This window comes from Peromyscus eremicus, chromosome 1, assembly GCF_949786415.1.
Source record: "Peromyscus eremicus chromosome 1, PerEre_H2_v1, whole genome shotgun sequence".
In the NCBI taxonomy this organism is placed as follows: domain Eukaryota; kingdom Metazoa; phylum Chordata; class Mammalia; order Rodentia; family Cricetidae; genus Peromyscus; species Peromyscus eremicus.
This window is the reverse complement of record NC_081416.1, coordinates 62,711,779-62,783,541: the sequence shown is the minus strand read 5'-3', so window position 1 is coordinate 62,783,541 and position 71,763 is coordinate 62,711,779. Positions and strand designations below refer to the sequence as shown.

Here is a 71,763-nt window from a genome sequence, read left to right as displayed (position 1 = left end):
TGAAAGGAGCATTTAGGGGCTCAGAAGGACAAGAGCTGTGGTCCAAGTATGCTAAGGGTTGCCTGGGGCCTAAGTGCCCATCAGACACCCATACTCTGTGTCTGTACCTAAACCGAGAGAGTGCATCAGAACATCACCTCTCTTGCTTGAAGGTTTCAGGGATCCTAGGCCACGCTGGTCCAGAGCCTCGGAGCCAGGCTTGGGAGCCATGCTTGTAGCCATGCCCTCCAGGAAGTTTGTAGCTGCAGATGATGGGCCGTTTGGGCAGCTGAGGCAGCTGAGGAGGGATGGAGGAAAAGGAAGTCAAGGAAGAGAAAAGGATGGAGGGGAAGAAGGGAAGAATGGGAGGAAGAGGGAGGAGAGGGGAGAAGGATGGAGCACATCACATACCCCTGTGTACAGGCTGACTTGGACAATTCTAAGGATAGTCAGCAATGATAGGTAGAAAGCACATGACTGCCACCACCCAGCCTCCTACCCACCACCCAGCCCCACCAGCCACCACCCAGCCCCAACACCACCACCCAGCCCCACCACCCACCACCCAGCCCCACCACCACCACCCAGCCCCCCATCCACCATGCAGCCTCCCACCTCCCACCCTGCCTCCCACCCACCACCCAGCCTCCCATCCACCACCCTGCCTCCCATCCACCACCCAGTCTCCCATTACCCCTTCCTTACTAGAGCATCCAGAAGGGAGAGGCAGCTGCTTTCCCCGGTCGCAAACAAACAGTCACAACATTGACACCAGGAGAGGAGACTGTGCCAACCAGTGTGGCTCTGCTGATGTCTCACAGCACAGACACCAGACTCTCATGACCTCTGTGTCAAAACAGTTTCACGGATCCATTTGCAGGTCTGAGGTGACGTGGATATCGAGACCTTCAGATGGAGCCTGTTACTCTGAGCTCACTGAAACTGCTTCCCTGTGTCCAGCACCATGCAAGGGGCTGTGGTAGACACATGGAAGCTCCTGGGAGGGTGTCCCAGAATGGAGGCAGGTGGCAGGCACAGATTCCACCAGGACAAGGCAGGACGGAGCAAACGCTGTCTTCACTCTCTCTGCCCTTCTTTGCCTTGATTACCACCTGCGTCCTGTGCTATACTTTCTACTCCGTGGTGTGTGAAGACCTGCAGTCAGCTTTCATAGTCAGTGAGGAGTTTCCCAGTGACCACAACATGCATCGGGAGCCTCCATCTCCTCCACTGTGCCATCCCACCTGTCTCTTTCCACTCCTTCCTCCTCCGTCCCCACTGCCCCCTGTGCAGGAAAGTCTGTAGACCATTAGAGCCCATCTGGGAATCCACTTGCCCCCTTCCAACCTCTCACTGGGGGTTGCTCACTTGAGTGGTTTTACTTTTGATTCAAAAAGCTGACTTGCCCTGGGTCTCCCCGCTCCTAGCACCTTGTTTTGGTGTATGGCTATGATGGCTTTCATCCTGAGGGGTCTGTCTAGGAGGGAGCTCTCTCTTGCCCCTCAGCTGGGTCTTCTAAGTGTCTAAGCATCTAAGTCAGTCCCCTGGCTGGGGCAGACATACCCCAGAGTGGGTCTACATGTGCAGTTACCATCCTGTGCTAGTGTTTAGGGTTAGCAGGGACAGCCCCGGAACCTTTCTGGAGGACATCTTCACCTGCTTATCTTTAATTTGTTTCCATTTCTTTTCTTTCCGTTCTCTCCAAATGCTCAGTAGGATGTAAAGCATTCTATCTTTCCACTGAGAAATAGAGTTCTCTACCCCCTAAGATCAGCAGCAACTTAAAACAAAGGAGATTGCTCTTCCTGTGTAAAGGAGCAGGAAGCCCCAAATGGCCTGAAGGTGACTTCCTCTGGTCTGCATCATCTGGGTCTCCGGGAGGGTGAGGCAGTCTCTTCGAGGTAGGGAGCCATCTCCAAGCCAGTATGGGAGGCTCAGCCCTCTGTTGGGAACAAGACTGCCCTACTCAGCCCCAGGCACTTCCAGAAACAGCTGGACACAAGCCATTCAGTCCATCCAAAGAGCCCGCCCATGTCTTTGCTCAAGTCACACTGACTGCTGTGCTGCCTGCACACTTATCCCTTCAACTTGGTGCTGGGGACATTGCACAAGAGACGATGAGGCTCTCCATGTCACCTCTCCTGTTGTGAATGGGACAGCTGCCTTAGGAAGGAACCCTCGGTTCAATGTGGTCTGTATGCTTCCCTATAGGACTCCCAGGGACACCACATGGAAAATCATAGTGGAACCATAGGACAGCAGATGACACAGACAAGCAGTCACCAAGGCAGGCATTCAGTCACCTGCTGGTTTGCACTCTCTAGCTGCTTGGTGGAGATGGGACCCTCCTTACAAGAAACATGTCCTCCTGTGACCTTCCCACGACAATGGGGATAACACACCTGTTATAGCTGCACATATGTGACATCTGTAGGGCCATCTTACTGCGATGAGTGGCAAGGTGATGGTACCTGCTGAGCTGACATCCAGTGCCCAACAGAGAGGCGGAGGCTTTGGAATACCCCTGGCCAATTTGTGCCAAGAGACATTGGTAGAGAGCATGGATCAGCATCGTCCCTGGGCCCAGTTTCCCCCTGAGGGAGGAGCAGCTGCTCTTTCAACATTGCCTAACCACTGTGCAAATACTTTTTTCAGGCAAGTTAAATTAACACATCACATTCACTTTTCTTCTTTTACTGTTACGTAATAGGGTAAAAAAAAATGCTCCCATTGTAAGTGAGCCAGCCAGGAACTGCAGCTCCTAAGACGGGGCTTCAATGCCACGCCCCACTAAGGCAGGCAATGAGGTCTAGTGTCACTGGACCACAGGCAAGGACAGCCCTCCCTGACTTGACCCCTACCTAAGAAGCTGCTCGTCCGTCAGGCAGTGGGGAACTGGAGACCCAGAGACCAGCTAACTGCCCTAGCAAGTCTTGGCTCTAATCAGCAGACTCACCCTACCTACCCTGAGTCAGGTAGAATCCCGAACAGTCAACCCCCAGGTCCTGTAGGGTGCATACACCTGACAGGATGAATTGGCATAGTCGGTGGGGGTTCTAGCTGAGGGTCTCACATGAAAGACGTATTGACATAATGTGTTGTTGGTATAGTCAATAGGAGTTTAGCTGAGGGCCCCATGTGACAGACATGCCTAACAGAATAGGTACCATAACCAATGAAGGTTCTAGCTGAGGGTCTCACATGAGAGACATATTGACATAATGTTTTGTTGGTACAGTCAATAGGAGTTTAGCTGAGGGTCCCACGTGACAGACATGCCTGACACAACACGCTGTCACAGCCAATAAGAGTTCTAGCTGAGGGTCTCACAGGATGCTCCTGGTACAATTCATTGGTGCAATTGAGGGGGTTCTAGCACTGTATGGTTCCAGTGACTGCTACAAAACAGGTAAAAATCCACTCCAATTGTTACCTCATAGGCCATCTGTCCACAACTTAACAAGCCCACACACAGATTTCCATAGCCACCTGAGCTGCCCTCACCTCTAGAAAACACTCCCTGGCTCAGGAGCCCCAGAAGTGGTCAAGCAACCTGTGAAGGTCAGGCAGGCTCTTTCAGGTCACGGCAGCAGGAGTGAGGACAGAGCCTTTACTGGGAGCCTCTCAGGGAGCTTAGTCTGATTCCACACCCCCAGAGCACTACAACATTCAGACTGGTCTACTCCTATCTGGCCTGTCTTCAAACCACAGTCTCTCAGCCCATGAGCAGCTATGGGATGGTCCACAATGATGGTGTGAGTACCTGACTTTCTCTGACTCATATCTAAATACGTGTTTTGATTTCCTAAGGATCTAAGCCCAAACATTACAAGTCATTTCCCCTTAGTGACCTTCAGTGGCCCCAAGTGCCAGTTAGGTACCCCTGCCCCTCCCAACCACTCAGGCCTATGCATTCATAATTGGGATGAGCTCCTGCCCCAGAATCTCATCACACCTTCTCTTCTGGTCCAGGGTCACAGTCAAAGACTGTCCCATCTGAGCATCAACTCCTCCGGGCCCACCCTCACATCTTCCTGCCTCTCAGCCAACACCCTGTCCTACACTCAGCGGGTGTGAAGTGGACACTGGGTGATTTATATGGCCTGGATTTAGTTTTCCTATGCTCAGAGCACAGGGGGAAGAAAAGTGCTCTAAGAAATGAGGTCTTGTCACATTCCAGCTGCACAGTCAAAGGCAGACACCCCATTAGGAGGCCAATCATTTCTAAAGGTTAAATATGATGGTGCTTGAAAAATAATTCGAGCTGTTTAAATGTAGGGCACTGAAAAAAGTTCAGTCCAAGAATGCTCTCGGGCTCGAGGCAGGCAGCGTTTCCCTTAATGTTGAATAGGATGCAGTTTGCTCCCACCTCCTCCCTTGGGATGTGGGACACAGAGGTCTGGACTCGGCTAAAGTCACATGGCTGGGCCTCTCCTCCTTGTGCCACTGACAGCTAAATGTTCTTTTAGCCAGCACAGCCTAAATGGCTGGGAGGATGAAGAAGCAGATGGATGGATAGATGAGTGTGTGGATGGGTAGATGAGTGTCCTGATTAACTTTTTTTTTTCAACTTAACATAAGCTAGAGTCATTTAGAAAGACAGAGTCTCAGTTGAAAGAAAACGCCTCCATCCGACTGTCCTGTGGGAAAGCTTGTGGTGTATTTTCTTGAGGTTATTGATGAGAGGGCTCAGCTCACTGTGGGTGATGCCGTCCCTGGGCTAGTGGTCTTGGGTGCTATAAATTAAAAAAAAGCACCCAGGCGGTGGTAGTGCACGCCTTTAATCGGAGTCAGGCGGATCTCTGTGAGTTGGAGGCCAGCCTGGTCTACAGAGTGAGGTCCAGGACAGGCATCAAAACTACACAGAGAAACCCTGTCTCGAAAAAGAAAAAGAAAAAGAAACAAAAAAAAGCAGGCTGAGCAAGCCAGGAGAAGCAAGCCAGTAGGTAGCCCTCTTCCATGGCTTCTACTTCTGTCCCTGCCTCCAGGTTCCTGATCTCTTTGAGTTCCTGCCCTGACTTCCCTCAGTAGCAGACAAAATAAATAGATCCTTCCCTTCTCAAGCAGCTTTGGGTCATGGTGTTTCATCACATGGAAACCCTAAGACAATGGGCAGAGGATGGATGGAGAGGTGGGTGGGGGAGTGGGTGGATGGGGAGGTGGATGGGGGAGTGGGTGGATGGGGGTGGGGGGAGTGAATGGGTGGGGAAGTGGGCAGGGGAGTGGATGGGTGGGGAGGTGGGCGGGGGAGTGGATGGGTGGGGAGGTGGGTGGGGGAGTGGATGGATGGGGAGGTGGGTGGGGGAGTGGATGGGTGGGGAGGTGGGTGGGGGAGTGGATGGGTGGGGAGGTGGGTGGGGGAGTGGATGGGTGGGGAGGTGGGTGGGGGAGTGGATGGGTGGGGAGGTGGGTGGGGGAGTGGATGGATAGGGAGGTGGGGGAGAGTGGATGGATGGGGAGGTGGGTGGGGGAGTGGATGGGTGGGGGAGTGGATGGATGGGGAGGTGGGTGGGGGATTGGTTGGGTGGGGAGGTGGGGGGGAGTGGATGGGTAGAGAGGTGGGTGGGGGAGTGGATGGGTGGGGGAGTGGATAGATGAGGAGGTGGGTAGGGGAGTGGATGGGTGGGGAGGTGGGGGGGAGTGGATGGATGGGAAGGTGGGTAGGGGAGTGGATGGGTGGGGAGGTGGGGAGGAGTGGATGGATGGGGAGGTGGGTAGGAGAGTGGATGGGTGGGGAGGTGGGGAGGAGTGGATGGATGGGGAGGTGGGTAGGAGAGTGGATGGGTGGGGAGGTGGGGGGGAGTGGATAGGCGAGGGAGTGGATGGATGAGGGCGTAAACGCACAAGAGGAGAAAGATCAGTGACTGCTGAGGTGACAAGGCAGCAGGTGGGTGAGAATAAGAGGGGAGGACAATTGTCCCCAAGGAAGACGGGGAACCCTAACAGCTTATTTTATCCCCCAAATTAATCACACCTTTGTGAACTCAGACACATGGGAGCATGTTTTATTATTTATTGTTGTTATTGCTATGTTTTGCAAGGAATGTTTCTTTACATTCAAATATTGGGTAAAACATAGTGAAGTAAAATATGATGTAGCTGAGTTGGTAGAGTGATTGCCTAACATGCAGGAAGCCCCGAGTCTCATTCCCAGCACCACATAAAACCAGGCATAGGGGCTGGAGAGATGGCTCAGAGGTTAAGAGCACTGAATGTTCTTCCAGAGGTCCCGAGTTCAATTCCCAGCACCCACATGGTGGCTCACAACCATCTGCAATGAGATCTGGTGCCCTCTTCTGTATACATAATAAATAAATCTTAAAAAAACAAAAAAAAAAAAAACAGGCATAGGCATAGTGGTGCACACCTAACATCCCAGCACTCAAGAAGCAGAGGCAGGTGAATCAGGTCCAGAGACACCCTTAGTTACATAGCAAGTTCAAGGCCTGCCTGGGCTCCAACAAACAAACAAACCTGTTAGCTCCTAAGTAACAGGGAATTACAGGCATTTAAGGAGATGTTCTTACTCCCTCACATTAGCTCAGAAAATAGGCCTGACAGAGATGGAAACTCTCCACATAGCCGTGGGGACTTGTGAGCCAGCCTGGCACAGAGGACCAAATGGGGCTGCAGAATGTCCGTGAACGCTCCTCACTTCGTGCAAGTGCTAAAAAGAAAGGGGCTGAGGCAAATGCAGGAACAAATGATGGTTGTTCTACAAACGTTTCTTCAACAAGGTCAAGTATCGTAAACATACAAATTAGTTTAACATAAACAAACATGTTTGGGAATTCCTCAGCTACTGTGTGAAAATTAGTCTGTCTTATGCAAAGAAATTATAGGTTCAGTGTTTCCAAAAATAGTCATTACTAAGTGTGCATGTAAAAGGTGATGACTGCATTTGATTAGTTCTTGTGGCTCACACAGTCCACGGATGGGCGGGGATGGGTGGGTGTGAGAGACATAAATGTGGAAAATGTGGACACATGGACACAAGGACACGAGACAAGCCCTGTGCAGTTGGAGCCCCTGATCTTCATCAGAGCACAGGAGCAATGGAAACACCATGGCTCCTCGTGTTCTCCTTGCTCATTCATGGTCCCTTGGAGGGTGATGGACATGCTTCCCTGAAAGAAGAGCCCTGCCCAACTATGTTGGGTCATCTGCCAGCTGACCTCTTCCCACCAAAGAACTAAACTTCACCAAAGCCAGCAGATAACTGACTGTCCAGTGCTTACCTTGGCGGAAATGTGAGCCTAGCTTTAGGACAGACCACTGGGAACAATAATATACCAATCCACGGGATGGATGGAGGCCAATGGAACACACTGAGTCTCATGTACTCGCCTGGAAGGTAGACTCCGACCTTAAAGGCCCAGCCACCGTCTGCCCAGCCTTGAGACATACTCACTGAATAAACACGCATGTATGCAGCTCTGTTGGCAGTGTGGATTGGCACGCCTTGGGGCCAGAGGGTTATCCAGTTCCCTTGCCTCTTCCTGGAATCTGGAGACACCTCCACAATGCTCTGCACTCTGGGGTGGGCATCTGTATGTGAATGAACATCCAGTCCAAGCATGCATGGTCACAGCTGGGCTAGGGATCTCAACAGACTGACCTCAGGCCCGCAAGCCTAGTGATCTACCTACCCACTGACAGAGTGGCCCCACCGGTTTCTGACAGTAGTAAAATGGCTTTTGCCAAAGTTGGTTCTTCTTCATGTCTCCATATATCCTGTTCTTTACCCACCTTGTCAGCACCTCCCTACTCCTGAGATGTCCAAAAGCATCCTCTTTTTTCTTCCCCCCCCCCCCGTCTCCCCTTTTTCTGGTTTTCAAGACAGGGTTTCTCTGTGTAGCCCTGTATGTCCTGGAACTCGCTCTGTAGACCTGACTAGTCTTGAACTCAGAGATCTGCCTGCCTCTGCCTCCTGAGTGCTGGGATTAAAAGCTTGTGTCGCCACGGCCCACTTGGCATTCTCTTTTTCTAGGGTTCAGTGTCCCACTCTGAAGGCATGGCCTAGCCCTTTGGCTAGACCCAGGCTGGAAGATATTGACTGTGGTGCTACAAGGTTACCTGAGGTCAGGGAGTGATAACAAAGACATGGCAGCCCCCTGCGTCCAACCACTGCATGGATATACCCTCCACACCTCTCCCCTGACCTTCAGCACAAGGCTGCTAAGACCAATGGTCACCTCTAGCTCTGGCCCAGGCTTCAGTGGAAAGGATGAGAAGTCTGAAGTGTCTGGCGGGTTCTTCCAGAAAAGGTCGTGGACCCGAGTAGCCTGAGCTTGGGGAGGAGGGCAACGGTCATTTGTGAGTGTGACTAAAGTACTCATTAGCCATTTCAGAAGAAATGAAGCCAAAGGACTTTGCAAATACCTGGGACTCAGGGAAAATCTCCGCTTGGAATGGAACATTCTAGCTGGTGAGGGGACTGACTCAGATAAAGCCCTGAAGGTGCTACAGAGAGGAGACCTGCCAGAAATGAAACCGCTTGCAGGGGGCACATCCCCCAGGTGGTACACTCTTTCCACGTAGTAAACAGCAACTAGAAGTGACAAGGGGCAACCACGTGATAGAGGCCTCAGCTTCAGTTTGAGCTCTGGCAGGAAGACATATGCTATCTAGACCCCCCATACCACTGCAAGCCTGCAGAAGCTGACTGGATGCAGAATGTGTGGAAGAGAGAAGATGCTGAAGCGTGGCTCAGATCCTCTCTGGTCTTCTTCCGGACCTGCACATGACCTTTAGGTGCCAGGGTCCCTACAGGGGAACAACTGCAGAACCAGCCTTCAGCACTCAAGACTCCAGTCCCTTGGGGATGGCTCTCTCATCCTGAGACCTAGAGAGGAGACTTTTCCTGGATCATCAGGGGCCTTAGCTCCATGAGGCAACAGAGTCCTTAAGCCATTGGCACTGTCTAACCTTGGGTACTGTGAACCCCACTGCCTGGCACCTCAGTGACACACTAGGAGGTACTATAGACTGAAGGGCCATTAGATTTGGAGATATCAAGGCCAAAGCTGACTTTTAAAGGCCATTGTGAGGAGCTAGATCGTGCAACAGCAGAGCTGACTGATGCATCCTGTGAGGAGGATCAAGGTAGCTCTGTTCATGACATCCAAGGACAAAATTTCTTTTCATTCCTGCAGCAGGAAGAGAGGAACAGGAAGGGACTGAAGTGGGCCACAGGTCATGTGGGCTGCCAAGACTTGGGAAAACCCAGATGAATCTGAGACAGGCAGGTTCAAGGGCCTCTGGAAGGTGTGTGTGTCACTGCTGACCCCCAGCCCAGATGAGGCTGCCTCCACGGCAGTAGAGCTTCAGTCCAAAGCCCAGAACTCTTGGCTTTCTCTCTCTGCTTACATGGAGCTGGGTAAGAGCAACGACATGAGTGAGTAACAAGGTGTGAGAAAGGATGCTCTCCTTCATCCTCACAGGCAGAATACCTAACCGGCTTCATGTGACTATCAGCTCTCACTGTTGCCCTGGGAACAGCCAATGAGGAGTTCTGATGTGTGTCATTTTAAAGATTGTCAGCCAGGTGATGATCTGTGTAGACTACAGGATGACATTCCTTGACCTGATCCTCCCCCTGAGCACTAGAGATGTTGTCTGGGGTGGGGACCACTCAGGTGTGATCTAACAGGAAGTCCTGGATCCCACTGCACTGTGTAGCCATTGACAATCCATTCTCCACCCCAGGCAGCTCCTTCAGATCAGAATGCAGCAAAGCCTCCTCTTTCTGGGCATGGGAACAAATTATAGTCCTGTGCAGCCCAAGCCTGGGCCTGCATTTCACACCTGCCTCTTGCCCAGGCTCTCCAAGGCTCCTGGGAATTCTGGCACTTTATCCTTTTAATTAACACATGGCTACTATGACCTTCTGTCACTTAGTGAAGCTGATCGGGTGTTCCCTCAGGAGGCACAGGAGAGTGGCTCACTGCTGGGGATCACCACAGCACTGCTGCCGGATGGCTAGTTTTCATTACCATAAAACCCTTCAGTGACTTTTCATCATTTCAGACCAAAACCAATAAACAAATTCGCATATGTCTAAGGGGCCCAATCCAGGGTGCAGCACATTGTGACACAGAAAACCCTGGAGGAGCCCAGCCGTGTCCTTCATTGTCCTAATCTAGGAGATAGCAGTCTGGACTCTATTCCAGTCCCCAACCCTGATATCTACAGCTGAGACATGGTGACATAGTGACTTGTGGTTTGTCCTGGGCAGGCTGAGCAGCGCTCACACTAACCATGCTTGACCCGGGCAAGTGGATGGAGTGTGCATTACTTTTCTCGTTGGTGTGATAAAACACAGAGTAGGAACAACTTAGGGGAAGAGCGGTTCGTTTGGGCTGACAGTTGACAGGGTTGGTCCTCAACGTGTGTAAAGCACGGTGGTAGAAACGGCTTGCAGCTGCGGTTGCAGGAGCAGGAGGCTGCTTTCTCTCAGCTCGAGGTTCTGGGAAGCAGAGAGAAGGGGCTGCTGCTGCTGCTGCTGCTCAGCTGGCCGCCTTCTTTTTCCCTTTTTGTCCAGTCTAGGATCCCAACCCACCCACATCCAAACAGGTCTTCCCTTAGTCCTCCCTGGGAGCACTCTTGCAGAAATGCCCAGAGATGCGTCTCCTAGGTGATTCTAAGGCCAGTCAAGTCAACAATGAAGATTAATCCATCAGAGATGGCTCAAATCGTAAGGAAACAAAGAAAACAAACACACTGGAAGTTTTCTTAAATCACTGAGAAATTACTAATGCTTCTAGGTGCCCTGGCCAAGAATGTTTCTATTACCCACTGCAGAATAGAGAATCCCACTACCTGGTTCCACCAAGGGAACCAGGTATTGAAAGGGCAGGCAACTGCCAGTGCAGAGGCCTGGAAATAAGACAGTCTGTCTTTCTGGGCCCTGTTTCTACACTGGCTGTATAGTGTGAACAAACAGATTCAGCTCCCTTTTTCAGACAGGGCTGGTTGGTGGGAGCAAAGCCCCTCCCATACTAGGCCAGACTGAGGGAGGCCAAGAAGGAAAGAAAAAGGAAGAGGGAGGAGGGAGGAGGGAAGAGAGAAGGAAGAAGGGGCAGTAGGATGGAGGGGGAAGAAAGAAGACAGGGAGGATGGATGAGAAGGAAAGAGGAGATGGGAGAAGAAAGAGAGTGAAAAGGAAGAGGAAATGGGGAGAGAAGGGAGGAAAAAGAAGGGGAAGTGGGAGAGAGGAGAGGGGGAAAGGAGAAGGAGGTAGAGGGAGAAGGACCAGAGAGGAGAGGACAAGAAGGGGGTAGAGGGAGAAGGAAAGGAGAAAGTGGAGAGGAAGCTGAAAGGGATGAGCAGGAGGGGATGCGGAAGAGGAGGGGAAATCAGGGCCCTGGTTCAGTCTACACTCTCTAGATCTAGGCAGAGAGCTCCAGATTCATGAGCCCCTGCCCACTCCAGGAATGTCACAAAAGTATCACCACGGGCACCAGTTAGGACTGAAATGCAGGTGTGTTGACTTAAGTCACATCTCTCACTGCACACAAGTGTGCATCACCAAGAGTTCACCAGGCCAGCATGCATGGGGGGGGGGGGGATACTTGGGAACAGATAGATTTTTTTTTGCATTTTCAAAAGTATGGTATGGTTTTTTCTTTTCCTTTCTTCCTTCCTTCCTGCCTTGCCTTCCTTTCTCTCTCTCTCTTTCCCCCTCTCTCCCTTCCTTTTTTCTCTCTCTCTCTTTCTTTCTTGCTTTCTTTCTTTCTTTCTTCTTTTCTTTCTTTTACATCCTGACTGCAGTTTCCCCTCCCTCCTCTCCTCCCAGTCCCTCCCCCACCTCCCCTCTGCCCCATCCCCATCTTCTCCTCCCATTTCTAGTCAGAAAAGGCCAGACCTCCCGTGGATATGAATAAAACATGGTATATCAAATTGCAGTAAGAATAAGCACTTTCTTTTGTATTAAGGCTGGGCAACGCAATCCAGTATAAGAAATAGGGTCCCAAAAGCCAGTAAAAGACTCAGAGACAGCCCCTGCTCCCACTGTTAGGAGCCCCACAAAAAGACCAAGCTACACAACTGTAACATATATGCAGAGTGCCTAGGTCAGTCCCATGCAGGCTCCCTGGGTGTCAGTTGTCTCTGTGAGCCCAGGTCAGTTGATTCTGTGGATTTTCTTGTGGTGTCCTTGACATCTCTGGCTCATACTATCCTTTCTCCACCTTGAGAACAGATAGATTCAAGTCCCACCCAAGGACTACAGCCACATTTTTTCTCTCTCTCTTCCAATAGATAAACCACAGGATTTCTGCTCTATGTCTATTTTCAGGGCCTCTTAGAACATTCAGATCTGGTTAGCTCCTTCCTCAAGCCTACAAGCCTACAAGGACATCATCGAACTAGGTTGTAGAGGCCAGAGCATATATCAGCTGATATATGGAAGGTAGTTGATGTGATAAACACCACAACCAAAAGCAATTCAGGGAGGGAGAGGTTTATTTCACTTCACTGGTTACCGTCCATTACTGATGGAAGTCAGGACAGGAACTCAAGACAGGAACCTGGAGGCAGGAACTGAAGCAGAGGAGACCATGGAGGAACACCGCATACTAGCTTGCTCCCCATGGCTTGCTCAGAACTACCTTTCTTATACAGCCCATGGAGTATGTTCCTTTCTTTTAACTGCCCAGGGGTGGCACTAACCACAGTGGGCTGGGTCCTCCCACATCAATCATTAATCCAGAAAATGCCTCACAGGCTTTCCTGCCAGCCACTCTAATGGGGATATTTTCTCAGTTGAGGTTCCCTTTTCCCATGTTAAGTTGACAAAATGCTAAGACAGCAGGCCACAGCAACAGTGGAGAAAGTGACCCAGGCACTGGTGAGAGCCTCACAATGTCCACCCGAAGACCAAGCCTGACAGTCAAGGACACATTGAGACTTCTCCTAGGAGTAAATACAGAGCAGTGTCAACAGAGGGGGTGGTGTCAGGAGGTGGAGGCAGGGGACAGTGGGCTGACTCTCAGAAGACAATTGGATCCATCACTGGTGAGGCCTTGAGGCAGGGTGGGAACCATGCTGCATAGAGCTGCGAGAGCCGAGGCAGACAGGAGCTGAAGCGTAGCCGAAGGGGCTCAGAATTGCCCACAAGAGGTAGGAGACTGTCCCACTGTAGCTGCTTCTACAACCTCTTCGTCATCTTCAACACCAAGAGCCAGGTCTATGCGTGTTTGTTACACCTGGTTGAGAATTTAAGAATCATAATATCACATTTACAGAGCTGCACATCATGCTTTTCAATTTTGTTTCCAGTTGAATATTGTCTACCCGAAAGCATTCTCTCTCACAGACTGACATTAAGCAGGAGTGATGGAGAGCTCTTTTAGACTTCCTTCCTGCTCTACCTATTCTGCCTGTGCTCTGCAGCCACCTGCCCAGGCAACAGGGCCCAAGAAGACCGCTCAGAAATGGGCATCTCTATCACCAGAGGCCACAAGCCCGCCTGAAGAAACAGCTCCTGGGAACAGTGTTTTTTAAGTTGTATCCCATACTCATTGTATACACTCCGCATCCCACCACTTGGTGACAAATCCTTCAGAAAATGACCCCATGTTGGTCCAGGGCCACTGGGTAGCCAGTGAGCCTCCAAGAGCAGGCCAAAAGCTTGGTCAGTAAGCACTCTACATTAACTCTGGTCGGCAGGATGTGGGAGCCATGGGTGCTAAAGGTTCCCTCAGAGACCAGGGCTCAGGCTGCAGAGCTGGGCCAGTAGGGATAAATCTGTCACCCCAGCAAGTGGCCAGGCTACCTCAGAGACAAGAGTGCAGTGGCCTATCACACACGCTCAGTTTTGTCATGACAACTCAGGATTGATGCTCATTGGCAGAGAAAGTGGTACAGGAAACATAGACGCCACAGCCGCCCAAATCTCGGTCAAGCCTCCTTCTCTTCACAGACTATTTTGAAACAAACCCCAGACATTTCATCACTGTCTATAAATACTCAGCATGATAGCAGAAAGGTAACGGCTATTTTGTAAACACAGCCATGATGGCACTACCCAACACTCAAACCGCCAGAAAGCTCCTTTGTAATCAAGTGTGAAGCTTGCTTCGGGCTGTCTAGACTGTCCTAACCTTTGTCCCTACATCTGGAAGTGGACACATTGTCCAGGATCCTCTGGCCAAGTCTCTTCAGCTTTCGTTTTCTGCTGGAGAACCGGGCTAATTGGTCTTGCCGGCACCCCCATCTTGGCATTGCAGTGACCTCTTGGCCTTGCCCTCCGACCCTGGCTTCACAGTGCCCTTCCATTCCTCTACACCAGTCACTGTTTCTTGGATTTTTTTTTTCCTGGACGGATTTGGAGACATGAGACCTCAAGCACTGGACATTGCAGTTGGGGCAAGGAAGGAAGGGAGGGATTCAAGGACCTCAGATAAGGACTCATGGATTTGGGGATACTTGACCTCTCCTGGGAACATAACTACTGTGGACTACAAAGTGAGCAATGGGGAGGTAAATGCGTCCTGGTCTGGTCCCGCTGGAGAAAGTTACAGAAGGGTGAGCCCAGGATCGAGGAACTGGGTCCTAGGAGGTAACGGGAATAGGGCCTGAGCTGGCTCATCTAAACTCTTTGCAAACTCTGTGTGAACTCAGAGCTGAGCAGCCATCCTGGAGCGTAGAAGTTGCTTGGGGAACCCCATCAGATGTTGAGAGCTCCAGGCTGTCGGAGGCAGCTATTTATTCACATCAAATCCTCAAACTTAAAAAGTTGTTTAGGGACATTTTCCCAGTAAGAGACACTTGTAATGCATTGCCCGGGGGCTATGGCAGAGGAGAACTCCAGGGTGGGCTGGGCTTGTGTAAAATGGATCTTCAGAGATTTGTTTCCTGCACAATCAGATCACCTCAGTCTAAATATATGGGTGAATCAAGTGTCACCACAGCTCCAGGAACTCATCAAATATTCAAGAGTCCCCTTGATTCCCCATTTCTCCCAAGAATGGGATGGGTCCTCAGAGCTCTGATTCTGCACTCACCTGGAGGAATGTGGTAATGGACCTGCTCTTGGAGTCACAGAAGGCCTGTAGTAATAGCAGGGAGCAGGCTGGGACCCCTGCCCAAGACTCTCAGCAGAAGCCTCCAGCAGCTGTCCTCTGTGACCAACACTTTATCAAAAGCACTGTGCACTGCCCTGTCCAGACCCAGCCAGCCTCATCTACCCTCCTCAGATAAAGGTAGGGAGCTAGCAGGAGCCACCCACCACAGCATGGCCCTTTGGGGTGATGATACCTCAGGTGCTGGAGGAGGAGGGGCAAGTGCAGCCCCTTTCCTCCCACCTGCCAATAGCTCGGATGATGAGGGTGAGGGACACAGGAGCGCCTCTGACTCCTCACCCCCCACCCCTGCCTTCTCATCCCTACTTCCGCTGCCCACTTCCCTTCCTCCAGCTCAGCAGCGGTTCCTGGTGTCTAGGTTCCTGGGAACCCTGCTGCTGGGGCACCAGCTCACCAAGACCAAGAAGGAGGAGAGTACACAAGACTGTGGCTGCACCTTCTCTCCCAGCAGCCCCATCACTCACCACAACTTTCTTGGTGCTCACTGGAAAAACTGTTGAACGTATGGTATGACCGGTCAAATATTTGGAGTTTGTGAAATGTGTTTTAAAATTAATGAGGATTTTAACTTTTATAAACTTCTAAAATTCAAAATACACCAACTTAGGGGAAAAAAGAGTTCCCAGTCATGTGAAGCCAGCTCACACTGACCTGTTTTCTGCCCTGTAGTCCTTGGAATTTCACTGAGCTCCCATCCTTCACTGTGACAAGACACCCTAAGGTATCAACTTAGAGGAGGAAGAGTCCATCGGGCTCCTGGTTGCAGAGGTTTCAGTCTATGGCCACTAGAGTTCACTGCCTCTGAGCCTGTGGGAGACAGATAACGGTAAGGAGAGCGGAGCAAAACAGCCCCGTGGCAAAGAAGCAGGAGCGGAAGGAAAGAGGGAAAAGAGAGGAGAAGGGGCTGGGAATAAGCCACACCCATGGGTACCTTCTCTTTTTTCCAGGATCCACCCCCATGTTTCTACCACCTCCCAACATACCAGCCAATGATGACCTTATCAGTGGATCTGTCCATCAGTAAGGTCAAAACATTCAGAATCCAGTCCCCGCCCCATCCCCAGACATCCCACCTTTGACCATGGGAACCATGCCCCCATGCGCAAGCCCTTGGGCACATTTCAGATCCGAACCCCTGCACACACTGCACTTTGGTTTGGTTCCGTTAGCACACTCTACCAGTCCTGCCTCTAGGGTGGAAGCACCAATGGCTGCTCTTACAGTGTGGCCAACCGCACGGCTCCTAAGAAGGCTGGATCTCTTAGGGAGAGTTTGGTATTGCTCCACCGTCACCCTCCATGGCACCCTACAGGGTGTCCCTATCTGGTGGGACATCCCTCCTCAGTCCTGCCTTGCCGCCTTCAAGGCTGTCCCTACTGGTGGGTCCTGCCATTCCGTCCCCGAAGCCCCACCTCTGACCACTCCCACCCTGATGGAACCTCCTGCACAAGCGAGGGGTGCTGCTTCTGCTCCCGTGACATTTGCTCTCCCCTTATTTCTTGTCTTTTTGCCTGGAATTAGTTTGTTTTTCCTGCCCCACTTTGTAGCATGGGCAAATACTAGAGTGAACTCAATCACCAAAATAAGAAGTTAACTGAAGAAAAAAAAAAAAAAACTAAATGTCTCCACTATAAATTTCTCATTTTTGTTGTTTAAGCTACTTTTATTGGGTTTTTAACATGGCAGTGAACAGGAAGAAAGTAATATCTGAAAATATGACAGCAGAGCATGGGGTGAGCAATCACCATCCACCAACTGACCAGCCATGGCTTACAGACATGGTCAGTGAAGAGGACTCCCATGCTGGCACAGTTTTAAACACACACACACACACACACACACACACACACACTCAAACCCATAAGCTCTTCTGTATTCACACTCACATACATTCACACCTATATGCTCACACACTCATGCATACTCACACACACTCACACAAACACATACACATGCATTCTAACATCTACACTCATAGCCACATGATTCATATCCATACATGCACATTCCCATATGTTAACACCCACATGCATTTATTCACACCTGATGGCACACACATGAGCATACTCTCACACATGCTTGCACACTTACATACATTCCCATACTCCTAATAACACCCGACTACACATAATCCAACCTGCATGTTTATGAATGTTCATGCACAAATGGTGCACACTCATACTAGTACACTCACATGCTCACATGACTCACATATACACACACTCAAATCTGCACTCTTAAGCACATTCACACACACACACATAAGTATATTTATGTCCTCACAATATGTGTGAAAACACACATACACGCTCACTGTGATGACTAGTTTTATGTCACAAGCTAGAGTCATTTTGAAAAAGGAACCTCAATTGAGAAGATGTCCGTACCCGACTGGTCTATGGACAAGGCTGTGGTGCATTTCCCTGACTAATGATTGATGTGGAAGGGCCCAGATCACTGTGGGAAGTGCCATCCCTGGGCTGGTGTTCTGGGGTGCCATAAGAAAGCAGGCTGAGCAAACCACAAGAAGCAAGCCACTAAGCAGCACTCTTACAGGGCCTCTGCTCCACTTACTGCCTTCAGGCTCCCGCCGTGAGATTTTGCCCTGGCTTCACTCAGTGATGGACCCATAAGCTGTAAGGTGAAATACACTGTTTCTTCCCAAAGATGCTTTTGGTCATAGTGTTTTATCATGGCATTAGAAATCTTAACTAAGAAATGGGTACCAGGAGTGGAGTATGGCTGTGACAGACCTGACCATGTTTGGGGGAAGACTGTGGTAGCATCTGAACTTCGAGCTGTAAAAGCCGTTTAGTGTTCATCACCCAGTGGGCTTCTCTGTGGCATCTTGGAAGAGTATTGAGACATATGCAGACAATGGGGACCTGGCTTGTGTCATTTCAGAGGGAAGATTTGAAGGCCTCTTAAATAAGACTCCACCAGGGCCGTGTGTGTGATGTTTTAAGAATCTGTGTGTCTAGTCAGCTGGAGCTGAAGAATCTGCTGTGATTGCCAAGAGACTAGGCACCATGGGAGTAAAACCTTAACTTTCCTAGGGCAATTGATGCTGATCAGCTGAGACTGGGGAATTACTACAACTGAGAAGAGACCAGCTTCATTGAGGTAAAACCATCTGATAGTATTTCCTCAGGCTCAGCACACAGAACCTGTGGTCTGGGGTAGTCACGGCTGCATTTCACGGGGGCAGCTGAAGTTGGTAGTCACTAGATACTGGTTTTGAAGGCATGAAGGGGTCATGGAGAAGAGCTGAGGGTTGGCACTGTGTGGCAGGCTTAGAGTCCCCGAAGACATTCCAGGAGACGTTATTAGTGAAAGTGCATCCCAATTGCAGCAGGAGACCCCAGCATTTCGGAGCTGTCTATAGCACAGAATGACTGCTCAGGACAGCAGCAGCAGCAGCAGCAGCAGCCATGGAGTGGAGCTAGCCTGAGCTACAGAACAAGCTGTGTATGCTTCAGGTAATAGGCTTGAGAAGTGGAGCTAGCTATCCAGACCATGGGAGCCTAGATGATTGCAAGTGAATCCCAGACCTGTGATACTGGGTTATTTACACTGTTAGAGTCTGACTTTGCTTTGTTCAGATTGAGACTGTATCCTGGTTCTTCCTTCTTGGAATAAGAAAGTATTTAACTTATTTTTTTATTTTATAGGGGTCGATTGGGATTTTTGAAGAGATTTTGGAGTTTTAGAGACTATGAATATTTTAGAGACTTGAGATATCTTGGGGAGGCTTTGAACACTGAAAGTGCCTGGGTGTTTTAAAGGAACTGTACTTTAAAGGACATTCACAATCATTTGTGTTTTATATCGTGATAGTGATATTAACATGCCGTCTTGGAGACAAACAAGAAGGAAGGGTTCTAGTGGAATAGTTATTTCTCTGTGTGTCAAGTTGACAAGGGATCAATTGTACTGGCTAGTTTTATGTCAACTTGACACAACCTAGAGTCGGTTTGGAAAAGGGAACTTCAATCGAGATAATACCCCCACCAAATTAGCCTGTGGGCAAACCCATGGTACATTTTCTTGATTAATGATTGATTTGGAAGGGCCTAGATCACTGTGGGTGATGCTACCACTAGGCTGGTGATTCTCGGTGCCATAAGAAAGCAGAGTTAGCAAGCCACAATAAGCAGCACTCCTACAGGCCTTCTGCTCCAGTTCCTGCCTCCACATTCCTGTCCTGAGTTCTTGCCCTGGGTTCACTCGGTGACAGACCTGTAAGTGATAAGGTGAAATAAAGCCTTTCTTTCCTCCCCAAGTTGCTTCTTGACATGGTGTTTTATCACAGGAATAGAAACTCTAACCAAAATACTCACATTCACACTAATGTGTACATACACACTCATATACATTCATACTAATGTGTACATACACACTCATATACATTCATATTTATATGTTTGTATACATTCATGTTCATTTACATTCCCACTCACATATCACACACTCCTATATGCTCATACACATTCACACCCACACACTCATATGCACACTTGTGCATATTCACTCACACATTTATTCACATTTACATGATTACATACATTCACACACACATTCTCATGCACATTCAAACACATTTGTGCATGTTCAAACACACATTTGTGCATGTTCATACTTCCACAACCACACAATTCACACTAACATGTTTGCACAAACCCACATTTGCATGCTTACATACATTTGCACTTGCTTGCTCATCCACATTCACACTCATGCATTCACATACATCTGTATTTGCACACATGGCTATACATGCACACTTATACTCACCTATTCACAACTATATACATTCATATACTTACACACATCCACCTGAGCTTGTAAGTTTGCACACTGACACGCTCACATGTTTGTGCACAGTAGCATACTGACACACCCACATACTGGCTTGTGTGTTCAGGAGCTCACTTGTATTCAGGTGCACTTGTACACACTTGGACTCTGAGACACATTTGCACACACTTTCACACTCAATCACTTGAGCACACATTTTCTTAAACACATTTACACAGTCTGCTCATACATGCTGGCTTCTTCATTTTCACACATACTAACACACATATTCACACACAGTACTCATGGTGTCTGTGAGGAGAGCTCACAGAGCAGCAGTACTGCCCTACATAGTGTGATTTGCTGGCCGCTCCCCAGAGTGGGTATTCAACTGCCTCCAACCCATCCCTGAGCTGGATATTTAAGATCTTCCAAACTTCTGCTCTCACCAAGAGCTCAAAGCACGAATGACTGCCTGGAAAATTATTAGATATTTAAAAATATAATGATATTTTTAGGCTTAAAGATATTTCTGAAACAGAGAAAGAATTATTTTACAATGTAAAGAAGTAGACGACTGCCCTGGGTTGTGCCAAAATTGCTAATACTAGAAAAACCAGTGACTCAGAAACATTAATTTTTAAATAAATAATTACTTTAACAAAATTGCCAGGTGGAGCAACTTGCTTTCCACCACAGCTAATTTAGTTAAATTGCTCTGGCCCAACTGCCAGAGGACACAGCAGGAGCCAGCCCCCCCCCCCAGGATAGGCAGGCAGATAGCAAATACATGTCACACTGATGAACAGTCCAGGTAGGGTTTGGCCAGCAGCACCCAGAATGCTGACAGGATGGCGGCTCCAGGCTCCAGGCTCCAGCTATAATCTAGCTGCTAAATGGAAGGTCTGTGACAGGAGGAGGACCTTGGGCATCAGACAGTCTAGTCAGCACCATGGACAGTTCCTGAGCACCCCGACACCTAAGAGGGACTCTCCTCTGCCTTCCAGGACAGATGCCCTGTCAACTGGATCTGGGCCTGACCTTCATGTCCTCTCTATGCCTGACAGTGGCCAGGGAAGAGGATGGATGAACTGGAGAGGTGGGAGGGAACAGGTGGATGAACTGAGGCAGGAGGAGGAGGAAGGCTGGGAGGAGAGTGTATAAGAAGCTTGTCCACGGAGAGATTGGGGAGGCATAACAAGCCCTGCAGTCACATCCACTCCTGATAGAAGGGCTGCAAAGGTGACCTCTGCCCACAGCACACTACCCCCCAACACCCTCACCCTAGAAGGTGGCATCTTTTCATAAAAGCCAGGCTGTTGGCTCATTACTGGGGTCTGGAGACCAGAGCGGTCCCTGAAAACTTAAAGCCATCTGGGTAACTGGATGCCTCTGTTCCATCTTTAGCTCACATTCGAGATGAAGATAGCAGTAGAGAGTGTGGTTGTGTTGCAGAAAGTCCCAGCAGGTCTGGCTAGAAATGCTGTGTTTAAAAATGTTCCTGAGGAGCCAGGTTAACTCCCGAAAATGGAGGATATCGGGGTGCCCCACAGTGCTGCAGGTGCCTGGTGTCTGTGTGCCTCGCTAGCTGTCACGGTCATTGCAGCTATCAGTCTAGCCCGTGAGGACAGGCTCTGTGTATTGCTTATCTCCCCCTGTGATTAGCTCTTATTGAAATTCTCTGCAGAGCCAGAGGTTTCTGCAGCTCCTGGGAATCGTCCTCGCCTTGTCTGTGGCCACATGTCCAGGCCACACTTCAGTCCTGGGAGATGAAAGGTGCTGGTGCTAGCATGTTTTGGTGACAGGTGAGACTGGTGTCCTCCAACAGGCACCAGTGGGTCTCTTATTTGGAGACCCAAGTCCGTGTACAGAGATTTATCTAGGCCATCCATGCGCATGCCCAGAGCTATCAGGGGTCAGGGTAAGCAGCTAGAGATCAGCCTGTATGTCTCTTTGTGCCTCAAGGTGGGGGTGGCAGGTGTGCCTTGGTACCAACCGAGGCAGTCCCTCTTACCTTCCAGAAGGATCTGGGTGTGTCTCCAAGGGGAGGGGATACATGGATCCTGGAAAAGGCCGTGGACTCACTTCATGGTGTGGCCACTTTAGCTCCCTTGCTCTATACTCCTCCGGTGCTGAAGACACGAGTCCACAGTGTGCTAGGGCATGGTAGACATGTCCCATCAGTGAGGATTTCAGAAGGCTGTGTCTGAACCTTATGAGGCCTCAAGGGATAAAGTGAGGGAGTTGAGAGCCACAAAGTTGTATCATATCACCCATCACCATGACAACTAAGAACAAACCTGCTTCTTACTCTCTCCCTCAGATACATCATTCTATGGCTCCCTAGTGCCTGCAGAATAAGCAAGATTTCCATGCCCAGCCCTCTACTCCTGGGCCCAGTGTACCAGGCTCCCTGTCTGGAGTATGGGTGGGCTTGGTGGGCAATGAAGCCATGTATCTCTTCTGGAATCTACCATGGAGTTAGCAGGAACAGAGAGAAGCTGCGCGTGTCCCAGGATATCCTGCTGCCTCTATGATCTTGGTAGAATGAGGCAGGTTCTCCACAGGGCAGCCTTGCCAGTGTCTCCCTCTTCCTGCCAGCAGCTCTCCAAACCTCCCCAAAAACCAAAGGGCCCCAGGGAAGGAGAGTGGCCTTCTGAAGAAAGAGGAAGGGTCTGAAGCTGAGGAGGTGGAGCTCAGTGAGGCACCAGGCACTTGGGGTCAGGGGTCAAAGTGAAAACTCCATAACCTGCAGTCTTTACAGCTCCCAGACCAACAGGGCCTAAGCTCTCTTTGCTGCAATCTGAACAACCCAGGGCCCCGTGTCTGCCCAGGAGGCCTTCTAGGTGCCTGCAAAATGCCAAAGTGTCTGTTTGTTACCAAGCAGAAGCTGCACGTTACCTCCTTGTTCTCTAAGGCTGTGATGGGGGCTGGACTGGCCCTGGGCCTCTCAAGGCTCCAACTGTGCTTTGTTAAAGAGCCAGCAGCAGGAGAATACTGGAAGGTGGTGATTTTATTATTTGCTTCTCAAACTCATCTTCCCTCGAGGTGAGAATGAGTTTGTTGGCTTGAATCTGTTAGGAATGGTCTGTACAGATTCAGACTGATGCTGTGGGGGTTGGGGGTGGGGAGATGGCTGGTTTCCACAGCAACCCAAGAGCCTTTTTAATTCTGCTCTACAGGCCAGATGCTGCACAGGGAGAGGCCAGGGCCACAGTCCCACCCCCTCCAGGGCCAGGCTGCATCCCCCAGAGGCCACTGTTTCCACATCTACCTGTTTCCCATTTCAGTTTCTTGGCCCCCACAAAATGGCTGGGAAGCCCACAGCTATCAAGACTCAAGTACTTGGAAGAGGTGCATCTAGCCAGGGCACCAGCAGCCATCCAAGGCCATCCCGATTCTAAGATAAAATGTTTCTTACAAGTACCTTGCCATGTCCTTGGTAGACTCAGCCACTCTGAGAGAGGAAAGATAGTCTTGATTCCACCAACCAGGTGCATGACTCAATCTTAGCCTCTTCATCAGACTGTTTCCTGTTCTCCCACTAACAGTTTGCAGATTCCTGGAGCCAAACAATACAGAAAGAAGCCTGGCCTCCTGCGGTCCTGGGTTCCGGATGTTTGGGTTTCCTGTTAGCCGCTGCAGGGCAGCCAAGCTTTCTCCTTCTGAGCAATAGGGTGGGCTGTGACCCGTCTAGACTCTGTCCATAACCAGGCAGTACTCGCAAGCCCATTTGAGTTTGACAAGAACTCCCAGCTGCCTGCAGTCAGCATACATGTCTCTACGACATCAATAAGCCAGGTTCAAAGGCTGCTGGGAAGGCCACAGCTTTGATTGAGATCCTAACACTTCAGAGGAGGCCAGAGCCACTAGCTCAGTCTGTGAGACTGGCTGGATGATCTCACAGTCCAAACAACTGACCTCTCTGGAAGAGAGGCAGAACCTGAGGGCACTGAGGGAACTGGAGCTGTCCATCAGTGGAGAAACCTAGGATTATGCTTTAAACAGGCCACACAGGCTTGGAGCCTCTGTACCTTTACTGTCCACTGATGCTCCTTTTGGAGAGGATATCAGTGGTAAGATTTGCGGCAGGAAGCAGCTGAGCAGCTAGGCCCTGTCCTGTGCCAGCAATGGTGGGAACCTAGGAGATGTGACCAAGTCCTGAGGACATGTTTCCTGGGATAATGGCCCCAGAACCAATACAGCCACAGCTTGTCACATACAACCCATAAGCAGGACGTCCTCTCTCACAGTTCTAAAAGGTTGGAAAAAATAAGAATAACACGTGAGAACTGTGTATTTTTCCAATGTTGGCACCCAGCCAGCCCTTTGCTGAGAACTTGTCTCCACCAGCAGGGTGGAATGCTGTGAGGAGGATCTGGCCCGTGGAGCCTGAGAGAGGTGCTGTCTGGCCCTTTATGAAAGTGGCAGCCTGGTGGGACGGTCCATGCTGTGTCCCCACAGGGGCTGCTGTCCTGTCTCAGCCAAAACCCGTGGAGACATTACACAGAGGAGACTTTGTAGGTGCTGCAAATGCTAACCAGCACTTGCTTTTTACTCCACGTGAGGAAGATGGCCCTGGATGACCAGGTAGGATGACCTGCCTGGCAGTGGACAGGCCTGAAGACTGCAGCTGAGGTCTTCTTGAGATGAAACCCTCAAGGACAACACTACCAGCCTGTGCTGGAGACTCCAGACAGTCATTTATATCCCTGCTGTCCTGTGTGACTGTCATAGATGCAGAAACTCCCGTCTTCTGCTGGTGTCTCTTTGAGCACTAGCTTGGGGAACTTTGGTAAGCAGAATGTGCCTTGAGCAAAGACCCCCACATGGGGCAGAAACTGGCATTTCCGTACAGGGAGGGATTTTACTTGTCCTCAGTGAGGGCCCTTGTTGCCTACATTCTAGTGGCCTCGGATTGGGGGTTATTTCAGTTCTTTGTCCTCCTCCTGTGCTTTCCTCTGTGACCATTTTGCGGAGTTAGCAGGTATTCTGAAATGACTGTATCCATGATGCCCAGAGGTCGGGCTGTGTCCCATAGCCACACTGAATCCATGCAGCTGGGGGTGCCCAGAGGAGCAACCTAAAGGAGGGATTAGGGTTCGTGGCCCATGTGGGTACAGACACTTGGGCCCAGGGCAAATATTTCCCAGCCCACCCCCCTGGAGGCAGGTTCCTAACTACAGGGTAATTTACATTACTCCAAGTGAGTGTTGAGAGACAAGAGACCAGAGGCTTGAGCCACATGGCCAGGCCTCCTTAAATAGAAAAAGCAGCCCCATAGCCAGATACGCTTTCAGTAAGAGGCAAGTGTAGCCTGTCTAGCAAATAAGACAGGGTGGTTCCCAGAGCAGCAACAAAGGCTGGGTGGTAACCAGAAACATACCTGACTATGTCATGCCTCCGTTTCTCCATCCCATAGAACAGTGGTTCTCAGTCTGTGGGTTGCAACAGATATCTACATTATAATTCATAACCGTAGCAAAATGGCAGTTATGAAGTAGCAATGACATAATTTTATGGTTGGGGGTCACCACCACATGAGGAACTGTCTTACAGGGTCACAGCATTAGGAAGGTTGAGAACCACTGCCATAGGAAAACTCTTCTGTGTTGATATAGAACATGAACCACCACGTAGCTCATCATGGCACCTCTGTCTCCAGGGCCACCCCAGAGATCGGCTCTGAAGTGATGCCCTCCTTGGGCAGCTCCAACCCTAGGCCCTGGCACAGCTGCAGAGGGGCATATGTGGGTGGGTGGAAGCCATTAGTCCAGTGCCAGTATTCATGAAGCCAGGTGCTGGGCTTTGATTCTGGACACTTCAGCTAGGGCCCCAGCACAGTGCAAGCACAAATTCTTGGTTATGGCCACTCTAGGAAGAGGCTGGGGGACATCACTCAAGTTGTACATAGAGTGAAGGACCAGTAGCCTGTGCTATTCTGCCTCTCCTGAAGCCCTGGGCCACCTGTGATAATCCTGGAGCCATAAGCAGGAGATAGGTGTCAGAGTCCACTCTGGTCCAGAGCCAGCACACACGCACACCCCATACTGCTTCCTTATCTACACACTTGACCATGACCATCAGCCAGAATCTATCAGGGAGGGACCTTGGCTGACCTCTAGTCCCTGGAGAAGCCACTCTAAGAGTTTAGAACACAAGAAGGTCTCCACAACTTATAGGGTGCTGAGCAGGCAGAATCCCCTCTGGGTCTCGAGTCCCTTTATCTGAAGTTCAGGATTCATCTCAATATTCCCACTGAGCTCTGGGACAGAGGACACTTGACCACACCCCACCCAGAGGTTACACACCACAGGATGTACAAAACCAAGAATTACAATGTCCCCGGATCTAATTCTGCCTTCAAGATTCTTAACAATCTCTCCCCAGGAACTCTAGCTTCCAACCTGGGGACCCCCTTGGAGTAGGCAATAGCTTGAAAAGCAGAGTAGATGAGTGGGGCTGAACCAGGTGGAGAGGAACCAGAGTGGCCCCCAAACAGGTGTCTCCCAATCACAGTGCCATGCCAACACTCCCCAAAGGGATTAACCTTATGAAAAATCTAGACCTGATCCTGGTCCTCGCCTCAGGCAGCAGCCTGGGTCAGGCCATCCCACTACAGTTGAGAGCCTGGGCTCCGGCCTCTGACAAACACCACTGTACACTTTCCTTCACAGTTCTTTTGACCCTGGCTGGGAGAAGGGGTTCAACATTGGGGTTAGGGAAGATACTTCCTGCCCAGCCAGGCCCTGTCCACAGGCAGGACCAAGCCTGCTGACTCATGCTCAGATAGACTTCACCCCAGTTTTGGCATATTTGGATTTGAGAAATATTTTAATACCAGGGTTGTGGAGATTCTTCCAAAATCAATTTCCGTTTTCACCTTCCTGTTCCTGGAGCCCTCAACAGACAGCGATCTCTTTTAAAAATGAAATAGCATCATGCTGTCCTCCTTTTGGGGGAAATGCTTTAATGTGAGTTGTCTGAATCTGTTGGAAGCAAGCAGCAAACCCTAGTCGGTTGTCTCTTTAAATCGACTCTGCAGTGTGACGGGCAGCGCAGGCCGCCGGGCTGGGAAGAACCATTCCCGCTCTGCCGCAGGGAGCCAGGGCACGGCGCTGCCGCGGTCCGCGCCTCCCCCAGTCCCCATGGTTACAGCTCCTGCTTCCCGGCCGGTCCTTCATTCCCCTGGCTGCTGCTGCAGAAATCAGGCGCGCAGGCGGCTGGCGTCCCCCAACCCAGAGCTGGAAACTGCCTGCAGAGAGCGCATTGGATGCCTGCTCTTCTCGGCTCTGACTCACTCCCTCCGGGTGCAGAGCTCCGTCCCCAGCGCAGTGCTCTGACCACAGCCAGTCGCCAGGCTGCAGCTCTGCAATCTGTTGATAACTCCACTCGCAAGCTCCAGTCGAATGCCTTCCGTCATAGAAAGCTGTTCCCTAGCACGAGGGACATGCCACATCTCGCCTATGAGAAGCGTGAGACCTGTGCCTCTCCTGCTGCCTTTACCAAAATAGGTGAGAAGTTGGGTGGTTTCCTTCTGGTGTCTGAGAAGGAAAGGGGAGGGGTGGAGCTTCTGGCTAAGCTACTGGCCCACCACAGTGTCCACTCATGAGGGCCATTTCTGGGGCTATGAGGGCTTGGACCACTCTTGCTGTTGGAAGATGGATTCTGAATAACTTTGGGTAAGTCTAGGGCTTAGAGCCCTAGCAAGACCACATAGTTCCAGCACGGGCAAGAATGTCCATGTGGGAGACACTAGTCCTCAAGGTCTGGCCGTGTCAGGTAACAGAAGCTTCTGTCAGCCAGGTCTGCTGGGCACTGAGAGATTTATTCACGTTTATTTGATTCTCTTGATTTAAATTGATAATGTTGGTCTGGCTTGTGCAGCCTGAAATAACCAAGTGGCATTCTTATGTTGGGATGGTGAGCAGGGACTACTCAACGGATGGTTTCTGGCTGCCAGAAGGCAGGTTTCCTCCAGAGTCCCAAAGCTCAGATTGTCACCACCTTTCTGGATGCCTCAGATGGAGCCTGAGCCAGGGACTCCAACAGGCTGGCCAGGTTGATAGGAGCCAGAAAGGGGCGAACTTGGAAAGGGACTGGGTGCTCCCTGAGTGTACCTGGGTACTGGCCTGGGCTGGGAGAGTCCTCCCTTCACTCCGAACGGGCATTGTCTTTGCAGGTGGGTCAGCCTGCAGATCCCCAGCCATCCTGTCACAGTCACTCTGAGGTCGCCTTCTTCAGGAGCTCCACGGGGACTGCTGTTTGGGACTTGACCTTCCAAATGGCCATGGAGGCTAGAGGGGAGAAGGGCGCAACATAGTGGTCGCTGCCAGCAACCCCACCGGTGCGCTTGCCTCTCTAACTCTGCAGGGCTCATGGTGAGTACGCAGCCCGGAGGGGCTAACAGCTCAGGGCACCCTGTGTCCACGCCAGATCAAGTACTACCACCTCTGCTAGGTGGAGGAGGCCTGGCCAGGGAAGTAACTTACAGGGTGGTTAGGTCGTTAGCAACTGTCCAGCCTGTGCTCATTCCTGGAGTGGGAGAACTCTCCGGGGCTGGTGCTGAGGGCAGCGGGGTCTGGCTGCCCTGGGTCTCTGGCTGCCTGCCAGGGTCTGTCTGCTCACTGGCTCACTCGGTGCTGTTCATACTAATTAGCTGCAGGCACACGGCAATGTCGGATCATTTAATCAACAGAGTGGCATCCATCCATGGGGCTCTTGTCCATGCCCTGGGAAACCTTGTCTAGTCCTAGACCAGGTTCCCTCCCACTCAGAGGGGGCCTCAGTCAGATCACCAGGCCCTTCCTACTGTTCCTGCTCCTCAGAAAGTCCAAGGGCTTCGGCAGCCACAAGAGGAGTGAGAGGGTGTTTCTCTCACTAGAAAGGGGTAAGGGCAGTGTGGTCAGCGGGTTGGAACAGTGTCCAAGACATGGCGGGGCCCTTCCTGAAGGCTCCCACAAGCTTTTATTGTGGTTGCTGCCTATCAGTCTCCAGGAAGGCTGACAGCCGAGTAAATAATGCATTGTGTATGCTCCTAAGGGACAGCTGACAGGGCAGCTCCGGCTGGGGTGCGTGCCGAGAATGCCAATGGCCACCAGGATAACATGTCCATAGCCCAGACATGGGCATGGATGCCTCAGGGAAGACCTGTGTGTCTCCCTTGCAAGGAGCATTCTGTCTGAGACACTGTCTCACTTGCTTCTTGCTCCATTCAAAAATGCCCCGGAAGAGAAACCCCTGATGCCCAAAGCCACATCACTTCAGCATTGGTGGCTGAGGCAAAGCTTGTGTCCACGCTCTCTCCTGACCCCAGCAAGGTTACCTGTTCCAGGCACTGGCAGCTCTCAAAGGAGAGCAGCCTGGGCTCAAGGGTGCCTTGGCTTCTGACTCTCTCTCTCCTGCTGCCCCCAGGTGCCACACCCAACATGGCTGTCGGCCCTAGGTTGGAACGATTTGTGGCTTTCATCCTCAAACTCATGATGTTTGCAAAATGGAAACCTGCCCTTGGCAGGTGATAAGTAAACTGATTGGAGCTTCGGGAGGCATGGGTGTTTGCAGTGCCCACCCTGTGGGACCCACTGGGCAGAATTAGCTGCCTAGCTCAGCCCTGCCTTCCCCCCACTCCTTACAAGCCCCTGGCCCTTGCTACACTCATCTCCCTTGGCACAAAGTGCCTGCCCTCTGCTCCCCCTGCCTCCATGTGCAGGACTCACAGCAGGGGCCAGCAGCCCCCGTAGGGATCTCTGTTCTACACGAGGGCCATGTCAGACTTCAGCAGCCCAAGGCTGCCCATTTAAGAGCCTATACTGCAAATGCCTCCTTGAGAGCTTGGCCCAAAACCTGTGGGCTTTCGTGGGTTTTTTTACTTTCAACTGATAGTTTACAGATTAGAATAGCTGAGAGACACAGAAGGTAGACCACCTGAAGTGCCACACCTTCTGTACATCCGCAGGCTGTGGTGCGGGTGCTGGGCAATTCACCTGGGACCCAGGGACAGAATGGTCAGTGGTTGGAGACTGCATGGCCTTAGCTGATACTCCATGGCTACTGGAACTTCCCCAACACATGTCCAGCAGTGAACTGCCACCTTCCTGCTCCCAGGCTTAAGACACAGCCACATACCCTGGTCTTCTGAACCACATACCAGGGCTTAAATGAGCCCTGGATTCAAGCCTCCTTCACGTAAGCCATGCCATACTCCTCCTCCTAGACATTGTCTTTTTCTGATCCTCCCTATGACCATGTCCAATGTGTGAAGCCAAGGGCACCTCTGTCCTTCTCAGGGCATCTGTGTCACAGAAGATAACAAACTCAGAAGCAAACTAGCTTATTTCTACAACAGGTACTGCTGTTTAATTCCAGCAGACACCCAGACACGGTTGGTTTTGCCCTCTGTCACCTGTGATTCTCACAGTTAGCACCAAGAAAGCAACTCTCAAAGGGAACAAAGTGATACCTGTCGATGACAGGGAGATTAGTCCAGCACCTGCCTTCTCTCTGCTGCTCCTTGAGAGCATCCACATCTGGGGGACAACTAAGGCACTTTCCACGTGCATAGCTCTTGTTTTCTGCCAACTAGAGGTGAGGAACTAAACAGGGTAGACTGATGTGACAGCCATATTCTGTTGTGGGAAGGGATGTGTGGTATAGAATAGTGTGGTACAGAATGTGCATTGTAGAATGGGGTGGGTTGGGGTATAGGGTATGAAATGGTGTGGCCCAGAATAGGTAGTGTAGAATGTATGGCATAAGATGGTATAGTATGGAGTCTGTGGTATACAATAGTATGAAATGTATAGTATAGAATGTGTGGTGTGGGATATATGTTGTAGATGTGTGGTATGGAATGTGTGATGTGGGATATATGGTGTAGATATGTGATGAGGGATGGGTGGTGGAGATGTATGGGTGTAGAATGTGTGGTGTGAGTGTGTGGTATAGAGTGGTATGGATTGTGATGTATGTTACAGAATGGTATAATATAAAATGTATTGTATGGAATATGTGATATAGACCATGGTTGTGTGGAATGTGTGGTATGGATGGGGCTGTAGGTATGTGGTGTGGGATTTATAGTGCATGTGTGTGGTGTGGGATGTGTGATGTAGGAGTGTATTGTGTGGAGTCTGGGATATAGAATGTGTGGTGAGGATGTGTGTTGGAGACATGTGGTGTTGAATAGTATGATGGGGATGTGTGGTATAGAATGTATGGTGTAGATATAGAATGTGTGGTAGGGATGTGTGATGTTGAGTAGTCTAATATGAGATACGTGGTGTAGAATGTGTGGTGTGGTGTGAGATATATGTCATAGATCAGTGTGGTATGAAATGTATGGTGTGATTGTGGTATAGGAAGTGTGGAATAGACTAGTGTAGTGTGCAATGTGTGGTGTGCAAGATGTGATACACAATGTGTGGTGTGGAATGTATGATGTGCAATGTGTGGTATAGATGTGTGGTGTAGAATATGTGGTTTGGGAAGTGTGGTGTGGGATGTGTGGTGTGGGATTGTGGTGCTGAATCGTGTGATATGGGGTGTGTGGTGTAAAATGTGTAGTGGGAAGCAGAGTGGTATAGTATGAGATATATGGTATAGAATAGTGCAGTATTAAATGGTGTGTGGTGTGTGGTATGGGATGTGTGATACAGACTAGTATGGTGTAGAATGTGTGGAATAGATGTATGGTGTGGAATGTGTAGTAGGGATATGTACTGTGGGATATGTGGGGTTAAATAGTGTGATGGGGGATGTGTGGTATAGAATGTGTGGTGTAAAGTTGTATGCCATGAGATATGTGGTATAGCATGAAATGTATGGTATGGGCTGTGATGGGTGGGGTATAGGATGTGGAATGTATGGTGTGAGATGTGTGATAGACAACAGTGTGGTTGTGTAAACTGGGAATGGTGGGTCAAACCTATCATCTCGAAATTCAGGAGGCTGAGGCAAGAAAACTGACATGCATCTGAAGCCAGCCTGGGCTGTATAGCAAGACCCTGTCTCAAAAACAAGAGAATGGTGTGGTATAGAGTGGTATTGCGTGAGACAGTATTCATTTGGATGGTGTGTAGAATGATGTGGAGTGGATGGCAAGGAGTGAGATGGCAAGGAATGATATAGTCTTGGGAGGTGGGGTATTGTAGAGTGCCGTCATGTGGGATAACATAGGATGGAATGCTGTAGTGTGGGATGGTGTAGTATGGAATGACATGGTGAGGAATGGTGCGGTGTGGAGTTGCATAATGTGGACTTGTGTGGTATGGGATGAAATGGGGTGGTTTATGATGATATTCTTTGAAATAGTATGATGTAAGATGGTCTGGAATAAAATAGCATAAAGTAGGGTGGGGAGGATTAAGGTGGCATTATGTAATGGGGTACTCTGGGATGGCATAGTGAGAGAACCCATGGGTGGGATATAATGATGAGTATGGTGGGAAGATGTGGTACTGGATAGTGTGATGTAGGATGGCATGGAGGGGGTGACATAGTGTGGAATGCTGGGATGCGGTGTTGGTTCCTGGCTCCCTGTAATTGTCATATTTGAGTCTAGCTGGTCAGGTGCTACTCTAGTCTGTTGGTTGTGACAATGCCAGGGCTTTGCATTGTTCTAAGCACTATTAATAACAATAACAACCACAGAGGTTGGAGCTTTCACAGAGAGCTCAGTTGGCCCTCACTTGCTGTGGCCCAGAGCTTACCTCACTGCCATTGGATGGTCCTTAGCCACATTTGACAGAGACACAAGGCTTCGCCTAGTCCCTACTTGGGGTCAAGGATCCAGATACATGATAAATTCACAATGCCCTTTGTATCTGATATTTCCACATTCAAAAAAGACAAGAGAGGAGACTAAAGACCAAGGAAAGCATAAAAACCCGAGTTCAATCCCCAGAACCCACATTAAAGTGAAAGGAGAGAACCAATACGGCAAAGTTGTCCTCTGGCCTCCACACAAGATCTATGGCATGCGCATACCCACCCCCATACACACACAATGATAATAACTGATTAAATCAACAAATATATAAGACATGACATGATTTCAAATGCCGAAGGCCCTGGAAAGGTGTCTAAAGGGTAAGCCCACAAACAAGCCTCAAGGTCCCCCCACAGTGCCAGAGGGTCTCAAAGGCCAGTGGTGGGCACTTTCAGACGCACAGGGGAAGCTTTACCTGTGTGAAGTCAGCTCTGGGATCACGGGTGAGGGGATGTCTGTAGCTCTAAGCTATGGAAAGTATATGAACCTAAATGTCATGGGTTCATTTCAACCTAGCCAGGCTGTGGTTCTGAAGAGCCAGCGAATGGCCTGGCCCTGCCCCGCCCCCTTACAGGCAGCCCCCTGCCCCGCCCCCTTTACAGGCAGCCCCTGCCCCGCCCCCTTTACAGGCAGCCCCCTGCCCCGCCCCCTTTACAGGCAGCCCCCTGCCCCGCCCCCTTACAGGCAGCCGGAAGACGGTTGTGTTTATGAACAGCTCAGAACTTTTGCTCACAGGATTTGGTGGGGTTTTGATTTTTGATTTTCATTTTATTTTGACTTGGTTTGTTTCTTTGTTTGTTTTCCACTTTCTTTCGTTTATTCCAAGGTCTAAATGACTAGAAATGTCTCAGAGCTACCTTCCTGTCAGGTAGTGCTATTACCATCTACTCAACATTCCCCTTAAACGATCCACACTGAGAAAGTAACCAGCAGCCTAGAAGGAAGTCCCCATAGTACTGTTGAAAATGCCTTTCTTCATGATTTCGCCATCCCATGTATCCCCCCTAAAAAGAAAATCACAGCGGACTCTATTCACGGAACATCCAGTTGGCGTTTTGAGCATTACCTTCTGCTTTTCCCACGGAAGGCTGATCGATCAATAAGGCCCAGTTATCACTGAAAAGACAGGCAAGGAAATGCATCAGGCTCTAGCGAAACCAGTCTGGGCTGGCACAGAACCAGAAAAGAAAACAGAACCAAGAAGAGCAAGACAAGCAACCAAGCCGAGCACAGTGACTCACATGGGCGATTCCAGCACTTGTGCAGCTGAGGCAGCTACAGAGTGAAAGACCCTGTCACAAACCAAATTCAAACAAACCACAGATGCAGATGAGGAAGACTACCCCGGAAAACTAAGTAGGAAGAAGAACCGAGGCTGAGGAGATGACCCAGTGGGTAAGACAACTTGTTGAAACCCAAGAGCCTGAGTTCAAACCCCACCACCCACTTAAACAGTCAGGTATGGCCACGTGCTCTTGTAACCCCAGTGCTGGTGGGGCAAAGACAGGACTGTCAGAGCTAACTGGCCATGAGGCTAACTCCAGGTTCAGTAAGAGTCACTTGACAGCCTCCTCTGGCTTCTGCACACACACACACACACACACACACACACACACACACACACAGGCACATGCTTCTGCACATGCATGTAGGCACACATCACACTCACATATAGGCACACACATGCATACACACTGACATACAGACCCACAAGAAAATTTAAAGGAGGGAAAAAATGAAGAGAGCGAGGGAGGGAGGGAGGGAGGGAAGAAGGGAGGGAGGGAGGGAGGGAGGGAGGGAGGGAGGGAGGGAGGGAGGGAACAAACCAGAAGAGGAACCAGAAAGATCCAGCTGCTCCCTCTATTCGAAGCTCCCAGGTCAGAAAGGAAGGAACGTGCCTTCAGTTCAAGAGATTCCTTTCCACCTGTCACTCTCACCAAGAGCTGTCACATTACGTGATTGAGTTCTCGTCCCCCTTCCCTCCTTTCTTCTGTCCTGTGTAGCTTCCTGGCTTGTTCCATTGGCGGAATGAGCCTAAAAGATACATCAACTAAAATAAAATGAAAATGTGAGAGGAAGCCATGACTTATTGCAGGAAACCTGTTGCTGTATGTTAGGGCAGATGTCTTAGTCACTGCTCTATTGCTGTGAAGAGACACCACGACCAAGGCAACTTTTATAAAAGAAAACGTTTAACTGGAGGTTTGCGTACAGTTTCAGAGCTTTAGTCCATTATCAGTATGGCAGAGACTGTGACAACAGGCAAGCATGGCTAAGGCATGGGACTTTGAAACCTCAAAGCCCAGCCCCAGTGACACACTTCCTCCAGTAAGGCCACACCTCCTAATCCTTCTAATCTTTTCAAATATGCCACTTGTTGGTGACTAAGCCTATGGGGGCCATTCTTATTCAAACCACCACAGTGGGGATATTCATAAGACTGTTGACTGGGCAGCCATCTTAAGAGAAAGGGACTCTGGGATTTCCCAGTGAGTAGAGACATGTCCACAGTGGCTTCTGGAACAATCAGTCCATCCTATAGGCAATGCAAATGATTATGTCACCTGGACCTAGATAGCTGGGGGCAGCCTTTAGCCATCACTGAAATGCACCCTGCCTCTGAGGGTTCTCTGGGGTGGCCCTTCTTCTCCTGCTATTGAATCTCCCAGTTCTTTTCTTACTTAGTGCCGATAGCATCACCCAGCAGTTCTGGGGAGTAGGCAGGAAGTGTTGCCCAGTGGTCAATGAACGGAAAGGGGAAGCTCAACTCTGAAGGCTGGCAGGCTGGTGCTCTGAGGTCTGGGTTTTCACTAGGCTTACATTCTGACAGTGAAGTATTCACGCTGTCTTCAGAGAAGGGAGGAGACTTCCAGGAACCAGGGTGCTGCCTCTTTTCTCCCCTGACTTGGTTACATTCAGATCCGTGACAGCAGGGTGGGAGTATCTGTATCACTATAATGAGATTCTAATGAGCTCAGCATCCTCTGGAGTGTCAACATGACCTCCACACCAGACCTCATTGATGTGGAGTTCTTGTGGAATGAGAGGGGAAACTGGGTAGCCAGCAGCCAGGAGCATGTGGATATCAGCATGCTAGCTGTTGTTTGTGGGAACGAGAGACACAGCTGGACAACGGGCTTTGGTCATTTGAGAGCTCTTATGTGGTGACCTGGGAGCCAGGCTCTGCTCACCAACACTGCTCCAAAGAATGTTCTGGCTCCACAGCTGCAGAGGGACTCTTTGTCCTCAAGCCAGGCAGCTCCTGCCTGACCCCATGTCAGATCACTGGAATCTTGCCCAAGGAACATTTGCACAGTAGACTCCTTGAGAGGAACTTGCCCATGTGTGAACTTTAAAATATGAAATGCATCTCCATTTTGCATTGCCTACTTTGAATTTTAAATGTCACCTCTAAAAATGCAGAAAGGCACTGCTGATCATTCTGATACAAACAAGCAGGAAGCCAAGTCAAGTCTCACTTCTTACCAAGCTCATTGGTCATCCCCTGGCTCATCCTGTCTCTAGTCTCTGAAGTCTGTCTTCACATAGGTGACTCCACCCCCTCAGGCCTAGTCTACCAAGCTTACAGAGCCACTAAAGGGTTAAAGGCCACCCCTGGGAATATACAGCTGAGACTGAGCCCCTCAGCCCAAAGTTCTGTGACCCTTGTCTCGACAGCATCCTTCAAAAAACATCAGTGCGCAGCAAGCTGGCTCTCTGAGCATTCTGTCTGCTATGTGGAGACAGTCCTGCTTTTTTATTTGGCCTCCCATGAGGTTTTGTTATGTGAATTCAAGCCATGGGTAGGAGTATCCAAATGCAGGTGTTCCTGTAGGGCCTGGGGATGAGAATGTGGGACACTGCTCCTGACTCAGGACACTAGGGATGCTACAAACACTGCTTCGGTCAGAACTGAGCCCTCTGCCCTCCATGGCTGTCCCCAGATCCTTCCTATCACAAGAGTCTGATACTGTCAGGAAGGCAAGCCCCTGTGACACCCCCACACCCCAGATGCACAGTGACAATGACCCTGAGGAGGGCCATGGAAGATTTGTAAGCCACAGGCCTTCAGGATCATTGTAGAGTTTTAGTTCCAGGGAAGAGACCTAGATGCAAGGAAAGAACTGTGCTGGGAAGCTCGCTTGCACTCTCCCTCTCGTGCGCTCTCTCTTTTTTGCTCTCTATCTATCATCTATCTATCTATCTATCTATCTATCTATCTATCTCTATCTCTATCTCTATCTCTATCTCTCCCTCACTCACTCACTAGTAACAATGTCCAAAATGGATCAAAATTCTAAGACCCCCCCCCATGAAAAGACCCATGTGCACAAGAACCTAGAGATGTCACCTGAACCCATTTGAACCCAGAGCTCTTAGAGCCCCACGAGGCACCCCACCTCCTAGTAGCACAAGCTTATCAGGTGTGTGGGTATCCTGACCTCACCAGCAAGCGTGCTTTCCATGACTCAAGAGCTGGCTCCTGTCTGACAGGAAGCAGCTGAGCCACAGAATAATGGCCTTGGTGCTCACAGGGGCTGCAGAATGTCCTCTATCAGCCCATAGCAAACACAAATACCCTGTGGACAGACACCAAGGAAAGACACGTGAGCTCCCTAGGAGAGCAAGTGTCCTGGAGGAGGAGGCTCTACAGTGAGTCTGGGACCCTCTGCTCAACACACTACAGGAAGCAGCCAGCCTTTGAAGTCAGGGGCACTCAGGCAATCTTAATGAAGGCTCTTGTTTCTTAGAGAATGAAGTAGACTCTAGCCATGTTCCTAAAAATACCCACGGGCAAATGTCCTAAGTATGCCGTGTAACTGAGCTGAGCCATCAGACTAGATGTTGGATGTCCAGGAAGAAGGGGCCACTTGAAGACACACTCGTTGAGGAAACAGTACTCACCCTCTTCAGAAACTCCCATTCCATGACAGGTGACTTGTCCTCACTCAGGCACTGGCTCCTCCTGCAATTGTTGCCGGCTAGCATTTCTAAGGGTTCCTGGGGCACAGATGTATGGCCCTATGGGGCATCCTTCCTTAGCTGGACCATCCTGTAGATATCTTGACTGCCCAGTTCCTTCCTTGGGCTCTGTGTGGGAAGTTTCCTAGTCAGGAGGGTAGGATATGGTGGTGCCCAGTGGAGAGCACTACAGTGTGCCTGCACTAAAGATAGCTTTCCAATGTGTTGTTTTACCTCATTACAGCGGCTGCGATTTAAACTACTAGCGGCTGGCTGTTAAGGCCGTAGCTTGGGGGGGGGACTTCTGTACCCCCAAACAATGGTGATTCAAAGGCTAGGGTGAAAAGTCATGAGCTCAGAGATTTAGAATAGCAACCGACTAACTCTTTGCCGGCATCCCAGAAGCTACCCACTTCCACACTGCCCCAGCTAAAACAACACCCACATTAAGCTCCTCCCTGCTACTTCCGATCAACCAGTTGCTGACCCCACATCTCTGAGCCCACGTTAGTTTTATTCCATTAATGCAAATGCAACACATCTTTTCATAGCGTGAACAAATGTAAGACATCTTTGCCTGGTTTAAACAAATATTCCGCAGCACTAATGTCTCATTAGGAAATCATTATCTGAGAGGGACACATGGCATCCCACCCATTAAACCCCATGTCTTCTAGAGAGTTGTTCATGTGTTACCCATGCCCACACCCACCTCTCAGTCTTCTGCCCTGCACTAGCTATGACCCAGAAGTGTGAGACATATGAGGACACTGTGGGCATTAGCCCTGGCTGCCCACTGACCAGGTGTCTCTTCAAGGTCAAGCAAAGACTTGACCCTCTTGCCCTAAACATAGTAGCAAGGACACCTACCCCAGGGCCCCAAGGATTTCTAAGTATTCCCATTCCAGACATCCATTCCTCTGTGTTCCTCTACCACAGGAAAGCCATGTTTTCATTTGTAACTGTGACCTTTAACCTGTTACCACGGTTCTGATACACAGTAAAGTGGGTAAAGGTGGAAAAGGTCCTGAGGCCATACCTACTGTTCATAACAACTTCTCTCTCTCCATCTGCTCAGGTCAACGTCACTGTCTTAGTGCTGCTGAAACATGGTGCAGAATTCCCCAGGGAGCCATTTAAAAGCATAATGTCAATGAATGTGGGGTGCAGAAGTGGGCTGGGGAGGCTGAGTGTTCTATAGCTTCTCTGAAGGCAGCAGACATGCATGCATTTGAAGCTGGTGACATGGATAGAAAGAAGGCTAGAGGCAGGTGTGGGCACTGTGGAAGTGGTACCTCTGGGAGCTGCTCTCAGAGTCATGGGAAGATGCTCTCAGCTGAGCAGCCCTGGGAAGACACCAATCCCAGGTGAGTTCCTGGGATACTATGCCCTACACCCTGCACAAGTTAGCCACTGAGCAGAGTGTCTGTCAGTGTCTGAGACACCTGACAAATCACATAAAGAATCCTGGCGGTATCAGTCACTCGAGTCTCGGCTTCCTTTCCAGGATTTGAAGACTGTCCTCTCCCTGCCCCAGTACCCAGGGGAGTTCCTGCACCCCGTGGTGTATGCCTGCACTGCGGTCATGCTCCTGTGCCTCCTTGCCTCCGTCATCACCTACATCCTGCATCAGAGGTAAGGGAGCCTACCTCACCCTACCTGGAACAGTGGCCACTAGGACATAGTACTAGAGAAAACCCAATCCTTCCCTCCTGGGTCTCTGGCCTTCTTTTTTCCTTGTTAATTTATTTTTATTTTATGTGTGTGAATGTTTTGCCTACATGTATGTATGTGTTCTTTATGTGTGCTTGGTACCCAAGGAGGCCAGTAGAGGGTGAAAGATCTCCCTAGAACTGGAGTTAAGAATGGTTATAAACTACCATACAGGCGCTGAAAACCAAACCTGAGTTCTCTGAAAAACAGCAAGTGCTCTTAACTGCTGAGACATCTCTTTAACCCCCTCTGGACCTTCTTTACACCTTTTTTTTTAAGTTTCTCAAGACAGGGTTTCTCTGTGTAACAGTCCTGGCTGTCCTGGATCTTGTTCTGTAGATCAGGCTGGCCTGGAACTCATGGAGATCTGCCTGCCTCTGCCTCCCGAGAGCTGGGATTATAGGTGTGTGCCACCACTGCCTTGCTCACTGGACCTTCTTAATAGCAACCTCTGTGTTCTTGTAAAACTATGAAATAAGTCCATCCTGAAATGGAAGCATGTTGGCTCCAGCATCCTAAGAGGCATGGTCAGGCTTGCAGAACCTTGAAGTCTTTTTATTTAGTGAGAGCCTTCTAGACAGAGGTCTACTTCTGAGTTCATTTCTGGCTGCCTATGTCTGGGAATGGGGATGTGTGTGACTGCTGTGTGTCTGAGTTTCTAGAAGATGCACTAAGACATAGAAGGAGGGGATCCCAGCCATAGCCACAGCCAAACCCATGACCAACAGTATGAGTAATGCCTAGGCCTGGTTCACAGCCAGTCACAAGTGGAGGCTTGGTAGGACAAGGTCCCTGTTGTGGGAGAGGTTTGAATAGGTCCAAAACTGTTCTTATTCTGGCAGCTCTAACAAGTTACCACACAGTGACTGGTTGATAATAATGGATAAAGTAGAAATTGTTTTTTCATGGTTCTAGAAATTAGAAGTCAAGAGTGAGGGAACAGAGCAGGTTTGTTGTCTGATGAGAACCCATGTCCTGGTTCATGGATAGCTCTCTCTCTCTCTCTCTCTCTCTCTCTCTCTCTCTCTCTCTCTCTCTCTCTCTCTGTGTGTGTGTGTGTGTGTGTGTGTGTGTGTGTGTGTGTGTGTGTGTATGTGTGTGTGTCCTCCAGTGGTATAAAGAGAAAGGCAGCCCTTAGGGGTCTCTTTTATAAGGCTCTACATCTGTTGGTAAGAGCTCTTCCCCAACAACCATTCTCTCATGCCACCATGCTGCCGGTTAGGTTTCAACGGGGATTTTGAGAAGCACGCTCAGGCCACAGGAGCTGTAGGAGGAGACTCAGACATGTACACAGCCATGATGGAGTCAGAGCTGTAAGCTGAGCAAGGCTGGCCCTGCCCCAGCTGGCTAGGTAGAGCTTTAGACATGCTGGTGACTATGGACATTATCATAACCAAAGGCAATCATACTCTTAGTCACATAACCTGGTCCTCTCTGTGCATCAGACATCTTCTCAGAGATAAAGCTGACATGGGAATCAGGAGCATGACTTCCCCCTCTGAGACCCTAAACAAGTCAGTCTCTGTCAAATGGGCAGAGGGGTAGAAACTCTACAGAAGCCTTCCCAAGCATTGTACAAGTGAGAACCTGCTGAGGTGGACAAAGCCTAGTTGTCTATCTTTCCCGTGGTCTGGTCCTTTGGATGGGTTGCTCCCATCCTGACTGAGGGATTACTGTTCCCATGGTGGACAAGGTGTGGTATTTCCAAGCTCTTCTCTGGACCAGTGGTTTTTAATGTGAAACCTCTATCTCCCACAGTGCCATCCGGATCAGCCGGAAAGGCCGGCATGCGCTCCTCAACTTCTGCTTCCACGCAGCTCTGACCTTCACAGTGTTTGCCGGCGGCATCAATCGGACCAAGCACCCCATCCTATGCCAAGCGGTGAGTGCTGCCTTCCCTATACTGAAAAGCAAAAATGTGCATGCCAGCTTTCTTACCGAAGTGGAAATGAATGTTAATTTGCTTATAAAATAATATCTTAGTGTGTGTTCAGCTGTTGCTTCTGGAGAGAATATTGAAGCTTCTATAGTGGGTTTGTATTATAATCCCACTCCGTCTGAAAGCAGGTTGTTTTGCTCAACATTTGGCCATATGAAACAATTTTGTTTTTACTATAGCAACTTGTCTAAGGACTAGTGAGCCATATACCTAGACATACACAGTCCAGAAAGTGGTGATCTTCACAAGAATGGGGACATGATGCCTTTCCTGAAGACCAATAAGGCAGAACCCAGGGGTGGGCTGAGTGAGACCTTCCAGGTGCTAACCTCACATTGCAAAGTAGATCTGCCACAGTGGCAGCAGAGGCTCTCTCCTCACATGAATCAGGCAGAGCATCCCTCTTTCTTAGGGAAGAGGGAACTTTGAAACACCAAGCATGGAAAAGAATAGCTCAAATCACAAGGCACATCATCTTCACACATGTGGCCTGGTTTGACTTGCTTAAACTGGAAATAGAAATAACCCGTGGTCCTCAGCTAAAGTGATGCTAGAGAGCCTCCTTTCAAAGTCAAGCCCAGGACTGCCCTGTCGGGTTGTGGCTCTGGGTCAAAGAAGAGAGCCATCTGCACCCCCAGTAAGGAGTCTGTGTTTGTCCTGCCCCCAGACCTGCTCCACACCTAGGCTCCATGAGTGAGGCCAGGCAGGAACCTAAGGACCCAAAGCAACTTACCAAAGACCTTGGTGGTTTCTGTCATTTCATGGCCAACAACTTCCCTGCACCATGGGTTCTCAGGTATCCCTAACTGTTGCAAATTCAGCAAATAGCTATTGGCTGCTGCAGAAATGACCCCCAATCAATACCTGAAGACCGCAGGACCCACATTAATAACAATAGCCACACTAACGGGTTCCTCTGTAGTCCCACACCGGTAGCTAGCTGAAGGTGAGGCTTAGCCTGTGGATCAGTGGGTTAAAAGCTGTTCCCAGAAGAGCCTGGCTCAGAGAACACACCCTCCTACCTACCTGATTCCCACCCAGACCCACCTAGCTCAGGGAAGCTTCAACCAACTCAATCACTGCTACTTTGTTTCCCTACACTGATGCCATTTGAGGCTCGGAGTGTTCTGTGAGCATGACACCCACACCTGAAAGACACAACCCGTGCTCTGGTCCTCTGGGCACCAAATGTGTGACTATGTGACACATCCAACCCCAGCAAGCCAGGCCACTACCCAGGCCTGGGCCAGACAAGCAGAAGAGACAGTAACACATGCCTGAACGGAAGGGAGAGAAGACAGCTTCCTCCATTGCTGCCTCTGTTGAGCTGGAAACAGCCACAGTGAGGGCTAGGAAATCCCACTCACTCCTGTTATAAAAGCCTGTCCAGAAGCTATCGAAAAGGCAGTTGAGTGGGTCATTATCTTTATGTCTTTACTCTGATACCAAGTGCTGCACAGCTGGGGCCTGCTGGCCACACAGTCCATTGCAATCATCTTAGTGCCTCCATGAAGTCTGGCACTGGCCTGAGGCTCAGGCCAGCCCCATGAAGCCCCAAAAGGCAGGAGTCATTCATGGCATTCCAAAATTCTACAGGTGCAGGACCTGGAAGAGAGGTTTGGTAGGTGGGGACAAATGGGCCTGGAAATATCATCCTCCAAGCTAAGATCTGTAAGGGTCATGCTCAAGTGAGAAGTCCTTAGTAACAAACACTGGGACTCCAGATGATGGACAGGCCCCTGTGTGCTAGAGTAGGATGGACTGCAGAAAGCTGACACCATCTGGTCTCCTGTGGCTTTTCCTGGAGTGGCCAGCCTCTATCCATCCCTCACTTGGCAGCATATCTTCCAGGCCCAGGCAGTGTTAGGGATGTGGGACCAGTGGAAACATATCTGCCAGGCTATGTTGGGAGAAGTTACGGACAGCAGACTAAGGAGAGAAAAAAAAAAAAAGCCACAGGCAGATGAGCTTTTGGAGACACAGAACTGCTTCAAGGGCAGTGGGGAAGTGGGGAGAACTCAGGTAAATAAGAGCTAAAGGGTGGGGACCTCAGTTCCCACAAGGCACTCCAGGTGGCAATCTCCACCACACCAGGACATTTAATTCCCCATGCCTATAAGCAGAGGGGAGGTTGTCTATTGCTTCTGAGGTCCCCCTGAGCTGGAAGCCAGGCTGGTTTTAATCAGCAGCCTGGTAGGTCAGGAGCTGGCCCAGCTCACCCAGCACAATTGCTCCCTCACTTGCTAAGAGGGAGACACCTGAGAGGAGCAGGCTAAAAGCTAGATCACTGAAAGCTAGATGTGTCCCCACACTGACTAGCAACCAACCAGGTGACCGAGTAGAGGAGTCCCAGCCCCTCCCTATCCAAGCTCAGCATCACCATAGAACAACCAGGAGAAGTGGTCCAGAGCTCTGGATGGCTGGCAAGAACAGACAGTTGTCATGGCAACAGAAAGATGACCGTGCGTCTCATTAAAGTACTAAGTGACATCATAAACAAAGCAGACGGCTGCTGTTAGTCCCACATAATGAATGTGCGTCAGTGCTGGCCCTGGGTCCGGAAGCAAGGGAGGGTGTCAGGCCTGCTTCTCCCTTTCAATAGCACATGCTGTCTGGAAGCCAGGCGGCATCTCCCTTGACCTCCCTGTGTGTTCTGCCTCAAGTTGGTGTTTAAGAGACAGAGCCTCCCTTTGTACACCTTCTCCTGCTCCCTGATCATACAGCCTGGATGAGACACAGCTTAAGGAAGGAAGCAGCCAGGCCTCCTCCCTCTCTCCTCCCAGCCGGGCTCCCTCCTACCTCAAGGCCCCGGGCCAATGTTTCAAAGCCAAAAGCAGGAGCCCTTCTGAGAATGAGTCTGACATTTCTGTTTACATATGACAATGACAGCCACACTCCAGACCTTCCTTCAAACCATGGCTGCCCTCCCCTTTTCTGGTTGCCCTTGCCCTGAACTCTTAGATAGCAGACAGCTTTTGCCATCCAGATCCAGGACCTCCTACTCTCATCCAGGAGGGGTGAGCCCAGTGTGCTTAGGATGTTCATATGGCCCATCTCACCTGAGCAGCAGCGAGACCAAAGGGAAGGCTGAACTCACAGAACATGCTGCGCTGTACCTACGAAGCCATCTGAAACCATAAACAGTTCTTCGATCTTCCTACCCCCCACCCCGCCCCAAATCCTCATCAATTATTACAGCATTTGCTCATAAGAAAAATTTGAACTCTGGATTTGATAAATCATTATAATGGTGCAATGTTAGCTTTATTCAGGAAATCTCCATATTCCTTAAACATTTATGTCCTTTCCGATTATAGCAATATTTTACTTGTCATTTCAAAATGTCAGGTTATTACCTCAAAGGTAGCCTTATTTTATGGAATCAGATGGAGATGAAGCAGTGCAGAATGCGTAATTAGCTAGCGTAAAAGTGCTGGATGGGACTGGCTCCAGAGGCTGTTTCCATAGCAATGAGTCACTCTGACGTGCAAGAGCGGGCTATCATCATCCCCGAGGTTCCTTTCCTTGAATTCAATGCCACAGTGAGTACAGGTTGAGAGTCCTGCTGTGCGACTGTGCCTGCCTTCCACTTGGGGGCCCCAGAATGGAGCCAGAGTCCACAAGTAGGTGTGCATACCAGGACCCATACATAAGGATGGCATAGGCATCCTCCTTCAGAGCAGGGACCAGTATGCAAAACCACGAGCTTCCCACAGGTTCACATGCACAGCCAACAGCTGAACAGTTTCAAAGCCTTGGCTGCCCCTGACACATGCCCGCCCTGCCTGTCCTCCTGGTGGTCTCGTTTTTTTTAATTGTCCCTCAGTAGTTGCAGAGTAGCTGCCAGGGTTCAGTACACTTACAGCACAGGAAGTTTGGGCTGCACACAAGGAGTCTGCTGCGCTGTGCTGGGGCAGGTGGCTGCAGGAGGTGGCTGGCTGACATTCTCCCCTCCCAGGTGGGCATTGCACTGCACTATTCTACGCTTTCTACCATGCTGTGGATCGGAGTGACTGCCAGGAACATCTACAAACAGGTGACCAAGAAGGCCCTGCCATGCCCAGGTGCAGACCAGCCACCGTACCCCAAGCAGCCCTTGCTCAGGTATCCAAGAATGTTCATGGGCCCCTCCACCACCTGAGCCCAAGGAACCCATGACCCTGGACATACATGTTATGTGTCCTGTAAACCTTCCCCACCAGACTCCGGGCTGGAGATGATCTGGCCTGCATAAGTGACCTGAGGGCTGGACAGAGCTAGGAGGTGGCACAGTAAGTGGGGGGGAGGGTCTGGGGGCAGGAATTGGGTGGCACTGTGCCAAATATGGGGACCAGGGATAACATGGGATAGTAGAGCAAAGTCTTGAGGTAAGATGGGTTCAGCCATGGCGGTGAGGCTAAGATAGAGACAAAGACCCAAGGTAGGTAGGCCTGGGGCAACTTGAAGGGTAGGGCACTGCCCATGGTATCTCTGTCTGGAGCTTGGCTGGTCTAAGGACTTGTGTCCCTATACTGCATGGGACACTGAGCTGCCCAGTTACTGGTAGAAGGCCCCTCCATGCCCCCTGTGGTGACTATACATGGTGACTGGGCATTTGTGGCTTTGGTTTACTTCCTGGTCTCAGTGACACTAAGGTATCTGCTTTTAACTAGTAGAAAACCTTTGCACATTCTAGTACTAATTTCATAGTCACTGTGCACTGACCTGTTGGGACCCTGTGGATGTCCACTACCCTCTCTCCTTGGGGAGAATTCTCAGCAGACTTGGAACCATGCATAGGCTCGGGCCATGGAAATAGCCCTCAAAGACAAAGACACCAGGATGGTTATTTCCCTCTTTCCAGGGTCAGAGACAAGAAGCTACAGGACTAGCCCATCTAGGAAATGACTGGAGCTCTCTCACTTCCCCTAGAAAACAGCTGTGCTGCGGAGCAATTGAAAGCTAGACAAGAACATGCCTATAACCATAGTAGACAGAAGTTAACAATAAGAGACCCAAGGCTTTGTCTCTTGCTTAGCACCAAACCCCCAACACTTCAGTCAACAAAAGCCAGATTCAGAGTAGCCTGCCTGGAGGCCCTAGGCATAAGTGCCACCCTACATGAAGTAGGCCTTACCTGTTCTGTAGACCACTGAGGTTCCACAAGTATCCTTCTTGGCCTACCAGGACCTGATATACTAGGATGGACCATGGTGCTAGGAACCCAGCAGCCCTTGGTCACTGGCATGTCTGACCCTTCCTGTCTTCCCTAGTCCCTGCCCCCATGGCTAGCTATGGGCTTGGTATACATGCCTACCTGTAAGTGCACACCCTGTATATACATATGTAGGTATGTACCCTCTGTATATACATGGGAACACCTATCCACAGGTACATAACCCCTGTAGATACATGCTGTCCGTGTATGCATGCATATGCATGCTTTCCACAGGGTCACACTCTACAAAGTAATGTCATTTGGAGGTGCAGGTTCAGGGATTAGGAGGGGTGTCTGTTTCATTCTCCACTAAAGGCCTGCTTCCCTCTGCTGACTTCTGATCCAGCCTGGGGCTGGTAAGGGAATTGCTGCACCTGGTCCTTCTCAGAGGGGCCAGGGGCTAAGGAGAAGGAAGGAGGGAGCCTTTCATCTCAGACCCCATGATGAGCCCTCTGATGCTCGATCTTGACTGTTAACTTTACTGAACTGAGAGATGCCTGGGACCAGAGAAGTACGTCTGGGTATGAGTGTGAGGACATTTCCAGAGATGACTAGTATGTGATGCAGTAAAGAGGAAAGGCCCACCTTGTATGTGGGCGGCAGCATCCAATTAGACTGGGGCCCAAATGGAGTGCCATGAGAAAAGGAGGACCCCAGCCAGCATGTGCAAGCCTCATGCTTCCTGAGAGAGCACATCTATTTTGGCTGCCATGGCCCTTAGACACCAGACTCCATTTTCTTCTTCAGCCTTTGAATGTAATCATACCAGCGACTCTCCAGGGAGCTTCCAGGTTTCCAGCCCCAGACGGAGGCATCGCTGGTCTCTCTCCCTGTCTAAGGCTTCCAGCCTTTTAACTAAACAGCTAGGGATCTTCTGCTCTCCATCATGCAGACAGCCATTGTTGGACTACCCAGCCTCTGCCATAGGAGCCAATCTAACAAATATTGTTATCAAATATATATATATATATATATATATATATATATATATATCCTATTGGTTGTTACTCTAGAGAACACTGGCTGGTACACCCTTCATCTCTGGACCAGAAGCCTCTAACATGCCTTCCTTGATCCAATATCTTACTCAGGTGTCTCTTCCTGGGACACTACAATGGGCATCTCCCTGGATTTGCATCCTGCTCTGGTCCCCAAAGTCCTAAGTGCATATCAGCATACACTGAAATTAGTTCTAGAGTCCCGAGATCTTCACAGTCCCAGAAAAGAAGAACCCCAAAGTGCCCACCAGATGCATGTCCTGCTTAACTACTCTCTGGACAGAATACCTGTACCCCTTCTTACTGGCCACCACAGGCAGAACAGTCAGATCCCATGGGTACAGCTAGTGAGCTCTGTTTCCTGTGTGCAAAGGCCCATGTGGCCAGCCTAGCCTGCAGGTTTCCAAGAAGAGGTACTAAGAGAGGCGCCTGACAGGCTTCTGGGAGAGCCTAGGACACACTGTTGGAACTTTCCACATTTCCAGCAACCTTCCCGACCCTAAGGCAGCATTGCGATCTCAGTGTTCTAAATATACTTCCTGCCCGGCTCGGTGGAGACACACCCACCTTAGGGAAACGTTGTAGTGAACTCCAGCCACAAAAGATTCACAGGACTTAGGCAATGAGTACTGTGCAAGCCTGAGACCCTCTGTCTGAGTGCCGGATATGATGCAGACTGTGTCACTGGGTGACACCATGAGGACAGAGGGTTCTGAATCCCTAGAGCCTCCACATGTGTGTTAGTGCTGTTTCAAGTAGAGAGACCCAGAACAGAACAGCTGAGTGGGCCTCATTGCCAAGGTTGAAACCAAGTATTTGCTCCTCAGTCATGACCGAGGTTTCCATGACAACAAAAAAGACTAGACTCTCAGCGGGGATTCTGTGACTTTAGCTAGTGATTCACCTGGTCTCATCTCCCCTCTCTCTCTAAATGTGCGTGTGACCACACGGATGTGCACACACATACACACACACACACAAAAAAAAATTAAGGGACACCCTGAGAAACCCATGGCCAGCCAAGCTCTCAGAGAATGGCCCCTGGATATATGGAGAAACAGCAACTCAGGTCTCTTCCTCAACAGTGGGGTGTCTTGAAGAAGGCATAACCAGCCCTGCTGCCAACAGGATCCTGGCTGGGGCCAGGCAAGCGGATGCTCAGACATGGAGTTTATGTCCCAGACACAAGTCATCAAAGGCCAAAACCCCATGAAGGGACAGGTCAGGCACTCATACCAGCTCATAGCCCTGGGCCAAAGATGAAGAGCGCTGGCCCTGGGCAGTCTGTCAGATCTTTTCAGTTCAGCATGCAGTGAGGAATGATGTGGCCTGCAGACCATGTAAGGAAACATTGTCATTGTCACAGGACCGACGTCTCAATTCTACAGACACAACCTCCTTTCCATGTATGGAAATCTTTGATTTCCCCCAGAACCCCCTATAGTTCGCAACACCGAAGTCTTGGGCCTCCTTGTTTACATTTTTTCCTAAGTATATTTTTTCTTTTAAATATTACTATAGCTAGATGTTGTGGCTCGTGCCTGTATTACCAGAACTCAGGAGGCTAAAGCAGGGAGGTTATCAAAAAAAGTTCAAAACCAGCTTGAGATACATAGTGCATTCCAAGCCAGCAGGGATGGCAGGGTAAAAATAAGAATTTTTTTAAAAGTTACTATAAATTGAAGCCGGGCGGTGGTGGCGCACGCCTTTAGTCCCAGCACTCGGGAGGCAGAGCCAGGAGGATCTCTGTGAGTTCGAGGCCAGCCTGGGCTACCAAGTGAGTTCCAGGAAAAGGCGCAAAGCTACACAGAGAAACCCTGTCTCGAAAAACCAAAAAAAAAAAAAAAGTTACTATAAATTGAGACTTTCTTAATTTTCATTTCTAATCAGCCCATGCTTGCCTACAGAAATACAACGGGTTTTGTGTGTGGATCTTGTTTCCTGTAGCTTTGATGAATTCTCTTACCAGTTTCAAAGGTTTTGCTGGTTAATTCCTAGGAGTTGTGTGCATGTAATGATTGCGTCATTGGTGCCTAGCAACAAAGCTGCTCCTCCCATGCCAGTCAGAGTCCTTCCTTTTCTCCTGTCTGGCTGACTGCTCTGGCCATGACTCCAAGCCAGTACTGGCCTTCTCCCTCCGCTTAGTGTAGTACACATCCGCTAAGTTTACTGAGCGTTCTAAAGAACAAGCCTTTGGTGTATCCGCTATCTCTTTTTTTTTTTTTTTCCTGTTCTGTCATCTCTGCTCTGTCCTTTCTTCCATGTGAACGGGTTTGTTTTGTCCTTCTTCCTAGTTCCTAACCACAAGAAACTGGGGGATTAATCTTTCATTAAAATGACTGTTTCACAGCTGTAAGTTTTCTTGTGTGTGGCATTGCCGGGCCCCCAAGGCATAGTGTGTGGTTTTTCATTTATCTCAAAATAGTTTCTGTGTTTCCCTAGGATTTCTTCCTTGGTCTTTGGTTACTTAAGGGTCTTGTTTTCACAGATCGTTAGATATTAGAAAACAGGAGGAAACTATCTAGAAACTTGTGGAGATTTTTGTTTTAGTGATGATTGGAATGAAAAAAATCCTGTCTTGGTCACAGGAGGTGGTGAGGTTTTAGCTGCTCAGACTCTCTGAAGAGATCTTTGTTACAACCAACAAACGAGTCTCATTCCTTTATCATGTTTAGAAAATTCTACGTGTGCCCAATGGCTCTGCAGCCAGGGAAGGGGCAAGACTGGGCTGAGAGAAGGTGACTGCCCATCTTCCCTCCCGGGTAAGTCTAGGCTGTGCCTGGACTAGCCTCTTCCGGCTCTGTTGGAGCGGGAAGGGGAGAGCAGGGAGTGCAGGTGTGTTGTCACTTGCTCAATGAGAACTACAGCCTCTAGAAATTATCTGGTGTTGAGGACCCTGATCAGAAGTCATCCAGACATCATGCAGTGGGCCCAGAGCTCTGATGGGGGTCTCTGGCCCAAACACAACTGTAGATTTAGTGGGGATCACATCCCTTCCTTAGTCCTATCTCGAGCCTCTGTGGGTTAAGAAACCACAAGTAACCAAGAGAAATGTTAGGGAAGCCCAGGAGCAGAAAGTCTTGGGAAAGAGAGTCTTAGGACCTTAGCTAGGGAACTAGGGGTCTCTGACAAGCACAATCTGGCTATGCCATTGAAGGGAGGGTGACCTTGAACAGGCCTAGCACATGGGCAGAATGGGGCACATGCTGAAGAGAAGTTTGCTGGGAGAAGGAAGCCTGAGGAAAAGCCTAGTTGCATGGTTGAGAGAGATAGCAAGATTGGGCATAGCCCACCCAACTTCTGAAAGATGCTGTGCCAGCACCCCCAGCCACCTATAGAGGGCCTCTGCTGATGTGGAGAAACCCAGCATAGTCAAACATTATAGCCACAGTTCACAATGGAAGATCCACGGCCAACAACCCTGACTGGCACATATCAGTATAACTCCCACACACATGTACACACAGAGGTCACTACCTAATGAGGCCTCCTGTAAGAAGCTATCATATAGCTCAAATGTGATTTCAGGAACAGGTCTTTCCCACAATCTACTTGGAATTCTCTCCTTGTAGAACCAAGACTCCCCACAATGTCTGTATGGGACCAGAAATCCATCTCCCGGCGTTCCCATCCTCCAAAGGTGTCCAAGACTTTTCCCCTATCGATGTCTATGTGGAAACAAAAACTCACCCACAGTGTTTACACAAGATCTCCCCATATGTCTATGTTGACCCAGACCCTCCTCAGTATTCACATAGGACCAGTTCCACCCCCCTCATGTTCCCATGCAACTATGACGTACCCCTCTGAATCCGAATGGAAACAAGCTCTCCCCTCCAGTATACACACACACACACACACACACACACACACTATCCACGTGGGATCAGGACTTCGCCCTATGTTCACATTGGACCAGGATCTCTTCTCCAGCTTCCACATAGGACCAGGACTCCTCCTCACAGTGTTCACACAGGGCCAATCTCTCCACCCTGCTGTGCCCACATGAAACCAGGACCTATACTCTTCAGTTCCAGATAGGACCAAGATCTATCTCCACCCAGTGTACGCAAGGGACTAGGACCTCTCCCTAGTGTCCACATTGGATCAGGATTTCCCCCAGCACCCTCAAGGACCAGGACCTCTGTTTAGTGTTCACAAGGGGCCAGGATCTCTCTCACTCTCACTCTTGCACACCACACATACACACACACACACACACACACACACACACACACACACCTCACATGGGAACAGTACATTACCCTGTATCCAGCACCCATGGGGGGCAACACCAACCTCTCCATTCCACATGGGAGTAGGACCCACCCCCCTTTCTCATTGTCCACACGGGACCAGACAAGGATGACCTCTTCCCTCTTTATTTATCAGAGTCTGGCATCAAGTCCTACTCATAACTATCGACACTCTGGGTGGTCACTCATCAGAGTCTAGTGTCATTTGTTGACTTCTCCTGGAGTGAATCCCCTCAAGTCTGAGTGGGGTACTTTGAAGGAATGTCATGTGTAAATTATTCTTGTGAGGTGTGAATGACCAGCAGGATCACTCATCCTTGTGAGTTCAGAGCCCTACAGTCACGTGTCACCAAGAGCAAGCCAGAACTCAGGACTCCAAAGCAGCCACCATTATGAAATGGTACCTCTTCATAGAAGGACAAAGGACAGAGCCTACAAGTGCATGAGACCCATTAAATGGGGTCAATGAGAACCAGGAGTGGGTGTCTGTTGTGCAACTTTTCCAGGGAGGATGTTAACAAAGGTCCCTTCATCACAGGTAGGACACCAACAAACCAAAGAAACAATTCCACTGTGGCCTAGCCTAATGAATCAGCAAGCTTACTGGGGTCACTTGGAGAATCATAGATGAGAGGTTACTTACAGGTGACTCAAAGGCAAGAATGTCACCAAAGCCCACCTAAGAATAAGTGAGGACTCAGAAGAGAGAGGGGCTATCTCTAGAGCTACCTGAACAATCAGAAGTCAGCTCAGCCCATTTGGAGTGTTCCTGGCAGTTGTTACAGTTTATATAGTTTGTGAATCTTGTAAGTTTCAGGAACTCCCTGAGCCTTGCAAATTTTGTTTGCTTCCTGAGTCTTAGGACCCTTCCTCCAACCTCCAGGAGGAAATGTTTAAGTTCAGAGAAAATAACTAGTAATAGTCTCCTAGATTTTCCTGGGGCCCATGGCCCACTCCTTCCTCTATCAGTGAAACATGCTGTGTCTCCATCTAGGAAAGCTGGCTCAATGTTTCACTCAAAGTTCTTTCTGGGTCTAGTGTCTGAACATAGCCTTGAGGCCCCTGATCCTTAGGAAGCACACTGCCTGGCAGTGTGCTGCTTGGCACACACGATGTTACTCCATAAACAGCCTTGGGAGGCTGGTTCTGCAAACTCAGTGCTGGGCACGAAGTGGCCCTGAGTAGACCACACTAGGAGCCAGGCTCCAGCTAAGCGCTGGCTGCCAGAGCTACCCTCAAAGAACATCAGGAGGCTAACGTCTCTTGCACAGGGAGTATGTGAAGACTGGCAGCCCTCCCCATCTCCATCTACATGACTACACAGAGCCTTCGCTCCCCTAGAGAGCTGCTGCAATCATCTGTCTCTAAAGATACAGTGAGAAGAGTGAAGTTGGAGGAGATTGGGTGAGAAATATGCAAACAAACAAGTGTGAACACTGTCCCCTGGGCTGCACCTTCCTACACAAAGTAGGGGTACAGTAAGCCCCCGCTTCTGGAAAGTCACATTTAAGACTTTACATCAGAGCTCCACAGGAGTTGCTATGTCCCTAAAGTCTTGGAACCTTAGTCAACCCACTACCCTGTTCACTTCCTTATTTAACTAGTGATCTGAATAGCACAGGACAGAACAGCGATCATAGTCCTGACACGCAGTCACTATGTCAGGTTACACCTGTCACCATAGGGGGACGGTGGCTGAGACCAGGCCTGCTGCCCACCTCAGGTACCTCTCACCCAACCCTGATGCTCTGCCCTCGCTTAGAGATGGTCTCTGTGGACACATCTTGCCACATTTTTTTCTACCCTCCATCAGCCTGAGGGAAGCCACTTCTGAGGCCCATAGAATGTCTTGGGGTGGTTTGTAGATGCTCAGGGGTTAGTTCCTAGTTAGCTAAATGTGATTACATCCTAACTGTCTGGTCTTTTCTGCTCCTTCTGGTGGCATCTCCCTCAGTAGCACCCATTATGGTAGGCCCACCGGTGGTATTTCTGTTTGGAAGGAAACTCTCACAGCCACAGGAAGATTGTAGTCAATTTCAGGAGCCAGCTTTGGGAAATGACCATTTGTTTCCCCCCACACAATGAGGAGAACTCTGCTGAAGCCCCAAGGACAGACATGCTAGTAGAATGGTTCCCTGTGACCCTCATCCAGTAACCCCTTCTTGGGCAACAGTAGCAAATTCTGAAACCTACCATGGGTCTCTGATGTTCTCGTCTCTAAGCACCACCCGGGCCTGATCTGTGCACAGAACCCGGGACCCTGGAAATGGTCAACAGGGCGAATCCACCTACTTCTCCTGCACTTGGACCTCACACTCAAGTTCAGTCTACAGGAGGACTGTGCTGCAGTGAGCTGTGGTCTCATGCAGGCAGAAAGATGCCAGGCAGGAGACAGGGGCATGACTAAACCTCCTCCTTGGGTTGTCTATTACTATAAAGACTGTGGGGTACCCTGAGAACCTGACAGGATGCCAAGATCCAGAGTTAGGGGACCTCTTATAAAGGTAGCAGCCTCTACGGCCTGCTATGGGGCTATGAGCACCCAGTAAAACATTCCTCTGCTGCCTCTCCTCACAGGTCCTTGGGTGCCAAAAAGGCTTTAGAGTTCATTTCCTGGCCCAGATTCCCAAATGAGGAAACTGAGGGGAGAGAGGCATGGAAGCTTTACACAGCCATAGTCAGGCTTTCAGGATCTTGCGCCCCACATTCTCACCTCCGCAGACTCTGGCCGTATTGTGTCTCCTTACCCAGATAGTCCAAGGGCCACACAGTATTGACCTCCTCTCATTGTCTGAAAATGAGCAGGAAGACCAGAGAGAAGTATCTGGTGCTTCCAGGAACCCACTCACCAATTCCACAAGACCCTACTCTGCATCCCTGTGGGGACACAGAGGATTCCAGAACCTTGGCGGACAGGTGAAGCCATGGCAGGTACCCATATCCCGGAGCAATCCTTGAGTCCACACATGGCAAATACATCCTAGAGCAGACTTGACTCAATAATAATATACGTTCTCATCATGCAAAAATGATCCCATAGCCCAGTGTATGGGAACCCAATTCTAGGAAGTCCTAGGGAATGGTGTCTGAGTGTTTTGGTAGGTCTCATTACACAGTTGCCTTTCTGAACAAGAAGATGTCACAGTGCCATTTGCAGGTGGCATCTGGTCTCACTCTACACTTGATCTCCATGTCTCCACCTGTCCTCTCCTTGTCTAAAGCACCTCCCTCCATCAGCATTGGTGTGTCGGATGCACCGCGGGTACACATGCATAAACAGATCTGTCTATACATACGTATTATATATATGTATATATATATACACACACACACACACACACACACACACATGCATGTGAGCCTGTGTTTGTATGATGTGTACATGCCAAGTGTGCACTGTGTGCTGTACAAATGCCATTCGTGTAAATGGTAGGCTCGTGTTGAATACAGAGTGTGCTAAGATTGTGGCCGGGTCTGACCCCTCTTCCGTAGTTTCTCAGGATTCCAGTAATACATTTATTCCAACAGGTCCACCATTTCCAATTGGCAGCAAGGTGACTGGAAAGGCAGGGACACAGGCCGTCTTAGTTAGGGTTTCTATTGCTGTGGCAAAACACCGTGACCAAAAGCAACTTGGGGAGGGCAGGGTTTCGGCTTACAGCATGTAGCCCATCCCTGGGGAAGTCAGGGCAGGAACTCAACACATGGAACCTGGAGGCAGGAGCTGATGCAGAGGCCCTGGAGGAGTGCTGCTGACCGGCTTTTTCCTCATGACTTGCTCAGCTTGCTTTCTTATAGCACCCAGGACCACAAGCCAGGGGTGGCACTGCCCATAGTGAGCAGCCCCCACCCCGTCAATCCTCAGTCAAGAAAATGTACCGCAGGCTTGCCCACAGGCCAGCCTAATAGGGGCACTCTCTCAACTGAGGTTCTCTCTTCCAAAATGACTCCAGCTTGTGTCAAGTTGACAAAAGTATCACCGGATGGACCCACGAAAGACAGAGGATCACAGCATAGGAGAACAGGCTCAACTACCCAGCAAAGCCTCCTTTAGGAGCTCCGACACATCACCGGCTATGTTCTTTCCCTTCTTTTTCTTTTTCTCCCAAGCATATGAGGGAGCACTTACAGAGATGAACAAGCAGGGAGGAGCAGCCTGCAGGAAGGAGGAGCCTTCGTGCCTGTCTAGCCCCGACTCCCTCCAGCCTGATTTTAGAATGCCACATTGTCTGTGGCTTGCCACCCAAGTTTACATACACTGGTGTGCCTGAACCTGAGCTGGAAGCCCTGGGATCATTTCATTATTTTGTTTTTTATCGTGGTTTTCTCCTGCACACTGTTCTTTAGGGTCCATTACATAACTATCCACAACATGGCTCACCATTCGGTCTCACTGTGCAAGAGACGGATTTGTGTGATGCTGCGGTTGGTCCAGCCCCACTGCCTCCCACACTCTCAGGCTTCCTGGTCCCACCTCCCTATCCACGAGGCTCTCTCTCTCTGTGACCCTGAACTGCTATGTCTAGAGAGTAGCCTTCTGAGGCTCTCTCCCTCTTCCTTTGACAAACTGGGATCTGATTAGTGCTTCATTGAGACTCAGCTTCCTCCTTCCATTCTGGAAGCTGTCACTAGGATAGGAAAGGGCCTGGCCCCCCACGCTAGATAATTCAAGCTGCACCTGCCCTGTGTCAGGTGGGCTAATGATGCAAAAGAAGTCCAGAGTCATCAGGGGCCCTGTTGGCCAGGGCTGAAACACTCAGAAGACAGAAGCCTCCCTGCAGAGGGAAATTCCACCTATCAAAAAGTGATCCTAGGTTGGCACAAGAGAAGGTTCCAGAAGAGACTACATCTTCATAGCAAGCCAGGAATCAGACCCCAATGAAGAGACTATGAGTCACTCATGAGGTCTACCGGCAGTCAGGACAGATGGGTAACCAGGAAGAGGACAAGACAGGCATGGGTGCAAAGGTCCATGGTCCAGACAACTAACATTGAATAAGGGAGGGCTCCACAGTAGTCCAGTATCCACCCTGGGGATGGATGCAAATACAGCAAGAAAAGCCACAGCCTAGCCGAAAGGCACCTGCAGTGGCCTCTGACGCCCTCTGCTGACAAAATCTGATAGTGCAGGCAAGCCAGGAAGGAAGTAAAGACACCTGAACGTTGTGGCTGTGGTGTGTGAGGGCTTGGAGCTGGAACTCTGTACGGGAGGAACAACCTTCCCAGCCACCAGCTGTGAGTAATGTCTCCCCTCTGAGGAGATCAAGATGACACTGAAAGAACCAGTTTCCCAGGATAAGATCTACAGGCACTGCAGAGGCAGTGGTGGACAGTACTGAGTGACCCTGGTGGGACACAGCAAAGTCTCCGATCTCTAAGTAATGATTGGGACTCTGGGGCACTACTTCTCTCTGGCTCCTCTGGGTCCTGCATCTGTAAAGGAAACCGTAGGTTTGCCTCAGATAGAGCAAATCTATCATTCTTGTCACATTGCTGCCAGGAGTCTGCCACATCAAGGGTACCTTGAGGCTGGAACCTGTAGACATCATGGGGTATGTGACTGGCTTTCCATTCTAAATGGGCTCTCAGGCGTCCATGTTCAGAACCAGGGCTTTCGGAATCATAGAAAGAGTAGAGCATCCCTGTGCATGACATCATGTCCACTGGCTAGAGCCAGGCACTGACCAGCCTCCAGTGCCCAGCAGCAAGCTCTGAACAGAACCTGTTTTGAGTGTCTCTCCAAGCTCAGCTCACTCATGAGTTTTCCGACTGCTGTTAGGAACAAGGGTGCTCTTCTCTCAGCAAGTTGTCCACTAATGTGAGCCACTGCACAGCATGATGACTCCTACATGCTAGAGTCCCACATGTTGGTTATCTGCCCCTTGACTTTCTGAGGTTACAGTCTGGAAGTTCTTGCGTATTTCCCTTCACACCAAGCCAGAACAACTCCCCAACTTTCGGCCTTTCTTTGGCTCTTCATTCAGTTGGTGGCCAGACTTACTCCATGACAGCATCATACAAATGAGTCTGCTTCCTGGGAAACCATCTTCCCTAGCCCTAATGTTCTAGTTTGGGGCAGGTCCTCATTTAGCCACCGAGAAGGCCCTCATAGCCCCACCCCCTGCAGAGTTGCAGTAGCAAGTCTCCACAGATGACTAATTTGACCAAGAAATGTGAAAGTCCTGTGACAACAGACTCAAGACCCAGCCATCAGCAGCCCGTGCATGGAGGCACTGTCTAACAATATGGGGTCAGTGAGGTCAGTCTCCACCTCCATATACAGAACAGTGATGTGTCGGAACAGATTCTCCGGGGGATACAGGAAGACTGTAGAGGTGGCTTGTCATGGATGAGGCATGGCAACTGAGGAACAGCCTGGACAGGTGCTGGTAGAAGATTTCGAAAGGGTCAGGCGCTAAGTCTTGAGGGGCTGCAGGCTTCTTAGGCATGTGGCTCAGTGGCCTCTGAGGTCCTTGTCATTAGGCTGAAAACACTACCTTACAGTTGGGATTTCTTGTTTCCTAAGAAAAACCATGATACTTTCTGATCAAGTGACACTCCCCTACCCCCTCACTCCCTTTCCACTCCCCATCTCCCACTTCCTACCTCCCCATCCCCTTCCCACCCCCCACCTCCACACATGTGCTTCTTCCTAAGAAGAGAAGGGCCTTTGTGAGAAGAGATTGGCTGTCCTGTCTCTAGGAGATGGGGCTAAGCCTGCCCTGTGCAGGCCAGGGGCAAAGGCGTATAGAGAGGAGGAAACTCCTATGACCCACTGGTCTCACCGTCTCCCTGGGAGCCACAGGAAGCTAGAACACCTGCAGCCTTAAGTGTTGCTGGCCAGGAAGCCAAGCTGTCACCAAGTGTGACAACATGGTTAGTTGCCTGTGTCTAGGGGCAACTCTTCTGGATAATAGAGTTCAAACAAGGTCTGGTGGATATACCAGGGGCCTGGGAGGGGAAGAACCCCATGAGAAGGGAGAAAAGGCCAGAGTCAGAGCCAGATGGGGTCCCCAGCCTAGAATGAGTCTGTGGAACTGAGTCTAGCCTGAACTAGTGGCTAAAAGGAAATGGGTCTTTCTAGATGCACCTTCTGGCTGCAAGGACCACAAGACTCTGATGGACTCTGGTGAGTTCCATAAACTCCAAAACCAGAAGGGATTTTGATGGGTTCAGGAGATGGGGCAGGGTCAAATCACAGCCCACCTGCCACAGTTCATACTCCAGAGCAGACTCCCACCTAGCCCCATGTAGCTGCCTCTCATGGTCCCAGCACTGAACATCACCACTTCAAATGAGCCCCGTGAGAATGGGGCTCCTGCTGTCTAGTGGTATTCTGGCTTGCTTTGTGTGGCTGTGATAAAACCTGACCAAAGCTGGGTTGTGCTGGTGCACGCTTTTAATTCCAGCACTCAGGAGGCAGAGGCTAGCCTGGTCTACAAAGCGGGTTCCAAACAAACAAACAAAATAACAACCCCCCCCCCAAAAAAAAAAAACACTGATCAAAAACAGTGTGGGGGAAAGGGTTTATTTGGCTTACAGGTTACAGTCTATCAACCAGAGAAGCTAAGATGGACCCCTGGGGGCCAGAAATGAAGCAGAGAGCGCAGAGGAGGAACGCTGCTTCTTGGCTTGCTTACTCTGTCTCGCTCAGCTACTCAGGCCCACCTGCCTAGACATGATATTGCACACCATGGTCTGAGCCCACCAACATCAATTAGCAGTAAAAAAATGCCTCTGTCTGGGCGGTGGTGGTGTGCACATTTAATCCCAGCACTCAGGAGGCAGAGGCAGAAGGAGTTCTGTGAGTTCGAGACCAGCCTGGTCTACAGAGCTAGTTCCAGGACAGCCAAGGCTACACAGAGAAACCCTGTCTCAATAAACCAAACAAAACAAAACCAAAAAAAAAAAAAAGCTTCAAAGACATGGCCACAGGCCAATCTGATCAAAGCAATTCTTCAGCTGAAGTTTCCTCTTCCTCTTCCCGGATGACTCTAGGTTTGCAGTAGGTTGACAGCTGAAGCTAACTATGACAGGTGTGCTCCACACCCTCTAGAGAATTCCACTGCGGAGGCATTTCCTGCTAGGACAGTGGCCTTCTTCCACCTCATCCCAGCAGTTTGTGAGCCTTCCCATATGTACAAAGCTGAAAGTCAGTTGCCCCCACTATCCAACCACCAGTCCTGTGCTGTTCCACCCTGCACTGTCTAATCACCCTCCTGAGGGTATTCCCTTCATCCACTCTCTACAGTCCATCCTCCTCCATCCATCCATTCCATCATCCTTCCATGGTCTACCGATACCCACCTGGCAATCCAGCCCACACACACACACACACACACACACACACACACACACACACACACCTGTCCATCCATCACCTGCTTTATTTTTGTGCTTTTCCAAGTATGCTGCAGACCTCACATATACAACAAAACTGTTCGGCAGTGTCTGCTTGCAGGGTTCCCCACTGTGTGGAACTCACTTGTGCTGAATTGAGTAATGCTTATACATGCTCAGTGAGCTGCAGCAGATGCAGGCAGAGAACTTGACCATCTACCTAGGTAGCCATCAGAGCCTATGCTCTGAAGACTAACTTTATGGGAGGCTATGCATATCATGGTAAACCATGAGTGTATTCAAGGAGGAGACAACCAAGGGGAGGAAAGGGGTGATATCCACGGAGTGTTAATAATGGCCTTCAGCCATCAATCCACAGGGTGTTGCTGCCTGAGGCTGAGGAGCCTCTGGGGACATCCCCACGGGAGTGTGTCCTCCTGAAGATGGAGTGGCCTCTGTGCAAGCTGTGCTTCTAGCAATCTGCTGTGGTAGCTGTCTACGTCAGGCACATGTGTGAGCCCTTCTTAATCACCTGCCACTCTGTGATTTATCTACTCACTTGTTTTTATTCATTTTGCTTTGGGTTTGACAACTTTCACAGCCAAGTCCCAAAAGTGTTCTCATGTCTGGCCCTAGGCACCTCTGTGAGGGGTATTTTTTCATCACACACTGACTCTGCCTGGCTTAGTGCCTAGGATGAATAAGACCACTCAGGGCTGGAGTGTGGCTCTGTGGTAGAACTTTGCCTAATGTGTACTCTACCATCAGAGTACTCTACACACACACACACACACACACACACACACACACACACACATACACACACACACACACACACAGGGGGGGGAGAGGGAGGGAGGGAGGGAGGGAGGGAGGGAGGAAGGAAGGAAGGAAGGAATGAATGAAGGAAGGAAGGAAAAAAAGAAGCTCACTGCAGTGTGCAGCCTTTTGAATCAAACCTGTTTGGCTCAGAATGTTTTGGATTCATGTGAGGACAGATACACAAATCTGTCATGTCAGGAATCTGGGTGTACCAGGGATTCTTCTGGGTCCTTCAAATGGATCTGAATAATCTAATCACTTACACACCCAGATAATTCTAGAATCAATTTTTCAACTTTTTTTCTTTTGGTTTTTGGTTTTTCAAGACAGGGTTTCTCTGTATAGCCCTGGCTGTCCTGGAACTCACCCTGTAGACCAGGCTGGCCTCAAACTCACAGAGATCTGCCTGCTTCTGCCTCCTGAGTGCTGGGATTAAATGCATGTGCCACCACTGCCCAACTTCAATTTTTCAACTTTTACAAGAAGAAAATCTTCTGGAGCTGTGACGGGGATGTGTTCATGCCATTTAATGACATCTTTATTTTATTTCTCAATGGTCCCTATTATCACTCAAATATAAAAATGTGTGTCTGTGTGTGAACCCTGCACCTTCTTAAATGTACACACATGTCCCACAGATCTTGCAGAATTTCTCATGCAGTCCATCTCATCATCTACAAATAGAAACATGTCTCTTCATCCTCATCTGATACAAGTCTTTCCAGGTAACTTTTATAGAAAGTGGAAAACTGCCTTCTTTTGATGGTTGGCTGAGTTTTGGAATGAATACATGTTATTATCCACTAGATTTATTTTCCTAAATCCAGTTAATGGTCTCACTGTGTTCTCCATACTGCTGATATGTTGAACTACTTTGCAACTATGAATGAATAACAACTCAGTCCAGAGTTTTGGGATCAGTCTTACTTCTATAAAGTGCTAACACTCATTTACTTATACATTACTAAAGAGTAGTTGCAAAGTACTACAGGTCCAAATAACTGACCTCTTCTATGTCTGTGTCTGGTTTTGACATCAGGTCCCACTGGCCTCAAATCTGAGCAACATTTCCCTGCCCACCTCCCCCCTTTGCCATCTGAACAAGTTTGTATAGCACTCTACCAGCGATCCCACTTGTACAGATGTTAGAACCTGGTTTTGTTTTGTTTTTTTATTAGACAGAGCACAGTAAAGTTTGTTTTGTTTTGTTTTAGTTGGTTAGTTGGTTGGTTGGATGGTTGGTTGGTTGGTTGGTTGGTTGGATGGATGGATGGATGGTTGGTTGGTTGGTTGGTTGGTTGGTTGAGGGGGGTTGTATTTTGGTCTCTTGAAACAAAGTCTTGCTATATAGTCCAGGCTAACCTTGAACTTTCAGAGTTCCTCCTGTCTCTGCCTCCCAGAGAAGGTATGCGCCATCAGACCCAGCAAGATTTTCTTTTCTTTTTCTGTGAAATATATTTTGATGACAATTTTCCCATTCCCAACTTCTCTCAGATTCTCTCCCCACCTCCTTACATATCCAACTTTGTTACATATCTGTAGCTAGAGTTTTCCTGCCTGGCCCACAATCAGGACAAATCTCTCTCACCTGCCAGTCCCACAGCCGCTCAGACCCGACCAAGTAAACACAGAGACTTATATTGGTTACAAACTGTATGGCCTGGCAGGCTTCTTGATAACTGTTCTTACAGCTTAAATTAATCCATTTCTATAAATCTATACCTTGCCACGTAGCTCATGGCTTACCGGCATCTTCACATGCTGTTTGTCATTGTGGCGTCTGGCAGTGTCTCTCTGACTCAGCCTTCCACTTCCCAGCTTTATTCTCCTCCTTGTCCCGCCTATACTTCCTGCCTAGCCAATGGCCAATCAGTGTTTTATTTATTGACTAATCAGCAACACATTTGCCATACAGAACATCCCACAGCACTCCCCCCCCTTTTTTTTCAAAAAGGAAGGTTTTAACCTTAACAAAGTAAAATTACATATAATTTGGGAATTTGGGCTTAGTTTCTCTTACTACTTCCTGCTGGAGGGGGGCGCTGTATCTTATGGGGACACAAAGAAAATTTTAGAGTTATGGAGTAGTCTGTGAGGCTGTATCGTCTGAGCTAGTTGTCTTCAAACCATTCTGGATGTTGGATCATCTGGGCCATGGTGTCATCGGAGACCTTTCTGGGGGTCTTGGCTGGTCAAACCTGATGTATCTTAATCTGGAACAAATCCATAGCCTCTGGCTTTCTGTGGGAACAAAAGCAGAGATTCTTTTCCAAAGCAACATATCCTTATAGCCAAATTTTGAAGTCAAGGTATCTTTAAAATATACATATTGGTTTAACTCAACATCTTTTATGATCAAATGTTTTTCTGCAGTTAAAAATCCCAAAGATAACACAATCCAGATTCTCTGTGTAATATTCATCTTCATGTGGCTTATTTTTATATTAATTTTACTGTCTCTTTAAAGACTTTATTTTTTAAAACTATGTATTTGTTTATATAACTGTATATATCACCTTTTTTGTCTCTTTCAAGCCTACGTGTATTTTACACACATTGTAAACTATTACATCTGAATCTGTCTTATTGTGAATCTATTGCTTTAAACTGCCACAGCTGTGGCTACTGGCTCCACCCACCTCAGCTTCCCAACATGGTGGTGGTACATTTTCCACCAGCTCTGGGAGCTATCATGGCTCTATGCTTTTATCCAAGCAGCATGTAGCCCAAAAACCTCTTTTTTTATTTTGTACCAGCAAAGTCTAAATCCACCACGCAGCTTAATGTGCCATTTGCAGAGGCCTCATTCCCGCCATACGGCAGGTTGAGCGCACACACTAGGAACCTACCAGTAGCTCAAACCGGCAGCTGCCGCTCATTTGAGAGAGACAATTAGGAAGCTGTTTTTAGCTCCGTTTTAGAATCTTTTTTTCTCAGTTTTTAGGTAGAAACTCTTGCCACCACGTTGGACGCCATTTGTAGCTAGAGTTTTCCTGCCTGGCCCACAGTCAGGACAAATCTCTCTCACCTGCCAGTCCCACAGCTGCTCAGACCTGACCAAGTAAACACAGAGACTTATATTGGTTACAAACTGTATGGCCTGGCAGGCTTCTTGATAACTGTTCTTACAGCTTAAATTAATCCATTTCTATAAATCTATACCTTGCCACGTGGCTCGTGGCTTACCGGCATCTTCACATGCTGTTTGTTATTGTGGTGGCTGGCAGTGTCTCTCTGACTCAGCCTTCCACTTCCTAGCTTTATTCTCCTCCTTGTCCCGCCTATACTTCCTGCCTAGCCAATGGCCAATCAGTGTTTTATTTATTGACCAATCAGCAACACATTTGCCATACAGACCATCCAACAGCACATATCTCTCTGTGTGTCTTTCTCAGAAAAAAAAAGACCAAAAATAATCAAAACAAACAATGAAAAAAAAAACAATGAGACTGGAAAAATGCCAAAACAAAATCAAACAAAATGTCCACCAAAAAAAAAAAGAAGAGGAACAGAGTTTTGTATTGTCCAACAATATATTCTTGGGCAAGGGGCCTGCCTGGAGTGTGGTTGATATACCCAGTGACACTCTATTGGTGAGATTTCCAGCAAGATTTTCTAATGTTTTTGGTTTTTATTTTTTTCCCAAGGAATAGATCCATTTCCTCAAAGTTACTGAATCTGTTGGCATACAGTTTTTCATTATATACCCCTTTAATTCTTGCAGTGTGTCTACAGGGCACATAACAATAACTGTTTCTTAAGATTGGGAATGAATCTTCTCAAACAATCTTTTTAATTACTTTATTATCATTATTGTGTGTTCACAATGTGTGGGGGGGGGATAAACAAGCCATGGCATGTGTATGGAGGTCAGAGGATAACTTGGAGGAATTGGTTCTCTCTGTCCACCTTTATTCGGGTTCTAGGGATCAAACTTGAGCTTGCAAGGCAAGATCCTTTGTGCACTGAGCATCTCATCAGCCCTTCTTCTTTCTTTACTTAATCTAAGAGTTTATAGCTTCACTGATTTTTGCTGTGGAGGAGCAAGTTTCCAACATTTTTCTCTGGTCTTTGACATCTTCGTCATGTGATGACCTTTGGTCTACCTTGAGCTTTTGTTTTTCTACCTTGTTGGGGTAGAATTTTAGATCACTCAATTTCAGATCTTTCTCTTCTTTCTAATGGAAGATTGGAAACTATAAATTTACCGTTTAGCCCTGCTGTATCTGCAGCCAAGAAATTTCTGTATGTCATATTTTCTTTGGTATTGTTTAAGATGCTTCCCGATCCTTTATGATTTCTTCCCTGTTCCATGAATGATTTATAAGTGTATTGTTAAGTCCACAGTGTTTGTGGTATCTTGGTTATAATAGTGATATCAATTTTTCATCTAATTTATTTGTGGTTCTAGAATATGCTTTGCATGATCTCAAATCTTCTGAATGTTTGAGTCTTTCACGGCATATACCTAGTGAAAAGCCCAAACACACTGAAAAATGTCATTGTTGTCATGGTGAATATGCTATATGCACTGAAGGAGTACCTATAGGGTACCAATGTTGTCATGGTGAACAAGCCACACAGTGGAGAGGGATGTGTAGATACCACAGTTGCCATGGTGAACAGGCCACATATACAGTGAAGGAGGGAATATGAATGCCATTATTAACGTGGTGAATAGACCACATACAACGGAACGGGATGCCACTGTTGTCATGGTGATCAGTACATGCACAGTGGGGGGAAGTGAGTGCTTACTGTAGATGCAAGTTTTTGTGATGAACATGCCACAGGCTCTGGAGGAGGATGCAGAGATACCATGGTTGACAGGTCACACACAGCAGAGGAGAATGTGAAGATGTCATGGTTAACATGGTGAAAACACACACAGGAAGAAGATGCATGAATGTTATGGTTGCCATGGTGCATGGGCCACATGCACTGAATGAAGATGCGTGGGTGCTACTCTCATTTGGGTGAACAAGCCACACATTCTGGAGAATAATGTGTAAATGTCACTGATGTCATAGTGAACATCACTGGAGCTGGAGTACACTGGTGACGCTGTAGGGTGAGATGTGTTACAAGGAGCCTTGAGGTCAACTTCTTCAAATACTGTGCCCATTGCCTCTAATTTCCTCACTGATTTTTGGTTAGTTGTTCTATCTCTTGCTGAGAGAGGGAACTTTAATGCCCACTATAATTTGGGAACTGCTGCTTCTCCTCTATGCCTGACAACATTTGTTCTGGTATTTTGAACCCTCCTTTGGTCTCTGCTTGGTAGTTGGGCTGCCTCCCTGGCAGATGCAAATGTCATGTCTTGCCCGAGCCTGTTTTCCCTTCCGCCGCAGCCCGGCAGCCTTCCTTGGTTTACAGCAGTGGTTCTCAACCTTCCTAATGCCACGACCCTTTACTACCTCAAGTTGTGGTGACTCCCCCACCTCACCCCACCCCGCCCAGCCATAAACTTATTTTTGTTGCTACTTCATAACTGTGATTTTGCTACTGTTATGAATCGTAATGTAAATATCTAATACACAACCCCTGTAAAAGGGTCATTTGGCCCCAAATGGGTCATGACCCACAGGTTGAGAACTGCTGGCTTACAGGAAGAGGCTGAGGAATGGCTGCTCCCATAGGTCCACTTCCAGCCCCACCTCCATCTCTTCTACTCTATGCTAGCCCTCACCGGATCTTTCTTTTTCTCTAGTCTGGCAACCTCTGCCTTGAAGTAGAACATTGAGACTGTTAAAATGTAACTCATTTTTTACTCACTTGGATTGTCTCCATTTTTCTCTCTTTTCTGCCTCTTTTGTGATACTGTTTCCGTGTGGTTTCTCTTCTTTCATTCCTCTTTTTCTTCCTGCTTTTGTGTTGTTCTGATATTTTTATTTCAAACTTAATATATTAATTGGCTTCTTTCTCTTAGTGTCTTGCAGCCTCCCCAGAGATTAACATGCCCAATCTAGTCACAATCCATGTAAAATAGTTGTACAACGTCACATAAAACATCCAGAGATGTCTTGAAACTCAAGATCGCTCTACCTCATCTTTTATGGCATAAATGCCACATGTATCACCCCCCACCCCGTGTTATTCATGAATTCACAAAATGTCAAACTTCTATGTTTTAACACTCATCAGTATTTTGAAGAAGTTTCCCTAATTTTTTTTTTTCTTAATATGAGTGCTCTATCTCCATGTGTCTGCATACCAGAAGAGGGCACCAGATCCCACTATAGATGGTTGTGAGCCACCCCGTGGTTGCTGGTATTGAACTCAGGACCTCTGGAAAAGCAGCCCATGCTCTTAACCACTGAGCCATCTCTCCAGCCCCTAGTTACTCTAATCTTAGCATTCCTTGTATTCTTCTTTCCTGGGGACCAGCTTCCTTCAGTGCGGCATCCCGTTACCCTGAGGGACGTCACGTGACCTTCCTTCAAGTGCCGTTCACCCAAGTATATAAACTGTTGTTCTTCTTTTATGAAAGGGCATCTCTGCTGCCCCTGTGTCATTTTCTTTGTTTTCAGATAAGATATCGCCACTAGCACTAGCTTGCCTGGAGTTTACCTGCTAGGCAGCCCAGGCTGGCCTCAAACTTGTGCCACACTGTCCACTCAAGGCGTCTATAATGGCAGCCACTTTCTCATGGAAATCCTCTCTGAGCTGGCCTTGAGGTGGCCCCCACCATGGCTCATCACAGTGGGAAGCTATCGGTCACGCCCAGTACATCAGAATCAGTGTGTACACAGGCTAAGCCTAGGACACACATGCTCAATGGGGTTGGACTCAAATAGGAGCTATCCAGTGGGCTGAACACTGAATCACCCTCAGTGGAGCTATCTATCATCTGAGGCCCATGGAGGGGAGGTCAGCCCACGCCACAGCCTACTCCTACCAGGGTGATCAGCTGTCCCTCCAGGGATAGCTCAAAGGTGAGCATCTCTCCCAACTGCTACAGAGGGCTAGGTGAGCCAGGCTCCTCACCCTAAACCTAGGTCTAACAAATCACTGGCTCACTGATCACTGAGCACTGCAAACGGGGAGGGAAGGGGTATGAGTTGAGCTCTGGCTAAAGACAGGTCCGAAGGGAATCCATCTGGGCCACCACTCAAGATGGCACTTTGGGATAAGGATGCCCCACTCAACACCCTCCAGAACCTCCTTGCCCTACAGATGCACTGCCTGTACCTCTTCATAGCTATCCTGCTCCCCGCCAAGGTTCCACGAGGTCCCACTGAGTCCGCAGATTCACCGCGAGCCCCTGCCAGCCAGAACCAAGCAGGAGGAGAGCAGACTCCCCCGCTGGACATGTGCTTGTCTATACTAAAGGGTGGCATGGCCATGGAATCCAGCCACCTCCCTTTTGTATCAGGGAAGGAGGAGGATGGCCTCATTTCTCTAGGAGGATCTGGGCTATTCCTGGCAAGTCAGCCTTCTGATCTCTGGCAGGTTCTACCTCATCAGCGGAGGGGTCCCTTTCATCATCTGTGGGGTCACAGCTGCCACAAACATCAGAAATTATGGGACCGAGGATGAAGACATAGCATAGTGAGTACTCGCTACCTGTGAGCCAGTGAAAAGTTGGGGGCACTGCCCAGCTCCTCCTGGGGTCATCCCAGACACTTGAGGAAATCGCTGACTTTGTGCCTAGGCCTGGGGAGGGCAGGGAAGGTGCCCCACAGACATCTGTCATAATCAACCTTTGTTAGTGACTGTCCTCCAAGGTACCTGTGGTAAGGCAAGCCTTTGAGGTGAAATTACTGCCTTGAGCCCCAGAGGACCACTCTGTTGTGTCTCCCCGACCTCTGTGTGAGCAGAAGCTCTTCTCCCAACACCCTCAGCTTCCCACTGACTCTATTTCCTTAGACCCCAAAGGCCTGACTTTTTTTTATAGTCTGGCACCAGATAACAGAAGGTCAGCCAAGCATGGCATACCCCTGGAGCAGAGACAGACCTAGCCCCACCCCCACAGGTGCCCAAAGCCCTGGTGGGACCTTTATCCTTCTCAGTATCTCCTCAAGACGCCAGCATGTCCAGCCCTCACTCAAGCCATAGTGGGCCCCATGCCCTGCCCATCAGAACCTGCCTCCGCCCACTCCCTTTTTACCCAGGACAATTTCCGGCCTCCCTCAGTGGACCTCCTTGCCCCATCCACCCCAGGCCTGCCTCTATCTCATCCCCATCCATCTCCTGAGAACTAGCACCCAGAGTTAACCAACCAGCTGGCTCCAAACACTCATCTAGACTGCAGTTCTGTCCCTATCAACCCAAAGCTCATGGCTGACCAGTCTCTGGTACCATTTGTTTCCTTATCACAATTAAAATACTCCCTCGTAGGAAACCCCATTCAGTCCTGATGGGCGGGCTCCCCTGCAAGTACTCCAACCACATACCCACACTTACCTGCTTCTCCCTGCAGCTGCTGGATGGCCTGGGAACCCAGCTTGGGTGCATTCTATGGGCCAGCTGCCTTCATTGCCCTGGTCACCTGTGTATACTTCCTCTGCACCTATGTGCAACTGCGGCGTCACCCGGAGCGCAGGTATGAGCTCAGAGAGCGCACTGAGGAGCAGCAGCGGCTGGCAGTGCCAGAGAGTGGCCATCGCCATGGGATGCGTCCCGGCACACCACCCACCTGTGACGCCTTGGCTGCCTCACAGCTACAGAACGAGCATTCCTTCAAGGCCCAGCTGCGTGCTGCCGCCTTCACATTGTTCCTGTTCACAGCCACATGGACGTTTGGGGCCCTGGCCGTGTCTCAGGGCCACTTCCTGGACATGATCTTCAGCTGTCTGTATGGCGCCTTCTGTGTGACATTGGGACTCTTTGTACTTATCCACCACTGCGCCAAGCGGGAGGATGTGTGGCAGTGTTGGTGGTCATGCTGCCCCTCCCGGGGAGATACCTCTGCCACCAAGCCCAGTGCCCACCCGACGCTCGATGCCAATGGGGATGCGCTGGGGCATACAGCCTGCCTGCAGGACTCACCATGCCCTGGAAAACTCAGAGGCTTTGGCCATCCACCAGCCAGCCACTGCAAGATGACCAACCTGCAGGCTGCCCAGGGCCATGTCAGCTGTCTGTCCCCTGCCACCCCTTGCTGTGCCAAGATGCACTGTGAGCAACTAATGGAGGAGGAGGCGGCCCACATGCACATGGCTGAGGAGGACACCTTCCCGCACGATCACCACCTGCACGACCCTCATCTGCACAGGTGCCTCAAGGGCAGAACTAAGCCCCACTACTTCAGCCGGCACCAGGCAGCCGCAGCTGAGAGGGAGTATGCCTACCACATCCCCTCCAGCCTGGATGGCAGCCCCCACAGCTCGCGCACAGACAGCCCTCCCAGCTCTCTTGAGGGCCCAGTGGGGGTGCATACATTGGCCTGCTGTGCCCAGGTCGATCCCTTCCCCTTGGTCAGCCAGCCTGAGGGTGGCGACACAAGCCCTGGGCTCTATGGCTGTCCTCCACGGCTGTCCCCAGGCCCTGCCCACTTGGAGATGTTACGAAGGACACAGTCCCTGCCTTTTGGGAGTCCCAGCCAGAATGGGCTGCTCCAGGGTGATGTTCGAGAAGGCCTGCCATTTGGCACTGATGGGACAGGGAACATCCGAACAGGACCCTGGAAAAATGAAACTACAGTGTAGCCAGGTTGGGAACACAACTCCCTCACCAGTGCCACCATATGTCCCTGGAGGAGCTTCATCAGAGCAGAGTGGCACTCTGCTATGTGAGGTTAATTGGCTGGGAAGGTCATCAAATGACCAAGTGGTTTAGAAGTGGTTCACGTCCCTCAGCCATGATCTCTTTTATTGTGAAAGACCCATCAGGAGAACACCGGGTCACAGACACCTCCACTTGGTTCCAAGGCTGGAGGTAACTCTCCCTAAGCTTGTCACCTGCTTTCTGTTTATAGCACCTTCCCTTGCTGCTGGGAGGGAAGCTGGGGTACCTCCGCAAAGACTCCAGCTGGTGTTCCTGCCTTTGGTATATGTGTGTTAGGTTTTATGCTCACACTGGGCACTTTCCTGTCCCCTGCTGTCCTTGTGTTACCTCACACCTGCATCTTCACTGGGGGACCACCTGGCATCATTGCCTGCTCACCACCTGCACCCATATGGGACATGGCCCTGGCCTGATAGCCTGAGGGCATCTTGGGTGCTAAGAATGGGCCTGCTGTGGAGCTATGGGGAGAAGAAGCAGCCAGTGGCTGTGGTCTTCAGAGAGCTGACTACAGCCTCTCTGAGCCTATGCTTTTGAAAAGATGCCCAAACACTTTTCGATGGAGACCTGGCTTTGAAAGTCAGCCACCGTCAGACTGGATTCTGTTCCAATGTGAGCATGTAGTAATCAAGTTCTCTGTTCCACAAGGAGGGGCTAACTGGGGTGTGATGGTCATCACAGATGAAAGCTTCTTTTCCTTTTTTTTTTTTTTTTTTTTTTTGTCGTTTCCATGAACATTTGAGTACAAAGCCCCACCTCAAAGAATAGATGTCAACAATGAGCCTTTTGTAAAAGCAAATGTCTTGTCCTAGGGGAGGTCCTCACAGAGGTGAGATTTGAGAGCCCATGTGTCCAGAGATGCCAACCTATGAGGCTGTCCACCTGTCCTCTTTCTCTTCCCAATTGGTGGTTCATATGCATACACATGCACACACACACACACACACACACACACACACACACACACACCATACACACCACATATTCATACACATGGATGTACACCTCATATGTGTAAACACACATGCTTATACACATTTACAGTTACACCATGCACACCACAGACGTGTGCATCCACACACCTGCTCACCACATACATGCATGTGCACATGCCTGCACACCACCACACATGCATACATACTGTAATGCCCACATATAGACATACTGGTGTTCATATGCACC

At 49.5% G+C, this 71,763-nt stretch overlaps 1 protein-coding gene across 2 annotated transcripts; it reads left to right on the top strand.

Annotated features, from left to right (window-relative positions):
• The first annotated feature begins 34,011 nt into the window (after nt 1-34,011).
• On the top strand, nt 34,012-70,524 carry Adgra1 (adhesion G protein-coupled receptor A1). 2 transcript variants are annotated; one of them, XM_059250213.1, is made up of 6 exons: nt 34,012-34,023; nt 39,098-39,225; nt 41,062-41,185; nt 45,201-45,346; nt 68,308-68,406; nt 69,278-70,524. In XM_059250213.1, exons 1-6 carry the CDS (start codon nt 34,012-34,014, stop codon nt 70,503-70,505), a joined length of 1,737 nt encoding a protein of 578 aa, XP_059106196.1. In that variant the 3' UTR covers nt 70,506-70,524. The 2 variants fall into 2 exon arrangements, 1 of the variants encoding a protein (XP_059106196.1); XR_009376039.1 differs by lacking the exons at nt 34,012-34,023; nt 39,098-39,225; nt 41,062-41,185; nt 45,201-45,346; nt 69,278-70,524 and adding an exon at nt 67,631-67,790 and having other exon boundaries at nt 68,308-68,409.
• Nucleotides 70,525-71,763: the final 1,239 nt, after the last annotated feature.

Bases quoted from the DNA above. Each gene is read 5' to 3' on its own strand.
- Adgra1 (XM_059250213.1), top strand. The intron at 39,226-41,061 runs GTAAGGGAGCCT...TATCTCCCACAG, and splicing joins ACCTACATCCTGCATCAGAG to TGCCATCCGGATCAGCCGGA. The intron at 68,407-69,277 runs GTGAGTACTCGC...TTCTCCCTGCAG, and splicing joins GAGGATGAAGACATAGCATA to CTGCTGGATGGCCTGGGAAC.